The sequence below is a fragment of the Hipposideros armiger genome, unplaced genomic scaffold (genome assembly GCF_001890085.2).
Source record: "Hipposideros armiger isolate ML-2016 unplaced genomic scaffold, ASM189008v1 scaffold_40, whole genome shotgun sequence".
Classification (NCBI taxonomy): domain Eukaryota; kingdom Metazoa; phylum Chordata; class Mammalia; order Chiroptera; family Hipposideridae; genus Hipposideros; species Hipposideros armiger.
Genome location: NW_017731390.1, coordinates 4,582,871 through 4,648,104, shown reverse-complemented (window position 1 = coordinate 4,648,104; position 65,234 = coordinate 4,582,871). Strand labels below are relative to the sequence as shown.

General features: G+C 42.7%; 4 protein-coding genes across 9 annotated transcripts in view; 3 read left to right on the top strand and 1 right to left on the bottom strand.

Annotated features, from left to right (window-relative positions):
- Positions 1-5,136: 5,136 nt before the first annotated feature.
- Positions 5,137-11,100, top strand: ORMDL3 (ORMDL sphingolipid biosynthesis regulator 3). Of its 5 annotated transcripts, none has more exons than XM_019638647.1 (4): positions 5,137-5,254; positions 8,740-8,939; positions 9,674-9,825; positions 10,226-11,100. In XM_019638647.1, the coding sequence occupies exons 2-4, from the start codon at positions 8,766-8,768 to the stop codon at positions 10,359-10,361; spliced, it is 462 nt and encodes a 153-aa protein (XP_019494192.1). In that variant the 5' UTR covers positions 5,137-5,254; positions 8,740-8,765; the 3' UTR covers positions 10,362-11,100. The 5 variants fall into 5 exon arrangements, with proteins under 5 accessions (XP_019494192.1, XP_019494194.1, XP_019494193.1 ...); XM_019638649.1 differs by having other exon boundaries at positions 5,151-5,254; positions 8,745-8,939; XM_019638648.1 differs by lacking the exon at positions 5,137-5,254 and adding an exon at positions 5,461-5,795.
- A 1,518-nt stretch (positions 11,101-12,618) lies between these two features.
- Positions 12,619-23,840, top strand: GSDMB (gasdermin B). The gene is given in 12 exon segments (XM_019638650.1): positions 12,619-12,762; positions 14,930-15,132; positions 15,134-15,182; positions 17,408-17,494; positions 17,497-17,578; positions 19,158-19,329; positions 19,896-20,004; positions 22,134-22,303; positions 22,418-22,556; positions 22,942-23,012; positions 23,481-23,576; positions 23,579-23,840. Coding segments are annotated over 12 exon segments (1,314 nt in total). The 5' UTR covers positions 12,619-12,689; the 3' UTR covers positions 23,642-23,840.
- A 9,591-nt stretch (positions 23,841-33,431) lies between these two features.
- ZPBP2 (zona pellucida binding protein 2) lies at positions 33,432-39,203 on the bottom strand. Its single transcript, XM_019638600.1, has 8 exons — positions 39,155-39,203; positions 38,951-39,016; positions 37,663-37,788; positions 36,849-37,010; positions 35,989-36,207; positions 35,340-35,422; positions 34,193-34,373; positions 33,432-33,610 (listed from the first exon to the last, which is right to left on the bottom strand). The coding sequence occupies exons 1-8, from the start codon at positions 39,201-39,203 to the stop codon at positions 33,516-33,518; spliced, it is 981 nt and encodes a 326-aa protein (XP_019494145.1). The 3' UTR covers positions 33,432-33,515.
- Positions 39,204-43,151: 3,948 nt separating this feature from the next.
- Positions 43,152-65,234, top strand: part of IKZF3 (IKAROS family zinc finger 3) — a 78,918-nt gene continuing 56,835 nt past the window's right edge. The window contains exon 1 of one of the 2 annotated variants that reach the window (XM_019638469.1): positions 43,152-43,335. In XM_019638469.1, the coding sequence (XP_019494014.1) occupies positions 43,329-43,335 (7 nt within the window). In that variant the 5' untranslated portion in view covers positions 43,152-43,328. Of the gene's footprint in view, positions 43,336-43,616; positions 43,636-65,234 lie in introns of those variants that run through there. The other variant, XM_019638470.1, reaches the window with a different exon arrangement.

Sequence of the window (65,234 nt, the reverse complement as noted above, 5' to 3'; positions counted from 1 at the left end):
ATTCAATTATAGTTGACATACAATATTATACAACATCAGCTTCAGGTGTACAGTGCAGTGATCAAGCCTCTTCCCCATCCATGATGCAAGACATGTGATCACCTGACACCCTACAAAATATTCACAACATTATCTATTACATTCCTCGAACTGTCCCCCATGTCTCCATGGAAGGGGCTCATTTCTTATACCCCACCTCCTCACTTCCCACCACTGCCATCACTTCTGAAATGTTCCCAGTTTATCCTCCACCCATGTTTGCTATCTCTGCCCACATGGGTGTATCTATGGCAGCAGAGGCCACACCACTCACCAGATGGAAACACCCCAAGGCTGGGGAATATGGCTACCTCAGTGGACTAAAGCACTTGCAGAGGGCAGGGAGAGCCCATGAAAACAGCTTATTCTGTTTTTAAAACACAAACACATTTCATAAAAAATTTAAAATGAATAATCTCACATTACACAAAGTTTGAAACTAGAGAATGAAAAAGATCACCCTAAACCCCTCCATCCTAACAAAAGATCTGTTTTTATTTTGTTGGATTTCCACAGCCTAATAAAGTAGATGTCAAATATCATTCAAATGTGAAATGGGTTAACAAAAGGCGACACACACAGAGCACTTACTATGTGCCAGGAATTGTTCTAAGTGGTTCACATTTACTAACTCATTTCATCTTCGCAGCAAAATGAGGTGGGCAGTATCATGCTCGTCACCATCTCCATTTGGAAATAAGGTAACTGAAGCACAGAGAGGTTCAGTGACTTGCCTAAGGCCACACAGCTGGTAACTACAGGACATATGAGTTGAACCCTGGCAATCTAGTGCCAGGATGATCTTACCAATGTTGCTCTCTTTTTTAAAAATCATAATTGTTAATGCATATGCAGGTTTGTAAAAACTTATTATGGACAATTGGAAACATAAAAAAGTAGGGAAAATAATATAAGGAACCTCATGTTCCCATCTCCCAGTTTCAATAATCATCACCTCTTGACCCATCTTGTTTAGTTTATTCCCCCACGTCCCTGGCCCGATTATTTTGAAGCAAATCCAGTCATCATATCATTTCATCCACATAGACTTTAGTATATATGTATCCAAAAGATAAGGATTTTTTATTTAAAAAATCACCACAATACCATATCATGCCTTAAAAATTATAATTCCTTAATATCATCAGTTTGATTAGTTAGTATTCAAATGTCCCTGAAAATTTAATAAAGCCTTTCTTTTAAAAAGTTGGTTTGCTTGAGTCCAAAATATTGGATCCAAATATGGTGTTTGGTTGATATCTTGCTTAATTTGTTCTAATCTGCAAATCTCTCCTTTTTTTCTTCTAATTTATTTATTAAGGGAATTGGATGTTTGTTCTAGTCTCCCTTTTTCTAGATTTTGCAGACTGTTGCCCCAGGGGATGCTCATGCTATTTTTTTTTTAATCTTTTCATGTCACCCAGCAAACATTTTCCCACACTTGCCACATACTTTTCACAACCATTTACTAGATGGCATCATACTATTCCATCCAATGGACATACCAATAATATTTTTCTTGGGCATTTAGATGGCTTTCGATTTTCTACTAGTATAAATAATGTTGGAATGAACATCCTCACACGTAGTGCGTGGGATGTACTTCCTTAGAACATGCTACCAGAAACGTAGTCATGGCTCTGAAGCCTGAATGTTTTTTCAGCCTCTTGGCACATATTGTTCATTCCCCAGCACCACTTAAGAGTGCTGTCACTCATTCGGAACAGTACTTAGGCCTATTCATGGCTGAAGGATGTTTGGTGAAGACATGGTAATTATGAGGGCAGAGAGCTGGAGAAGCAGAAGGATGATGGCAGGGACTCAGGCTAAATTAAGCAGAAAGCGATCCACAATTTACCACAAACCTAGAGTGAGTCAGAACTCTGTTCATTCCCACTGTGAAAAAACACTTGATAACAGGAGTTATTAATAGGGCATGGCACGTCCAGTAATCTTTCAGTTAGACTATGCATTAGTCAGAACCTTATTTGAGATGAGGATCCAGCCTGGATCAGTGAACTTCACCGAGACGTGAGGAAACTGGGAATGATCCAGACAGCTCCGTCAACTCGATGGAGAATGGAAGAGTCCCAGAGAGAAGTCAAAGAACTCAAGTAGGTTCACTTTGAAAAAAAAATAGCAACATCTTTTTTTTTTCCTTTGCCTCAATGCTGGGGGGATTTTTGTGGGAAACACAATTTTTTGCTTATGTCTTCAGAAGGCTGACTATTAATGACAGGGGCCTCCATGAACCAGGAGAAACTTCTTGTAGAACACAAGACAGAACTTTTTCAGACTCGGAGGCAATTATTTAGGTCTTGGGATGAGTGCTCTTGGGCCACTGGCCCTGGAAATATTCGAGAAGCTGCCTGTTCTCCTGCTCTGAGTGGTTCAAATGTCCACCTGCTTGGTGCCCACTAGTTGCTGGTCTCCATTCCAGCTTTGTGACATCTGTTTCCTGGCAGCCCTCTGGGGAGGGGTAGGTAAGGTCTGAAAGAAGTACTCCCCTGGTTCCCTGGATCAGCCTTCTCCTTTCTGTCCCCTCACATTCATTTCAGTGTGCGTTTACTGCCAGTCAGGTTGGAATGTCGTGACATCATTTGATCCTGCTGTTCCAGCCCTGCCGTGCGTAGTGTGGACTTAGAAAGAAGCTGAGCAGGGCCAGTGGAAACTACTCAAACAGGCCCTCTTGGTGACATGGAGAGTGGGAGTGACCCGGGAGACCTCAAGAGCCATTTAGTTCAACCTCCTACAGAAATAGCTTCCTACAATGCAATAGGTGCTTTACATACATTCTTTTGAATTTGCACAACCTTGAAGGTAGGGTTTCACAAGTGTGGAATTGGATATTAAGACAAGTTACAATCTTTGCCCAATGTCACACTGCTGGTAAAGGAGTGCCTGCTAAGTCTACATGTCAGTTAAAATCTGTGCCCTTGCCCTTAGAGCATGCAGACATGAAAATTGCAGACCAGAGAGGTGGAGCCTCCCACCCAAAGCGACACAAGCTGACCCGGGACTGGAATTCAGGGTCCTAACTATTCATCAAGGAATCTTCCCAAGACACATGTCGTCTTCTGACATTTAATGTGAGGAGGCCAAGGATGTGGACTGGCCCAGGCCATCCTGGGTTAGGTGAAACTGAGGAGTAGACCAGCTCTGGACAAATGCTGCCCACAGGCTGCATCCTCTGCCCTCCAGACTCTCATCCTAACCAACGTGGTGAAAAGCCCACTTCCAGGAGGGTCCAGCAAGGCAAAGGACTGGGCTAGTCAGTTTCTGGAGGAGCCAATCTGGGGCTAGGGCGGAGGTGAGGAGGTGTAATTGAAAAGCTGTCACCTAAGGAGGTCAAATTCTGGGTTCTGGTCCAGGTTGGGAGCCAGCAGGGACCTCGGCAAATTACTTAACACATTGTGGACCGGTGACATAGATTTGTGTCTATACATTACAGCTGTGCAAGACGGGATGACACACATCTGCATTTTTAACACGCACTTGGTTTCCACGCACTATACACTTAGCTATGCAATACATGGAGCCTTTCTCCGAATTGGTCCTGCTGACGAATGTTCATAGAAACATGACCTAACTCCGAGTTAATGATCTGTGATAAATTAGTGTGATAAATCTGTGATAAAATGGCAAAAGACTGGGCTACAGATAAGGTGGAGACAGACTCGGACACAGACACAGCACACCCAGGAACATCAACCCAAACCCCTCGTGTGCCTCATGAGGAACCGCCCCCCCCCCACCCCCCTGAGACTTTCAGGTGATATGTGCAAACGTGTGCTAGAGAAAATTGTTGGAAGTGAATGGGGTAAAAGAAAATAACCTGCTAGGAGGTGCCATGTTTGTGCTGCCCACAAAAAAAGTGAAACTCGGTACATCTGCAAGTTCTGCTTAGTGTCACTCCACAAGGGGGAATGTTTCCAGAGGTATCACACCCTCAAGCACTACTAGGGTCTTTGGTATTTTCTGAAAATTTCAGTTCACAAAAATAGCGAGTTTGTTATACATTTTAAAAGAAACAGTATAAAAGTTGATTTCAATGGTTTAAACCCTGGGAACATACATTTAAACAATTTAAATGCCCCGTCCTCAATGTGCTAACACGTTGTGGACTGGTGACACAGATTTGCGTCTATACATTATAGCTGTGCAAGACGGATGATGCACATCTGCATTTTTAGTTAGGCAAACGTGTTTGATATTGCAAAGCCGCTCTAAACGAAAACGCACTCTTCCTCCTTCTCTTAGGTGGCAAAATGTTTGCAATTGCTTTGAGGCTCGTATGTCTTGAGTGCAGTCACTTGCAAACATTAGGCATTGCAGTGCAATTCCAGGAACGCCTCTTCGAGCAGGCTGAAATGCTTTTGCCAATAGCTACACACTTACCTACATTCCTTATGGTGCAGGGGTAGCCTTACATCACGTTTTCAGCAGGCCTTTTTCTTGGATCATTCTGTTAGTTACAGGAACAGACAAGAAGTACCAGCATACGGTCGAAGCCACGCCGCTTCATCTGGCTGCACCAGGTCGCCAGACACGGAGACTTTGACTTAAGTTGTTGGAGGCAGGGGCCACACCACTCCTGCTTTGCATCTGTTGAGAGAGCCCATTTTCTCAATGAGAGTCAAACAAGTGCCCTAATGCTAGCAGTAATGTCTCTCTTCCTTAGTGTCAGCAAACCCTTTTGGAACGACAACTCATTCTTTTCCCGTCTGCTCCAAAGGCAGACATGTGATTGACATGGCAAACCAGCTTTAGAGGAAAACACATCCTTCGGCCTTCTCTTAGAACTCTGAGTTTCTTCATCTGCAAGACGGGGCAAGTGTAAACCGCACTTGAAGCGTGCAGACGCAAAAGCAGTTATTACGCACCAAAGCAATACCATCGGATCTTAGTACCGCGACCCATTGAAATTTCCCAGGGGCCTAGCGAGGCCTGGTGGGGAACTAGAACTACCAGTCCCAGGAGGCATCGGGCGGGCGGGGACGCGAGCTGGTGGAGAAACTATAATTCCCAGAAGGCATCGGGCAGGCTAGCGCTGGGTGGTGACGTCGCGGGGGCTGGCGCGGGACGCTGATTCGGCCGGAGCTGCCAGCGGGGTGGCTGCCGCCGTTGGTTGTTACAGCTGCTTTAGCAGCAGCGGCCCCCGCCCCTGGGCACCTCTCCCGGGCCCTCCAGGGCCCTCGACCTCCGGCCCCGCACGGTGAGTCCGGACGGGCGGCCTCAGGTTGGCCGAAACGGGAGGCTCCTGAGGCTAGAGGCGGGGCGGGAAAGAGGTGGGGGCTGCTAGGGAGGCGCCCCGGGCCGGAGGGAACCCGGGCAGGTTGAGCGGAGGTGGGGGGGGGGTGCATGAGCCGAAGGGATGCCCAAAGGGGAAAGTCGGGCTGGGAAGCCGAGGCTGGGGCGTGGTGGTGGTAAGGGAGCGCTCGGGCTCCAGCTGTGGGTGAGGGACCGGGAGTGGCTTGGCTTCGGGGATGAAGATTTGGCCGCTTCCAGGGCTGGGTGAACGCGTGGAGGTGGAGGTGGGGGTGGGGCTCCGGACCCGGCCAGGCAGTGAGCGCGAGGTCCGAGGCTGGGGAGCGGGGCCGGAGGCCTCCCTTTGGCTTGAGAGCCCACTCAGAAAACCCCAACAATAGTGAGGACTCCTCTTCGTTTCACATTCTCCCTGAGCTAGTGGGGGTTCGCCCCACTACTCCATTTCCACCGCCCTCTCGAGTCCGGGAAGGCAGGGCCAGAGCTGAGAGGTGAGCTACTGAGGCCATGTGGGTTGGTGGGTGGGCAGAATGAAAATGGCATGGTGGCGTGCTGCCAGGTACTCCCCGTTGGGGTCCTGTTGCAGGCTTGGATGTCTTGTGCGCCTCATCCAGAAGGCAAAAGGTTTGCTGCTTAAAGGGCTGCCTTTACTTGGGGGAGAGAATGGGAATCGTTCACCTGGCAGCTGCCCTGGGACGCATTGTGGCCTTGGCTTAGGTGTCTGACAGACAGGCTGGGCAGGGATATTTGTGTGTGGAGCCGGGGGGAAGGGAAGAAAGGAGTAGGAAAGCTACCAGCAAGAAAGTAGTTAACAGAACAGTCGCTGCAGGCTCTGGTTTGAGGCAGGTTATGAAACCACATCAGGGACTGGCACGGGCAGCCACCTGCCAGCTATGGCCTCAGACGGAACTTTTCAGTCTCAGCCACGGTAGACTTGTTCTACCTCTGCCCGCTTCTCCCCACTCCTCCCTTTCTAGGCGAGGGGCAATTGGCTATCTTACTAATGGAAGTGACTTGTATCCTTAGTCACACAAAAGTCTTAAGAGTGCTTCCTGGCTGCCAGTCTTTTTCTTAATTTATTGATCTCATTTGTCTTTTGGACGGGGTTGTCTCCTGGGATTCCTGCTCCCAGGGAAGTTAGTGTTTAGGCTTCAGGAAGAAGCTTCCCAGGATGTCAATTAGGTCCTAGGTCTAGGCCCCTCCTAGACTCATCAGGCTTTATTGGATGCTCTGTTTGAGCCAGAAAGAAGTGTGCAATGAATGATCTGGGATTTAGCAAGGCTCTTGGCATTCCTGGACAAAATGCCAGGGAGGGCTAGAGGTCTCGCTCTACTCCTATACCCTGTAGGTCTAGGTTAGGGAGAAGTGGAGAGGGGCAGCAACTTCTGGTGAGACTTGGGGAATTGTTTCTCTTTCCTTAGTCAGTAATAAGTCCTTCAGAGCCCTCACTTCCTAGCCAGCCCTCCCCTCCCCTGCCAGATGGAGGATTTTGTGTAGTAGGAGTCCCAGGAGCTGTGTTAGGGTAGCTGAAGCCCCAAGCCCCTGGGAAGGTAAACAACTGAGCCAGTCCTGGTTTTCTTCCCTGGGTTTCTGTTGGGCCCAATTATCCAGCCTAATGGGCTGAGTTGATGGACCCAGGAGTATCACTTCTAAGGTGCACCCTGGGTCATCTCACATATGTTTGCATGTTGGGAAGGTGTGTTGTGCATCACATTTCCCCTGAGGTCTCAAAGCTTGGAGCTGTCTGAAAAGAGGAAAGTTGTTCCCATTATCCTGGAAGTAAGAAACTGATCCTTGAGAATTCTGGTGCCTACGCAGGCTTGGCTGTGATCCTAACCAGAGACAGATAGCAGCTGAGTCTGAGGGGGTTCGTGGCAGTAAGGTGAGGGAGGTGTCCTTCTGGGCACTTCCAGGATACCCCCATCTGGGACCCCTTCCTGCATGCCCGGGGGAGATGGGGCTGTTACCATGGTGATGACCTTAGGGTCTTGATCAGGCAGGACATTCCCCTAGCTCAGGAGGTGAGCCAGTACAAAGGCACCATCTGTTCCCACCTCCTGTTGGTCACAGGGCCCTCAGGAATCTGGGGACAGCCAAACTCTGGACAAGGGGCTGCTCATTCCCCTCCTTACCTGCATCCAGGAATGCAACTGGGTTGCATTGTTTCCTGGGCATCAAGGGCAGTCCTGGTTCTTCTGCTGCATGTTTCTGCCATTGGAGCTGGGCAAGGGAAGGCATGGTGCTACTTACACCTGGAAACGGGGAACAGAGGCCAAGGTGAGGATGGGTGGGGCAGAGAGGAAAGGGGGCAGGAGAGAGGCTGCAGGTGTGGTTTTGTGTCCTTGGGAGGGGTATGTTGGTGTGGGTTCCAGCTACCATGAGAGCTGTAGATGTTGGCCATGTTCTCTGTCCTCACCTCTCCTCTGGTGGAGAAAAAGGCCCTGGTGGTTTGGCAGCAGAGTGGGTGGTATCACGAGGGTTAGCTTGAGTGGCTGCCAAATGGATAAAACATCTGGATGGGTTGTTTTGTGTCACCAAGAAGAAGGCTTCCAGGTCTGGGCAAAGGTTGTCCTGAATCTGTTGTTTTTTCTTTTCTACCTCCCTCTTTCTATCCTGTCAGTCCTCGTGGGTCAGGGTTCGGGGAGATCCAGGACTGGAGAATTAGGTGAGATGGGTAGAAGCAATGACCTTCCCAAGTATCTCGGCCACTGCTGTCCTTGCAGGCCCCACCTCCTTTTATTCCTTTTGATTGGGGAGGTGGGGAGAGGTAGGCGATATTTCATATCAGGCCCTCAGTGAGATAGTTCAGCAGGGGTTATGCTGAGTGATTCTGAGGGGAAAGCCCAGGAGAGGGCTTTGTAGGAAGAGGGTCCTGATGAGAATGCTCTAGAGCAGCGGTTCTCAACCTTTCACAGGGGTCGCCTAAGGCCATTGGAAAACACATATTTTCGATGGTCTTAGGAACCGAGACACCGCTCCTCTATCCGTCTCCAGGCCCACATGCAGATACACCCACATACAAGTACCCGGCGACCCCTGTGAAAGGGTCGTTCGACCCCCAAAGGGGTTGCGACCCACAGGTTGAGAACCGCTGCTCTAGAGGATGAGATTGAGGGAGGGGCAGTGGTTTCTTTGCTCTGGGACTGGAGGCTTCTTGATGACCTATCTACCCAGGACACCTGCCTCGAAGGGGTCTGTCCTGATTGGATGATGTACAAGGCAGCCTGGTGTTTATTCCAGCCCAGCATTGGGAAATGAATAACATTAAGTCAGTGAACTTTCTCTGGCTTCCTCGTTGTTGGCTGTGTGCGAACCAAAACAGTAGAACTGCCTGGAGTTCTTAGGGAGAGCACAGCCTCCCTCCCGCGGGGTGTGAGAGTGTGAGGGGGCAGGGAAAGTGGTGTGACCTGTCTCACCTGTGCTGCTTGTTTGCAGAACAGCGGCAGGAGAGGGGCAGCAGGATGAATGTGGGCACGGCGCACAGCGAGGTGAACCCCAACACACGGGTGATGAACAGCCGAGGCATCTGGCTGTCCTATGTGCTGGCCATCGGGCTCCTCCATGTCGTGCTGCTCAGCATCCCCTTCGTGAGCGTCCCTGTCGTCTGGACTCTCACCAACCTTATCCACAACATGGTGAGGGCCTGCCTGCCACCCTCCCCGGCCCTGTGGGCTGCTCTTTGGCGGGGCCGAGGAGTAGGAGGAGCCCCCACATGTGGGCAAGAAGTCATGCTGCCAACATCTGTCACCAGAGCCCAGACCCAGCTCTCATCTCGGTCGCACTGCCCCTTCTGAGTTCCAGCCCTGTGACTCCAATAAGAGGAATATAATCTGCAGATGTGTCCACATCTCCAGGATGGGGTAGCTTGTGGGCCTGGAAGAGGGGCCACTGAGAGCTGAACTAAGGGTCCCAAAGAGCGCCCAGGACCCAGGTGCCTGGCCCGGTGCAGCAATGCCCCTTCCCCAGATTAGGACCTCAGGTCATCTTTGAGTCTCGCCCCTCTCTGCTCCCTCACCACCTGCTTGCTACCTTGTTCTCTTTTGGTGGACGAGCAGGGGCCTAGTTCCTTCCCATCAGCTTGTTGCTGCCCCGCCGACACAGGGAGGCTGCCATGGGGCTGGAGCACAGTTCTGCGCTGACTTCCTCCCTGTGTGTCTCCTCATGCCAGGCCTGCCCTCTCACCCAGTGGGTTCTCTTACTCTCCTGCCAGGCTCCCAGTTGCCTCATTCTGACCTCCAGCCCACGTGCCCCCGCCCAGCAGAGGGAAGGCTCCAGATCACCCGGAGCCCACTTCTGTGACGAGGGTGGAGAAGCCGAGCTGGAGGGCCTTTTGCCTTTTGTGTCCTCTAATGAAGGCCCCTCCCTCCAGGGCATGTACATCTTCCTACATACGGTGAAGGGGACACCCTTCGAGACCCCAGACCAGGGCAAGGCGAGGTTGCTAACCCACTGGGAGCAGATGGACTACGGGGTCCAGTTCACAGCATCGCGGAAATTCTTGACCATCACACCCATCGTGCTGTGAGTGCCTTGGGCAGAGGAGGATGCTAGCAGGCAGGCCACGGTCTGGGGGACCCTGGGGCCAGCTTGACTCTTGGCATAGGAACGAGGAGAGGAAGGGAAGCTGGCGTATCCCTGGTCATGTGCTGGGCTCAGGCCTTGCACCTCCCTGGCCCTGTCTTTCCTCAATTGGGGCTTCCTTCCTGCCAGTGAGATAGGCCCACAGGCCTGGGGCAAAGCAAAGGGTCTGGGTTGGGAGAAGTCTCTTTAGCCTGGGAGATCTTGCACCCCTACTTCTGTTCTGGGGGCCTTTCCCATGACTTCTCAGCTGTCAGGAATGTGCCTGTCCCCATCCAGGGAGAGAGGGAGGAAGGGGTCTTCCAGACAGAGCCTTATACCTCTCCCCAACCTTCCCCCCCAGGTACTTCCTCACCAGCTTCTATACCAAGTACGACCAGATCCATTTCATCCTCAACACTGTGTCCTTGATGAGCGTGCTCATCCCCAAGCTGCCCCAGCTCCATGGAGTCCGGATTTTTGGAATCAATAAGTACTGAGGGTGCAGCCCCTTTCCCTGCCCAGATGGCGGGGGAGGGGTAGACGCCTGTGCTGTGATGCTGAAGACAGAAGGAGCCTCTGGATACTGCCAGAGATGGGGGTTGAGCCTCTGGGCCCTAGCTTCCCCCCTCACTTCCCTCAGTAGCCAACTTGAAGTAGCTTGTAGTGGGGTTGGGATACTCCCCTCCCCGCAGCCCTGACCCTTCTGATTTTTTTGATCTTTTCCTTTTGCCTTTTGGATAAAGACTCTGAGGGGGTGGTCGTAGAACCGGCTGGGCTCCTGGGCTGAACACAGACCTGTGAGGTTGGGACAAGAGGCCAGGGAAACCCTCTGTTCACTTGCACCTCCTCAGACCGCTATAGCACTTTAACCCCCGTGAGGGGACGGTACAGTTTCTGACTGTTTCACTTTAGTTCTGAAGTCTTTAGGATGACCCTCAGTGTGTGCTTGTATGTGTGAAGGCCAGTGTGTGATGGCGCCTCATCCCTCTGGGAAGAGAACCGTCTAATCAAAGACTCATGCTTCTGGCAGCTTCCCTGCAACCCACCCTGGGGAGTGGGTGGGAGTTGGGGGCGGGGTAAGGAAAGGGGTGATGGGGCGCTGCGTGGATGGCCTGGCCCCAGAGGTGAGGGGGCCAGGGCTGCCCCCATCCTGCCCTGGTGGAGACAAGGAGGGGTTGGGAGAAGGGGTGGGGATGGTGAGTTGAGACTTCGAAGAAGGGGGACACACAGTAGCAGAGATTGGTAGGAGGGAGGGAGGGAGGGAGGGTGGGGACAAGCTAGACCCAGCCTCATCTTTTGGAAAGTGGTCAAGGATGGGGGCAGGCTTAGAGAGCTTGTTTACCCACAGCATGGTGGTGGTAATAGGAAGGGAGGCTGCTGTGGGCTCGGAGCTCCTGGGTTGGCGTGAGGCAGCCGAGATGGGTGGGAGAGGCCCGTGAGTCATCGTAAGCACAGGTCCACTTTGACACCATTTTCTACAGTGGTGTGAGGGGCGTGGGGAAACTGGGATAGAAACAATGAATGGTGGGACCGTTCCACAGCCCTTTATATCGTAGCCTTCTTGTGCAGACTGGCGCTGGGGCAGGGCCTCTTGTGTGGCATGCACATGTGGGGCTATTGAGGTCACCCCAAAATGGGTCGGTGGGCTGCAGTCGTGCATGGTCCCTTTTTGTGCAGGACAGTGGAAGGTGCAAGGAGTGGCCTGCAGACACTTTCTCCTCCCGTGAGGAGAAAAGAGGTGGGGCGGGAGCCTGAGCATGGTTCGGAGAGAAGCCCCCTTTCCCCTCCCCAATCTGACTAGGGTCTGCGCGTTACTTTTGAAAAGGTGTGGGTGCCTGTGCCCCTTTCCAGGATCCTGAGGCAGGTCACTGACTTTTCTGCCTCCTGGTCCCCCAACCCCCACCCCATGTATCATAGGGAACTTTCACCTCAAAATCTTTCTAAGCAAAGTGTGAATAGGATTTTTACTCCCTTTGTACAGTATTCTGAGAAACACAAATAAAGGACAATGTGTTCCTGTTTCCCCCTGAGTCTGGCCTCTGCTTCCTGGAGGGCCCTGGGGAGGGGGGGGCAGGGGTGCGGGCAATGTGGCAGCATCAGTTGGACCCTCCGCTTGGGTAGTGGGAGGGACCCTGGGACCTCTGCTCTTCTGCCCCCAGCAGAGCAGGGGGCTGTGCGAGAAATGGAAGCAGCCGCAGGCAGAGAGCAGGATCCTGTGACTTGACATGTCTGTTCCTCTGATAGAACTTCCACCTCTGGGCTCCACAGGCTGGCTGAGCCAGGCTGGGCTGGCAGAGAGATGGGTTGGGCCGGGGCCGGGGAGGGGGTCAGTCCAGCATTTATGAAGCCAGACTCCCGAGCGGTACCGAGCCTTGCTTCTGAGTGCCTTCCCCATGCTGACCTCTCTCCCCTCAGTGCGCCCTCGCTGGGAGGGCTGCATCTCCTGGCCTTTCTGCCTACAGGAGAATCTTCATGCTCCCCCCTCCCTCCCATAAGCACGCGTGGAGGGGAGGCGCTAACCCCCAGGACTTATTTAGGCTCAGATGGCCAGAGAGGGAGGAGCCCTTTAGCAAAGGAGCTCTATCTCCGAGGCTCCTGGCCTTTCAGCTTGTTCTGTGCAGTATCATTTGTCGTTCCCAGGACAAAGTCCCACGTAGAAGGGAGGAGCTTGCCCGGCAGCCTGGGCTCCTCTCTGGCCCTGGTCTAGCATCACAGTGCCCTGGGAGTGGGTGTCAGGAAGAGCACAGGATCTTTGCCCAAGTCCACCTCTTGCCTCCACTCCCTGCCCTCCCCTGAGTGAGGCCCATGCATCCCTGGGAGGAGAAATGCAGCCACCTGGGCTCCGTCCTGCGGTGGGGGTACCTTGGGGGTTTCCATGGACCTGCAACGGTGCAGTAGGTGAGGGGCTAGGGCACATCACCAACAATCTGGGTTCAAACCCCAGCTCTGCCACCTACTGGCTTTGTGGCCTTGCCAAGTTACTTCCCTGAGCTTCACTTTCTCCCTTTGTTGTATAACGATAATACCTCTTAAGGCTGTTGAGAGGATTAGCACAATGCCCAGCACGTGTAAGCACGGAGTACATGGCAGCTGTTTTAGTATTATTACCACTGTTGCTACCACCGTCATCTCCTGAAACGTCCTTTTGGAATTGAGGGAGGCAGGGGCCAGGAGACAGGTGGGGCTCACTCGGGTGGTTATCTCTGAGGGGCGGAGCCAGAGGCCTCTTCCTGGACAAGGAGGCAGGTGAAGAGGACAGGTAGTGGCATCTCCCTGAGAGGGCCACGTGAGAGCATGTGATGGGGAGCAAGGTTGAGTCCTCCTTACTGGCCCAGCCTGTCCCCACAGGAGTTAGCTGCTGTCGCTCTCTGAGTCTTCAGGGTTTCCCACCGTAGGATGGCATATGGCAGCTGGTTCCAGCCAGATCACTCTCGTATCCCTGGTACAGCCTAGTCATTGCCTGCTGGCACTTGGTTGGTACCCACCCATATTTCTATTTCTCTATACCAAATTCACCGGATTGCACAGCCCAGTGTGCCCCATTCTGTACGATTCTCTGGCCCAAATTCACCTAGATTATACATCATATATTCCCTGGGTCCTAGAGGAGGGAAGGGTTTCTTACCTCTGATCTTATCTGCCTCCAGCCCAGTCATAAAGTGACTTATCTAATAGCCTGAGAGGTAGGGCACCAAGCCCTACCCAGCTTTCCAGTCCCTTTCAATTCCCTTATAATAGCTTCCTGAGACACAGTGGCCATGAACTGTGCAGAGATCTTATAGAGGGGGTTCTCACAACCTCCATTTTTGGTGAGCAGCCGAGGACAGAGGAGAGGTGGGTAGCATCTAAGATGGCCCGTGGGCCCTGGGCACTGCCTTTCCAGACACCCAGAAGAATTCCTAGGTTGGAAGTGAGTTAAGAGTTGGCCACCATGATGGGGGTAGGGAGCAGGGAGCACGGGTGAATCGGTGCCTGGGCCAGCCGGAAGGGGCCTAGGGGAAGGTGGCCAGAGGTAGGAATGGGGAAGTGGCGCCCAGGAAGCTTGTGAGGGGAGGCCTGGCCCCAGGAGAGAAGCACAGGGGCCTGAGGAAAGGCAAAGAGATCGCAAAAGGAAGGAGTTGCCAAATGATTGATGGGAGGAGAAAGAATAAGAAGGACTTGGAGGTAAGAGAGCCTGAAGGGTCCAGTGTGGCAGGGACCAAGAGCTGCTGTTGAATGGAGATGGGGAAGGAGCAGTTGTGTTAGATTGGACTGGTGATGGACCCTGCAGGGCAGGGGAGATGGGGACAGGGGCCGGTTGTAGACCAGGAGGGTGTAAAGGGGAGAGTGGTGGGAGGGAAGATGCTCTAGGTGCGGTTTTGGGGTTCATTTTATTTTACAAAGTGTAAGGAGATCTTTCAGAAGGTGAACCAGAAACAGGAGAGAGGGTCAGAGATGGGGGTGGGGGGGCTGCACACGGTGCCCAGCTCCAAGCCACTCTTGCACTCCATCCTTTCTCTTCTGTTTCCTTCTGAGGCCAACTTACCACCATCTTATTGGGAAATGGTTGGTAGGGGCACCCATCCAACTGCCTTGCAGAATACAACAAGGGAGGGAGGCCCAGGAGTCAGAGCCAAAGGAAAAAGTAATCAGTTGGTGTTGGCAATGTGAGGGCTGAGCTACGGACCTCCTCCCTTCCTGGGACTTCTGTTCATCAGCACTGGTGAGGGTCTGGCTGGGGGATGGTGGGCCTGCCTTCCCACCCCTCAGGTCCCTCTGTGCAAGGGAGCAACTCTGCTGTGGGAGATGCAGAAAACAGGTCTCACTTTCCATCTGGGGCAATCACCGCTCCATCTTTCTTGCAGAAGAGTTCCATGGGGGGCAGAGGAGAATGTGCCATTTGTGGTGGTCACCCCTCCTTAGTGTGTAGTGACCACCTCACCTTCTAGAAACAGGGAAGGTGAATATCCCAAGCCCTGGTTGTCCTAGAACCATTGGATCTTCCTTGACCCCAAGCTGCCAAAGGTACAAGATCGAAAAACCTGAACCAATATCCCCCAAACTGAAATTGGCTTCCTTTTCCCAGTTGATCCAGGCACAATGTCCAGTGTATTTGAGAAAATCACAAGAGTTGTGGTCCAAGAGATGGACACTGGAGGTGATATGATTGCTGTCAGAAGCATCGTGGAAGCTGACAGGCGTCATTGCTTCTGTCTGGTGAGGGAGAAGAGAAATTTGTTGGGACGCCGCTACTACAGTACAGACCTCACCCTGGAGGACATACTGGAGAGAGGAGAGTAAAGAAGGGCAGTTTGATAAGCTGGATTCTGGGTCCCAAGGTCAGTATGAGGTATGTAAGAGATGGCCAGCCAGGAGACTTCGCCCCTCCCACTCACCCCACATTCAAGTCCCCTTTGCCATCAACCAAGTCAACCAGTCAACAAAGAAACTGGGATTTGTATAGACACACACCTCAATTTAAGAAATGCACAGAAGAGCTGCAAGGGGAGAAGGGAACGGGGGAACATGGAAATTTACTTTTCTTGGAAACTCTTCCTAAATGGTCCTCCCTTCCTATTTCTTCCCTTAGTAAATACTTCACTTTTAAATTAGCTGATGTCTTCTCATGTGTTTGTATGTTTATCATTTAAACAGATAAATAAATGGAGTTTGCTCAGTGGTAAAGAAAGGACACGGGCTGTAGAGTTGGGGCATCCAGTTTCTAAGCCTGGCTCTGACACCTACCAGCCGGGTGACCTCTGGACAAATTGCTTCATCTCTCTAAGTTTGTTTCCTTATCTGTTAACTCAAGCAGACTGTTGCAAGAATCAAATGAGATAAATTACGTAAATCATTTATCACAGCGTCTGCACAAAAGGAACATTCAATAAAAGTTCGCCCCAATCATTCTGCTGGTGGCGGTTATTACTGTATCCTTTCATGTTCCCTGGAGATCATGATTGAATGGGCGAGCAGAACTCCCTAAGGGATTTAAGGGATCTGCAGAGGTGTCTGTTCCATCCCTCTGCCTCCATGCTCAGCTATTCCTGGGGTTTGTTGGGTTTTACAAGCCCCAGGGAGAGTGTTGTGGAACTCTTACTTGGAGATCTTATTTCAGTGTCTCATGCCTCATGGAGAGGAGTTTTACAGCTCAGGCATCTCGGCTATCGCCCATTTGGGACTCACCAAGAGATGGAAAAGAATTCTAACAGTACGACTGTACAGTTTTAGAGCACCTGTCATGTGCCAGGCTTTGCTGTTAAGTGACCAAGAGCAGTGCCCAGATTACTCGGAGGTGGCAGCTGTGTCCACAGCAGAGTTTAACGAAGCAAGGAAGGGGATTTAGGAAAATTTCAGATTAGCATTTTTCAAAGACTCTGAGTCAATTCTCTGAAAGGCAAATGGCCAAGAGCCAATTTCCTAAAAGGTAATTCTCAAAAAAATCAGTTTGCCAAATGATCAGTTCACAGAAAACAGAAAAAATCTAAATCAGGGTTAGGATGTTTTGCCTTGATCATAATACTCCCCAGAGGCAGAGGCAAAGTGTGAGTATGAAAAAAAAAAAAAAAAAAGCTTGACTAAGTCAGTTAACTTCTTTTAAGAAAAAGTCTGTTTGCATAAAAAAATTCAGAGGCAGAGGTGAAACCAAACTTAAAAAAAATTCATAAGAATGAAATGAATTGGTAGTTTGAATTTATTTTTAGCAACTTGGCCTGCTCCCTTTTCAAATGGATTATTTCTTTTTTAACTATATGGTGCTGGTGGTCGTGTTAAAGTGTGCGCTTTCTTTTTTTTTTCTCCTTCCTTCCTTCCTTCCTTCCTTCCTTCCTTCCTTCCTTCCTTCCTTCCTTCCTTCCTTCCTTCCTTCCTTCCCTCCCTCCCTTTTCTTTCTTCTGTCTAAAGTCCATACTTTATTGAGACTGTCTTAGTTTTTATCTAATGTCCCTTTTCTGTCTCAGGGTTCCATCCAGGACACCACATTATCTTTAGTCATCATATCTCCTTAGTCGTCATAGGCTCCTCCTGGCTGTGACAATTTCTCAGACTTTCCTTGGTTTTGATGACCTTGACAGTTTTAAGAAGTACTGGTCAGGCATATTGTAGGATGCATCTCTATTGGAATTTGTCTGATGTCTTTTTCTCATGGTTAGATTGAGGTAATAATGGGTTTGGGGGAGGGAGGCCATTGAGGTAAAGTGCCACGCTCATTACATCATATCAATGGTACATACTGTCAACATGACTTTCACTGTTGATGTTTATCTTGGTCACCTGGCTGAGGTAGCATTCATCAAGCTTCTCCAATGTAAAGTTAGTCTTTATACCCCTTCTCCATGCTGTACTCTGTTTGCATAAGGTTTGATTTTTCCTTTTCTCTCTGATAAAGTACACACCAACTTTTACATTGCTCAAGAAACCAGTGGGGCCTGAGACATTAGTGTCACACATACAGGACTGAGTCAAGGCACTATTCCCAGTTCTGTCATATTTCAACCAGTTCCAAAATGTCTTTTTTTCTCTGGAAATTCAGAGACTAGTGTGACCTTTTCCCTTCTCTTTCCAGGCCAAAAGGCTGAGTTCCAAGTTGTGGATACGGTAGACTCAAATGGCATGTTGACAGTGAAATTGCCCAAAGAAATAACAATTCTAGGGCTTTCCATGGGTCCCAGGAGCAGAGAATCCAGATAGCAAAGACCCGGATATCCCAGCAACATCTGAATTCCCTTGAGAACAGGTGAGGCTGGAGATAGGTAGCAGTGGGAAGGATGAAAGGGAGAAGCCCATTTTGGGCACCAGGGGGTCACCCTGGCTGGTTCAGCCTCTCCTTACTCCCAGCACTCCTTCAACCCACTCCTTTACTCAAGCATGTTGCCTTCTTCTCCACCTCAGGAAGCCTTCTCACTCTTCTAGGATCAGCCTCTCGGAAACCTTCTACTGACACCCTCAATTCACTCACATCCCTGCTGCCCTCCAGAGTGACTGATTTCTCTGATTTGGACCAAAACCTACTGGTTTCAAGAGGCCACTCTCCCCTGCTCTCCTATACTGACTTGCTCAAATCCGTATTTTATGCTTGTTTTACTCTGCCTTGTGGCAAGCCAGAGGTTTCCACATCCCCCTCCCTCACTGGACTAGGAACAACTCATGACCAGGGACAGACTTTGCTAACCTCTGTGTTTATCCCCAGCTTACGGTAGGTATACTCGGTAAGACAGCTGAAGTGAAGCACAGTGAAATCAAAGCACCCCTGTGGAACATTTCCTGCACCACACTCCCCTACCTGGGTGGCACCAATCAAGTGCCACAGAGGTTCTGATTGCTGAGGGCCTGGTGCTTCCAAGGGACTTAAAGGGACATCACCAGCCTCCCCTTTCAGCAATCTTTTTGTTGTTGGTGTTTTCTTCTGGAGCTGGTTCTCCTGGGCCAACCCTCTCTGAATGAGGTGGATGCCATTTGGTTTTTCTTTTCATTAAAAGCTGAAAGGCTCACAGTGACATTTTACTGGTCCTTTGAGCCCTACCACAGTATTGCTGGGAAGGGCCCTTTGGAGTTTTTCAAAGGGAGCTCAATTTTTTTCTAGAAGGCCTATTGTTTCTAGTGTGAGGCTATGTGTTATGTATAAATAGAGCTGGGGGCAGTATACTGGACTGGGTAGAGGAAAGTCAGCAGAAGCAAGGATGTAGGTCTTCCTTGAAGGTTTTTTGGTTGAAAATACCAGAAGCTCCATCAGGCTATTTGTAGTCAGAAAACAAATTTCCTTATGGAATCAGAGATGCCTCCTGGAGCCCAAGGGTGGACAATGCAGCCAGGCCCCAGGGACCAGAGCAAGGAGCTGGAGCCCCTTCTCAGAGAAGGGGGTATGGTGGACTGGGCAGATGCCTATCTCAGTACCATGGGAAGGGCACATGCTTTGGACTCATACAGACCGGAGTTTGAATCCCAGCCCTATACTTATTAACTGTGTGACCTTGGACCATTTGCAACCTGTCTCTAAGCCTCAATTTCCTTCTGTAAAAAATGGTCACCTACATAGGGTTGTGGTGAGGGTGAAATGAAATGGCGTGTGAAGGGTCTTGCAGTGCTGGCCCACTGTAGTCTTCCATAAATGCTAGTGAGCTCCCTTCACACCTTGCACCCTCTTGCCCCCACAGTGGGTAAAGTGCACTGTGAATGTGGGTGCTGTATGCCTTGGTTTTCCAGCCTCTGAAGCACTTAATCTCACATAGGAACGAGCTGATGGAGAGGGAGAAAGGTCCCTGAGAGGTGGGGCCCCTGAGACCCTGAACTCTCATCCCCACCCCCATTCCTTCCAGGAAGCTGAAGAGAAAACTACCCACTTCGTTCCAATCCATCCAGACAATGAGAGGAGACCTGTATCTGGTGACAGAAACTGTGAAGACAGCAAGGAAGGAAACCCTGAAAAGTGAACAGAAATACGCATTTTGGAGCCAGCTGGATCTTTGCAGTCTCAAATATGAACACAAGGTCAGGGTCCTGGGAGGGAGGGACTGCAGGAGATCCAGCCTGGGCCCCCCCACTGTGGGTAGGGAGAATGCCAGCCCAGGCTCCAGGCTCTGCAGCTCTTCCTCCAGGCCTCCCTGAGCAGTCTGGCTCCTTGGCCTTCTTATGACTTCTTTTGCCCAAGAATGTGTGTGTGGCATTGCTAAGTTCCTCCCCTGGCACTCTATGGTGATGCCTTGTTTGCATCTGCTTGTTAGCGCTTCCCACAGTTTATAATTATGTGGGGGTTTTTGCTTATTCATTGTCTGCCTCCCCTTTCAGGAGGCAGGAGGCAGTGCCTTGAACAAAATGGGTCCCAGTATATATTCGCTGAAACAACTTGAGTTTTGAGGTCAGATGTGGGTTCAAATTTCAGCTCTGCTACTGTTTTTAGCTGTGAAACTGGCTCACCTACTGACCCTCTCTGAGCCTCAATTCTGTCAGCTGTAAAATGGGGATAAAATGTCTAGCTCCCAGGGTTGTTGGGAGATCAGGCAAAGTAACTGTGTAAAGCACCTAGCGATCAATCAACGTGGGCTCCTTTTTCCTAGCACCAGAGGGCAGTGACCATCCCCCCCAAGCAGGTCCTGGGCTATGGAATAAAGCAGGTCATCTTCCCCAACATGGAGACGATGAATAAGCAAGGCTTGGTGGGGGTGGGTGGGATGGGGGTCAATTCAGTCAGGCTCTGTGTCAGCCTGGAGGGGTCCTGCTGAGCTTGAAGGTGGGGGGGAAGTTCCAAGGAAGAGGGAGGGTTCAGGACTGGGAAGAAGGACTGAGAGGTTCCTTGCTCAGACACCGCTGACCCAGGATCTGCTCCATCTTGACACTAATCCTTCCCTACAGGCGTTAACTCCTATCTCTCTTCCAGTATTTATTATTTTTTCGGGGGAGGGCAGGATGTGAGGATTGGAGAGAGACTAGAAAGAAGGAACTTACACTGAGAAAACTGGCCTTTTCTGATAACTGCGCTCTCGCTCTCTCTCTCTCTCTCCCCCCCCCCCCCCCCCCCCCCTTTTTTGCATCAGTTTAGATGTTTGTTTCTCTGGCAAAACAAAATCCTTTCCAGAAGGTAACTGAGCTTCTGGGCCTCCTGTTCATCATTCTAGAATGGCAAGAATACTATTTTTAAAAAGAGGATAACAACAAATGGCCTGGAATTATAGAGTGATTAAGGCTAAGCATGTAATAGGATGCACAGGGATGGGACCTGTGATAAAGGGCAGGAGAAAAATCTGCCTGTTGGAGAAGCAAGCTGGATTACATGTTGGCCTAGAGTTTCCAACAACTTTGACTTGCTTTGTGTGGGTCAGTGTGCTGGATGGATCCTGGGGTCACAGCCCTTAACGGAAGGCTTAGGAAGCACCTGGCCAGTTCTTCTGTGATAGAACTGGCTGTAAAAGGAGCCCTGGACTGGGGGTCAGATGGCCTTAGGGTCTAGTTGTGGCTCTCCCACTTATTAGCCTCCTGAGCTGTGGTTATCCTGACTTTAAAATAAACAGATTAGACTAGAAGATTCCTGTGATTCTGAATGTGGCTTCCTCTGGAATTTAGAGCCTTTTCCTGGATCCCAGGAGAACTGTACTGCCTAAGAGGCCTTGGGAAGGGATAGAGAGAAGTCCACGTGTGGTCGAAAATTCAAGCAACTTCTGGAAGTTGTAGAAGTTGCAGGTTCAGTGCTGGCAAGGTCTTGCTAGCACAAAAGGGTGAATCTCTGTCATTCTTAAGTGCCATAACAGAGGAGTCAGGGCATAGATCCAGTCCCTGGTCTGACTCATATTTGCTGAGTGACTGAGGGCAAAGTGCACCCTCTCTGGGCGTCTGTTTCTCCCTCAGCCACCTAGGCGTAATCCTATGGCTGACTATCTCTAAGGATGTGGGAATGGGTCTGCAAATACAGTGCTTTGTCATTTACATACAATGATGAGGACATGGGCTCCCCCTGACATGTGCAGTGAGGGCACAGAGTCCAAGAATGAAAACTTCCATCATTGGGAAGAAAATGTCCACAGCGGGCTGGAGGTGACCTAAAGACTCTCTGAGATTATTCTTCCTTTCTTTGCAGAGAAAGATGGTGTTTCATGTCACCTAGGTAAGAATGGGAGCCATCTGTGTTCAGGGTGGCTGCACCCACTCACCCTTGAGCTCTCTGGCCTTAAGGACTGCAGTTCAGGTGGGGTAGCTGAGTATGTATGTGGGGGAGGTTGGGGGAGAAGGGCAAGACAGGGCCCAAAGCAGGTTTCAACTTTATCTCGTGGTTGCATCTGTCTCCTCTAAACACAGTGGTTCTCGTTGATTATATATAGATGTTACCTAGGAGAACTTTAAAACGAGTTCCACCCTCAGAATTTCTAATTGATCTGTGTGGGTAGTGGCCTGGGTATCAGGATTTTTCATCACTCCTCAGGTGATTCTCACACACACACAGCCAAGGCTGAGAACCACTGCTGTAACTTCCTCTAAATCCTCACTACTCCAAGTGTGGTCTAAAGACTGCACTTTGAATAGCAAGGACTAAATAAGTTCTGATTTCCTGGAGGTGGAGAAGAATTTGGAGTTGGAACTAGATTGGGGGAGAGCTAGGGAGATGGAAGCAGGGTCAGCGGAAAGCAATGATGGTGGGTGTCCAGGAAGAAGGATGCTTCATTTTAACAGGTAAAGATAAGAAGATGGGAAGACACAGAGGTGGTCTCCAGAAGCAAAACAGACCAAGAATGGGGTCTGGAAGAGTCTTGGTCATGGAGCTGGTTGGGCTGGGTAGGTTGGATTCTTAACTGCTGTCTCTACAGGGAAGTCCTTGAGTTTGGAGGGCATCAGAAGCATGAAGGAAAAGGCGCAGGACATGGTGAGGGGCCTCCAGGACCTGACTGAGGAGGAGCGAAAAGATGGACTAAGCTGCCTCACGAAGTGCCTCCTCACCCAGGATGAGCAGCTGCAGGATGGAGAGCAAAGAGGAGGAGCCCAAGAAAGAATCGGGGCAGAGAGCGGGAGGAGCCAGTGGGGAGGGCAGTGGACACACTGCCAACATCTACTCTAGTGGGACTAGTGCTCAACGCCCCCGTCCTGGCCCTAGGTGTCTGAGGTCCTGCTCGCCAATGAGCTACAGATGGAGAGCCCCGCAAGTCCTCTCCTACGGAGCCTGTTTAATGCTGCCGGGATCTTCGTAGAGGCACGCACAGAAGCCATTCTGGGTTTCCTGGATGCCTTGATGGGTGAGGAGGTGTTTGGGTGTCTGCCGGCGTGGAGGAAATGTTGAGTAGAGGGGCATGTGGGGAACCAGATCTTGGGAGGAAGGAGGTACACACTGCCTTTACATTTGGTGAGGGATAAAGCATCGCATTTCAGAAACTAGCCATCTTCCCCCGGCCAGGGGTTGAGACCGCCTCCTCTTCCCTCTCAGCCCCATCCCTGACCGCCTGCAGGCTAAGAGGAAGCAGGGGCCACAGCAGGCGCCCGCTTGGAATCAGTCCCTTCTAGGCTCTCTGGAACCTCCTCTGGTGCTTGTCTTGGGTCTGATCAGACACGGAAGCACTGTGCCACCTCCTCTTTGTGCCCCTCCTCTTTGCCAACCACCCTATTTTTATCTTTACCCCCCAGAGCTGTCTGAGGAAAAAGCGCTTGTGGCTGAGGCCCTAGAGAAGGGGACCCTGCCCCTGTTGAAGGAGCAGGTAAGACAGCCTGGGCCGAGAGCCAGGGTCACCATAGAAGTGAATGCCCATGCTCTCAAGGGACCCAGACGTCCCAGGGTTCTGTCCCTTCCTAGTTCACAGTCTCTGTCAGCTCACATCCATTCAGCTGGTTTGTGGCAAGTCCCTGGACATAGAGTTTCCAGGACACTTTGGGATGGGCTTTTTAGGCTCTGTTGCTTACCTATGGGCAAAAGGGGGGAGTGGAAAACTGCTAGTCCCGGGATAGCAGTTGGCACCATCTTAAGTACCAACACTGATTGGTTAGCAGTACCTTTCGCTATGTTGCGAGAGTATCGGGCTCTCCAGGCTCCACAGGAAAGAGCACCATGATGGATTACCGTACTGTTTCCGCCATGAACTCAGGATGAAGGAATGTGGCCAAGTAGTAGCCATTTCTGGTATATCTCCTTGTTCCTAGCTTTTACAGCCTGGTGGCTTTCCTTCTAGGTGGAGTCTACCCTGGAGCAGAACTGGGGTGAGCTGCCCCGTGACGTGGGCTGTGACCCCGAGGCACAGATTCTCCATGCCGTCTATGTGTGTCTGCCTCCATCCTGCTGCAGCTGTGTGAGAAGCCTACCTCTGTGTCTTCCCGTCTGTCAGCTCTTTAACCACTCCCCACAAACCTCTGGGTGCGCCCTCCCCAGTCCATCCTCACCCCATCCCCTTCCCCCTCGGTCACCAGAATGATGTCTTTAAAACAAGCAGCTGGCTCTTCTTTGATACATCCCATTCCCTACATGATAATGTACAAAAACCAGCCTGGTTTGTATGCACAGACTTCTGATTAAAAGTGGCAGATTGAGCATATTAATTTCCTCTCCCTCTCAAAACCTCACTAAATGACAATAAAGCAATAGAAAAGATAGAAACTCACAAGAATAAAGAGTAAGGCAGCAGGGAAGAGATTTCAACACATCTTTGGAAGCTAGAAAGTAATTACAGGAATCCAAGCCGGGGAGCGCGGGGCTGAGGGGTGCAGAGGAGAGCAGGAGGCTGCTGCTTTGTCATCGTAACCCTTTTAGTTCTGTTTTAAGACAATGTAACTAAAAGTGAAAGAAATATATGCTTGCTATAAAGCGTTTCAAATATTTCTCAAATTTGAAGGTAAGGGTACTTCCCCTTCTCCCTCTAATATATAACCATTGTTAACATTTGTATGTTAACAATGGTATGTTAACATCTTTCCAGTACAACAATTTTTTAAATAGTCATTTAAACATGAAGCTAGGATGATATAACATAAATTTGTTTTGTATCTTTGGAACTAGAGTTATTATTTTTTTTCAAATTTGTAAAAATATTATATGCAACAGGAATTCTCATGAGTGCTGTTGGGAGTGTATATTGGTTACCTGCTTTGGAAGGTTGTTTGACAGTATCCACTAAAGCTAAATATATGCCAATGACCCAGCAACTCCACTTCCCAGGCATGTACCCAAGAGGAAGGAGTGCACATATTCACCAAAAGACATGCATATACAAGAACGTTAACATAGGAGCCCCCAGCTGAAAACTCTTCAAATGTCCTGCAACATGAGGACGGATACATATATTGTGATAGATTTATACAATAAAAGAGAACAAATTAGTGCTACACATAACACCGTGGATAAGTGTCAGACATAATGCTGAGCAAATGAAAAAACGTAGTTATGTATGGGTCCTCTGAGAAGCAGTGCCAACATGGAATTAGACGTGCAGAAGACCTATTGGGGGAAAACCTGTGAAGAATAAAGGGACAGGAAGCAGAAAGAGACATGACAAGCCATCGGATCACACTGCTGGTCTAAAACCTGTGAAAGGAGAGAAGGGAAGGAGCCAGTAGGAAGTCTCAGACTGCAGTACAGCTCTGAGCATCTCAGCCAAGCTGACCCAAACAAAGATCGTCTAATGGAGGAGCCCCATCAGGTAGGAATGGCCGGGCTCCAGTACCCCTGCCATGCTCATCATTTGGCTGGGAGCAGCCCAGCGAAGCTTGACTTCAGGAGGTACAGGGCAGAAGCTAGAGGTTCTCAGTCGACTATGCTTTCTGCAACAGGCTATCCTCAGGAAAATCTGCATGGTACCCTCCATGGCCATACACAATACTGTATGATTCCATTTATATGAGGTTCAAGAACAGGCAAAACTAAGCAATGGTGATAGAAGTCAAAACAGTGGTTATCTTAGTGGGGGTGGTACTGACTGGGAAGGGGCATGAGGGAATCTTCTGGGGTGCTGTAAATATATATATATAAAGATTCACTGAGCTAATATTTAAGATCAGTATACTTTACTATAAGCATATTACACATCAATTTTAGAAAAAGCATATAGTGTATAGTTCCATGTAAAAAACAAGCAAAACTAAATGATGGCGGTAGAAGTCAGAATAGTGGCGGTAGTATTCCCCGGAAAGGGGTTTGAGGGAGTCTTCCACAGCACAGGAAATATTGTATATCTTGATCTGGATATTGGTTATGAGGATGTTTACATGTGTAAAAATTTATTAAGCTATACATTTAAGATCTGGACACTTTCAGGTTTTTGCACCTTGATAAAAATTTTGATTTAAAAACAATATATGCACATGAAAACATATTTGAACAGTGCAGAACAACATAAAAAAATTATTAAGTTTCTTCTCAAACTCCTTCACCCTATAACCTAGGTCCACTTTCTTGAGACAGTCATATTAACACTATTTTAGTTTTTCTGTTTGTTACTATTACAACTAGAAATGATAGTCTTATATTTGTTCTTAATTTATTAATTTTAGATAGTATTTATTGAATCCCCAGTATTAAGGATGAGTATTGGGAAAAAACAGACATAGAACAAAAAGTACAAAGCAGGAAGCATGTTATTAAAAAAATGCAGGGTACTATGACAGTGTTTAATAAAAGTAACAGAGTCGTCCCCTCTGACCTCTGACATTGACCCCTTCCCTCTTCCTTAAACTCTGATTCCTGCCACACCAAACTATTGGTCTTTTATTTGAACATTCCATGTACTTTTACAATGACATACATTTTTTTAAAAAAGATTTTTATTGGGGAATTGGGGGATGGGAACAGTGCTGGGGAATTGGGGGAAGGGGAACAGACAAGTTGTCCTTTTGTTCTTTACTCTAGTTGTGGAGGACGCTGCTTCACTGGCCCAAGTTGACACCATCATTGCGCTCTTCCCGGGCGAGGCAGATCAGTCGCCGGCTTCTGGACGGCCGCTCATGGCGGCTGCTGGCCGCTCAGCTGGCTGCTGGCTACACACGGTAGCCCATGGAAACCCTGCTGCAGCAGGGGCTGCAGCCTACGCCGTCGCGGCAGGGAACTCAGGCAGCCCAGCTCCGGGTTGAGCTGTTATTCAGCATCTTAGCTGTAGAGGGCAGTGTAACTGGCCCTCATATGTGGGATCCGAACCGGGGCCCTCTGGCGTCCCAAGCAAGCTCTTAACCAATGCGCCACTCGGCCGGCCCAATGACATACATTTTAAAAATACAAGTTGCACTCTCCTTCTTCCTGGATTACTTTCCCCCACTTTATCCATCCTTTAAGCTATGGCTCGAATATCCATTCCTCAGTAGCCATCCTAGTTTTCCAAAGAATTTGGTTACTTCTTCCTCTGTGTGGCTCATAGCATGTTGAATACGTTTCTATTATGGCAGTCATCATATTGTACTGACATAATGAACACATTTGTTCCACTAATGTGAATGCTTCTGGAGAACAGGGTTTACATGTTACTTTTCTTTGCTAGCACTTGGTAAACAATTGTTTGCTTCAAAAGTGCCTTTTGAGTTAGGGAAAGTTTGGGAGACATTCAGAATTTCATGAGGCTGGTTCGATGTCAGAACTACCAGTGTCACTAAGAATTTTTTTTTCCCCCGTCCTCTCAGAAGCTTAGCAAGACACTACTTGTCTAAGGGAGATTAAAGTGATCCAGCAACTTGAGGCTCATATTCAATCTGTGGATTTCTCTCTTCTCATCGCACATTCTGATTCCAGAGTTATTAATTTCAAATACGTACATTTATTGCATATGTCTGCAAGATATTTCCTGTTCTAGCAGTTGAAACTGCTGGTAGGGATGACTTTGAAATGGGGACAGTTAGGATAGTCCTTATTTGAGGTTGGAGGGGTGTTGGAGATTCCACTAACTCTCACTACTTTTCAGAACTCTTAGCTCAAGCAGTAACCCCCAATAGTTCCTATATATCTCTCCAGGCTGAGTTAGAGACCCCTAAACATTATTACCTCTGTTGGGAAGGAGACCGTTTTGGAAAACAGTTAAGCCACCTGGGGATAGATAAGATCCGATGGAGCTGGATGTCAACAGGTCTTGGAGAAGGGGGAAGCTACTTTGCAAGAAACAAATTGAGGAATTTATTGATTTTGCTCCTAAGATTGAGGAAAGGGACATTAAAAGGAGAGAAAATGGAGGAGGAGAGGAGTACAAGCAAGGTGGAGAGAGGCTAAGACTAGGTGAGGTACTAAAAACTTCTAGATATGAGATAGGTGAAGGACATCTGAGAATGGTGATGCCAAACTTATTTCTGGTAATAGTAAGCTAGATTATTTGCTCCAGCTCTCCCATGGAAAACAATTTAAAATGCTGGATAAAATAATTTAAAAACCCCCACAAAAAGCATCTAACTGCTGACAAGATAAAGGAACTCTAGCCAAAATATAAGTGAAAAGCAGGCCCAGGAAGATAAGTGAAGTATCAGAACACTAGTATAATTTTACTCCAGGAGAAGGGGGTTGAGATTTGCAAATCCAGGCAAGCTGGGGCTTCAATTTGGCCAGTCTTGTGGATTGATGAGTCCAGAAGTCAAGGCCAAGGACCCAAGCAAGGTCTAATAATTTCAAAGGGCTACATCATTAGGGTAAGGGTGAATCATCAGTAAACCCATAGCTCTTGCCTTACCTGCAGGCAACTGAAGGGAAGACTCTTGGTATTGAGTGAAGAAGAGGTTTACAAAAAGGAAAGGAAAAAAGTTCTGAAATATTGTGCCATAGGCTAGTCTTTTCACAAAACAGCCTGGATTTGCATCATCTGGGTGTTTCTGAGTATCTCAAATTACACACTTAGTTTGTGAGGGAATAGGATTGGTTGTGTCCATGAGTGCCTAGCAGAACCAAACAAATCTTTTCTAGAGAAAGTTATTTTCATTTCCAAAAATAATTGTTTAAGGACAACAAGTAGCTCCCAATAAAAAACAACAAAGCCTACAAGGAAACAGCATCATGAGCAAGAATAAGCTGAAACAACTAACAGCTCAGACATAAGATTCTCATGCATAAAAGGACACTTGATATACGGGAGAAGTATCATTGCAGATTAGTGGGGAAAGGCTAGACATTTTAATAAATGGTCCAGGAAAATTGGATAACCACATGGATAAAAAATGAAATTTGATCCCTGCCACACACCATTTATAAAAATTCCAGGTGGATTTTAGTTCTAAATGTGAAAGGCAAAACTATATATTAACATTAAAAAGTTTTGTTCATCGAAAGATGTCATAAAAAAGTGAAAAAACAAACCATAGTGTGGGAGAAGATATTTGAAGCATATATAATTCACAAAGGAATGGTATAGGGAGCTTGTACAGATAAAAAATAAAAAAAAGATGACCCAATAGAGAAATAGACAAGTCTTTTACCAAATTTTTTGGAAAAGAAAAATGGTTAACAAACATAGGAAATCATGATTAACCTCATTAGTAATCTGGGAAATAAAATTAAAACCACTATGAGATACCAACATTCACTCACCATATTGACAAAAGTTTAAAAATGACAATATCAAGTGTTGGTTAAGTACCTGAAACAAGAACTTTCATACACTACCGTTGGGAAGATAAATTAGTACAACCACTTCAAACAACAGTTTGGCACGACAAATGGAAAATTTCTCTACCCTATGACCAGAAATTTGGCTGCTAGGTATGAACTCTAGAGAAACTTGTATATACACATTTTTAAGACTTTTCATGAGTAGGATGTTTTAACAGTCAAAAACTGCAAACAACTTGAATGTTCCCCAACAATAGATTGGATAAACTAATTGTGGTACATTCATATAATGGAATACTATATAGCAATGGATATAAACGCTACATGAGATTAATCCTTAGAAAGAATCAAGGCATCAAAGAATATATTCAATATGATTCTGTCCATATAATGTTCAAAAATGCAGAAGCTACATTGTTTAGGAATGCACACTTTGGGGGTAAAACTCCAAGAGAAGGAAGGAAATAATTATTATGAATAATCCTCTTTGGAAGAGGGATGATATGATCAGGTACTGATCAGAGTAAATAAAAGTAAATCCATAGTAAATAAGAGTAATAATAAATAAAAGCTTATTGATTGCATGTATACACATTCTGGTGAAAGCTGTGGATTTTTAGCTGTGTAGAATCACTTCCTTATCTCTCATACGGCATACAAGCTAAGGCAGAGACTTTAAATTGTTGGTCTTTTATGATTTACAAAATTCTCTCATAAATTATATTACATAAAGTTACATTTTAAGAGAAGTTGAAACTGGTATTAGTTTCCCCACAGTGGGGATGAGAAAAAAATCATTGCCAAAGATACACTAGTAGATAATGGAGCCAGAACTAGAATTAGAAAACAGGGGTCTTTTCATTATAGATTGCAGGTGTCTTCCTCACTGTTTTCTTTCATTCAGGGGAGACATATCTTGGGAGATGCTTTAAAAACCATTGACTGTTAGACTCAAACAGAGCTGGGCCATAAGTAAAGAAGAGAGACACACACACAAACATTTCCACCCTTAATTTAGTCTTTCCTCTGCATTTTAAAATGGATTTCCTTCTGTATGAGCCACATTCCAGAGAATTTCCACAAATTTTCTGGTAGGACCCAGGACCCTAAATTAGAGCTCTTTAGTTCAAAGCTGTGTGACCTACATCTGCAAAAAAAGAGAAGGACTTCAAGTTCATTTGGACTGAGGTGTGCTTCCTCTATCCTCTGAGTTGTAGAAACCTTTTTTATTCAATGGTTGGTGATTAAAACCACTTTTTTCTCTTTTTGTCTTCCTGCTTCCTTATCTTCTTTATTTTCCAAATATCTTTATTGTCCTCTATTTGTTTTCAGATTCTGATACCAGATATCAATGTGTTACTCTGGGATTATCCAAAGTAATAGTATAGTAATTTTTTAATCTAAACACCACCTCACACATCTAGCAGTTTTCATAATAAACACTGCCACTCTGGAACTATCCTTTGGCACCAATCAGGTTTCTGAAACCTCAGGGTCCTTCAGACATACATAATTCATGAATTTCTGAAGTTTTATTACTTTCTGACAGCTACAATCTCGGACTCAGTGAGAAATACAGAAGTTCTTTCTTTGGCTACTTAATTTCCAGTTCTGAGGAATGGGTTATTGCTGAAATAATAAGCCTGCTTTGATAAAAAAAAATAATTTCCACTCTAGGCCACTGATACATGCACAAACCTGGCAGTGACATAATTGTTTTTCCCCTTTATGTAACTTAAAAATTATTTTTTTCTTGAGCGCAGGTTTTGTTTTTGACTGTGAAACTATTTCCACGCATAGAGGAGCTTAAAGTAGTCATAATAATCTGTCAGTTTATCTACTGTCTTCCTTCCGAGGGACCGAAGAAGCTTATGCAACAGGAGGAGGAAGGCAAGAAGGGCCCTGAGAAATATTTATCAGATGCATGGGCTGTGTGGGGTAAGGAAAGCTTGCTAAGGGTAAACACAGTTAAGATGCAAATATGGCGGCAACCTAATGGGGTAAAAGGGCACTGGAGGATGAAAAACAAAATACAAAAAGAGAAAATAGCTTCCTGGCTTAGGAAAAAAGGAATTCACAAACTCAAAACCAGTGCCTATATTCTGTGGGATTCTCTAAGGAGAGGGAAAGTGTTGGGAGCCTGCAGGCTGGCTTTAGTGATGCATTGTTTTGCATCTTGTTTTGCTCCTTTTTGCACCTGTAGGATGTTTACTTAACACTGAGGTACCAGGCGAATATGGCAAGTTCTAAAGAGACACAGAAGATTTGTAGCTATTTGGGTTAATGGAAGGAAGTGTTCTGGGAGGCTTACCCCTAAGGTCTCCCTGACCTTTAAAGTATTTAGTAGATAGTTAATGATCTACTTTTGAAGGAGGTAATGCATGTTTATCCCTTCTGTTTTGCACGTACCCTGGATGTATATAAGGATGTTGGAAAATAAACTCGGGGCTTCAGTATTTACTGGAGTCCTCCCAGTAACTCTCTCTCTTCTGTCTCTTTTGTTAATCCTAACGCCCCCCCTCAGGACTGTTCGAGATATCGGCTGGCTCCGATAGGGAAGAAAAGTAAAATCAGAGCTGACATCAGAAAGTAATCTTGTGGTACACAGTACCACCCCCAGTTCATCCTTTAACCTGCACTTTTAGTTTTCCTTCACTGGGGTTGTTTAAAATATGTCTTTTGTTGTACCTTACTTGCCTGATGGGCACTTTCCCATTAACCTACTTTGTTTGAAGAACTCATATAAAATGTTAGGAATAGCTATTACCTGTTAAGGTAAAACTTAACTACAAAAGACGGAACACTTAGTAATTAAGAGCCTACATTCTGGAGACTTCCAATGCCAACTCTACCACTTACTATAATAGCTGTGTGACTTTGGGAAAATTACTTCACAATTATGTGCCTCTGCTTGCACTCTATAAAATGTGAATAATAAGAGTACCTACAATGATGAACATGAGGACTATTGAATAAGTACAGCAAAAGCATTTAGAATAGTGCCTGGCACATATGTTTTATTTGGGAAGCTATTATTTGGGAACACATGTGACTTTCCACTTGAACTCCCTAGGCATCTATCTCTCTAAGATGGTTCTGGTTCTACATTCACGAAGGAGACATTTAATTCTTAAGGGGACAAAGGTCTCCGTTAGAATTCTATCACTAAAATGTTCTTATTCTATTTCTCACTTTTATAAAATTCTGCTGTTTCAAAATGAGACATGCTATTATAAATCAAAAAGAATAATGCATTCATCTATCTTAGGATAACATCATAATCATTAACCTGAGTGCCTGATTTTTTTATGCTGACAGGATAAAACTGTCCAAATGACAGAGATTCATCTTTATTGGAATAGACACATATTCTAGATGTGGATTTGCCTTCCATGCTCATAATGCTTCTGCCAGCACTGTCACCTGTGGACTCAGAGTGCCTTATCCACCATCATGGCATTCCACATAGCATTATGTCTAATCAAGGAACTCACTTTACAGCAAAAGAAGTGAGGCAATGGGATAACCATGGATTTAAATGGTCTTACCACATAACCCATCATCTAGAAGCAACTGGCATAACTGAGGTGAAATGGCTTACTAAAATCTCAGCTACAGATTCAGTTGGGAGACAACACCCTGAAATGAAGGGGTTCTGTTTTACACGATGTGGTATATGCTTTGAATCAGAGACCACTATGTGGTACTGTCTCCCTCATAGCCAAAACAGTCCAGGAATCAAAGGTGGAAGTGGAAGTGGAACCTTGAATGTATATTGTGAAGTGAAAGTACCCAGTCTGAAAAATTTACATACTGTATGATTCCAAGTATATGACATTTTGGAGAAGGCAAAACTATAGAGACAGTAAAAAATCAGTGGTTGTCAAGGACTCTAGAGCAAGGGGGAAAGATGAATAGGTGAAGCACAGGGGGTTTTTAGGGTGGCGAATCTATTCTGTATGAAACTGTAATAATAGACACATCATTACATTTGTTGAAACCCACAGAACTGTATAACACAAAAAATTAACCTTAGTGTAAACTATGAACTACAGTTAATAATAATGCATCAGCAACAAAGCTGTCACACTAATGCAAAATGTTAATAACAGGAAACTGGGGAGGGGTGAGGGTGTGGGCTAGAGTAGGTATATGGCCCTGTAATATCTGCTCAATTATTCTATAACTCTGAAACTGTACTAAAAAATAAAGTCTATTAATTATTTTAAAATAAACTAAAAGCAAAAGGACCAAAAGAAAGAACTTTTTTGGTTCTAATTACAAAGGTAATATATGTATACCTTTATATCATATAAGAGTGATTTCAAACAAATTAATATGGAAAGTAGAAAGTTTTTATTGTATTATACTTTGCTACTTTTCTTGACCTTCACATAGTCTTAGGTACAGAGTGACAGATTCAGTTTGCAAACAACAAAACACAGTTCATTAAAAATCACCCACTAATACACTTTCCTTTGTACACTGGAGATATTACTAAATGCCTTCTTAAAAATGCCATGTAATTATCTTTTTTAAAGTTTCTAAAATGTATGTTTTCCAATGTTTTGGTTTTAGTGATCTTACTTAATGGAAATATCTATGATGCTCTGGGATGTGAACAAATCTTATGTCCCCCACTTCCACAAGCAAGTAACAATGCTTTCTCACCTCTAGTCTTCATATTGCAATTTTTGTTTGAAATTTATGGGCAAGATTTAGCTCCATAGATACGGATGGAAACGCAGATCTGACAGGTAACATCAACATCAGGACTAAAAGTCCCAGGACTACAAGCCACTGCAGAGGAAAACACATGGAGTAGATCATTACAATTTCAGTTAGAGGTACTTTATACCAATAATATAAATCTGACTTCAATATCATACCATTTCTATACCTGTTATACTGACTAGTGTTCAGCCAATTAAGTTCTAGAAGATTATTTATGAGTTTCAAACATTGTCATTTGATGATCTTAAAACAGGAGAAAGTTAGAATCCTAACTATTTTTCCATTAGTATCAGCATTTTATGCAACCTTCTGCACTGCCCCACTTATGAGTTCCTTTTTCTAGTTTTCTAGTTTCCCTTTTCAATTCACTGTTTTCTAGGTAGGACCATTCTGTTTTCCTTCACAGTTAGTAGCTTAAGTCAGAACACTATAAAAATGTTTTGTAATATAAAAGAGTACATTAGGAAGAATTAAAATACATGAAGATAATTATATTTAGAAACTTGGGCTTTGAATTTTTACTCCCCTTTAGCTAAGTATGTTTTATAAGAGAGGATCACTATAAAGAGTCATTTCCATTATCCTAAGTGAATTACTCATCTATTCTTTAGAATACATAACCTAAATATTTAGATATTTTATAATTACCACAACAGGTAGCGCAATCACTGTGTAGACCTTCATTTTTCCCAAAGCCTGGACGACAGCTATCTATACGTACTACTTGAAAACTGTGGTCCACAAAGTGCATAGCTGGTAGAGTTTTATTAAAGTCATGGTTGAAAATATATGCTTGGCTCCGGAAAAATTCTCCTATCCGATCTCTTGCCTATGATTTAAAAATACCAGAGAAAAGTACAATGACTAAACTGTGAACCAATTTCTCCACCTGCATCAGAGGCCATGAAACAGTATAAGCATGCTAGCCATGAATTCCTGAAAAGTTGTGTGTTAACACTAAAGTTAGTCTAGTCTTGATCTTATCAATTATTGTCAATTCATATGTACAATGGTTAAGAAAAATTAAATTAAGGTTAAAAAAACACTTGTTTTGAATTATTTGTGGCATGTCTATTCCATTTGTAGGTAACTGGGAGTTCATTATTTCTAATTCCAAAGGGCCAAGCAAAATTGAAACTAAAACTTTTCTCTAATCAGCATTACAAACTAATGATGTAAATTTTATTTTTTGAGCATAGTTTAATAATGACTAATATTAACTAAGTGCTTCCCATAAGCCATGTGCAATGTAAAGGGCATGGGCTCAGGAACTAGACCAAGAGAGTGAAGGGTTTTTTTAGACTATGTCCTTAAACTCTGAGGCTAGTAGAGGAAACAGCAACTATGATGATCGGCATAGTTTTGGAAGAACCACTGATTTAACCTAGAATGACAAGATTGTGAGGTTGTTCTCAAAGCTGCTGGTTAGTTAATATCTGGTAAACAAAGACCAGGGATTCATCCTTCTGTCACAGAAAAATATGTAATATTAACTTGGGGAGCTATATAACATTCCAAGTGTACTATTTCAAAACAAAGCATCATGAAATAGCCAAGACTCTCATAATCTCAGTTTAAATAATCAAAACCCAAAATCAATAATACTTTATATTTAAGGTTTAAAAAAAATAATTTTAATCTGCTTGCTTAGAATGTCTTTATTATTGATAAATAGTCACAAAATGGAGAAATAGATTTTTGAGGAAACTTTTTAATTAATAAAATGTAGTTACAAAAAATTTTAAGTAGCTTTATTGACTATTCACATATTTTCCTCTTATAACAAAATTCTCACCTGGAGGATATTATGATTAGTGATATCTTCACAATCAACAGAATCATTGCATGCCCCTTTCCAGCCTGGTGCAAAAGGATTAACTGGAGAGGAAAAAAATGATATCTTCACAAAAGGACTCTAAAAAGTTCCAAACTTTCTAATAAAGCTCCAAATGTTGAATTCAGTATGAATGGGTACATGTGTTTAATCTATCTAATCCCAGTAATAAAGTAAGGTGCACAATTTGAATAATTCATACATTATGATTTCACTCCATCTGGGGGCTAATGGAAGTAACTACAAGGCTTTAAAATGAATACAAATAAATTTGGTTTGGCTCCTTTTATGGAGTTCTCAAAAATACAATTTAAAATTCTATAAGAAGTTATGTTAAATATTAGTTGCATAGTTAAAGGCTATATTTATAAAATTATATTGACTTCTAAAAAATAAGCAACAGTATGTCATAGTTGTAGGTAAATAATTAATGTGTTAATTTTAAAAACCATAACCAGGCTTAGACTAACAATATATTGTAGTGCTTAACAAACATTTAAAGCCTACTATTTGTAAGATATCTCACATTAATATGGTAATTAATTTTGTAATCTATCCTGGTTCAAGATTAAAATAATAAAATTTTTAAAAAGTTTAAACATTTTTTTACCTTGAAAGGCTATAAACAGCTCATGCATGAGGCCATGTTTTGGAAGTTTAACAAAATGGCATTTAAATGATGGTTCTATGATATGGCATGACAAATCAGAGATTAAATTATCCAAGGTTTTCTTCAGCACTCTAAAAAGCTGTTCATTATATCTTCCTATACAAGACTTTGTGGTAAAACGTACAGCCATCTTATATGAATAATCAGGTTCCCGATAGGCTTTTTTAAAAAATGAGGATAAAAACAATTGTGCTTAGCATTAATTTCCTCAACCAAACAATTTTCAAATAACATGTAATATTAAATCTATCAATCTTGCAAATCAGCATAGGAATTTAACTTATCCAATGAAATGTTTTATCAGCTTGTCCTCACAAAAATATACAAAACTAATAACTTTAATGAAAAAAGGTTATTTGCATCTGATATATTATCTACTCAGTACAAGAGAAGAAACGGCTTCTGTGGGTTGGCTATATAGATAAATTAACAGTATTAAGGAAAAAAGATTTGGGGGAGGAAGATCTTAATTTGCAGCAAGTGTCACTGTTGTCAGTACAGTCTAGTAAAAAGGATCATTAATTTGCTTTTACAGAATTAAACATCAGTTTTTAAGATACCTGGCAAAACTGTGGTAAAGGAGATTGTGCTTATATATCTAGACAAGACAGTGGGAAATGAGAGGCTGATAGAGGATTATTTAGGATACACTATCTTGATGTCAGTTTAAGAGTTTGCCTGGTGAAATACACCCAAAATATTCATAAGTCATAACGATTATACATAACAGACTCATTTTCACTAAGAAACCATACACTTAATTCTGATCCAAACTAAATATATTAAGTTAAAATTCTTACCATAGATTATAAAGTCATAGTTCTGCTTTACTATCTTTTCTTCTTGGGTTTGTGCTTTGATAGTCTTATAAGAAAGAGTACATGTGTAAAGTCCTGACAAAGGCTCCAGAAAATCTTTTACCATCAGCTTTCCTGTTTTAGTTATATTTATTCGATAATTTCCTAAAGAGAAATAGTAAATTACTTGGCTATTTTACAATATAACAATTCAAATATTATTTAGTCAGCTTGGGGTTACAAATAAATACAAAATTTTTGAAATTAATGAACTATTTAAACTTCAAAAATGCAATAAAATCTTAATTCTGTCCTAATACTCTGGAAAACAACATGAGATAAGCACACTTTTGAAGCAAATTTTGGTTTTCTTTAATTCATTTCTTGGCATCTAATTTCAATTGGTTTATGCCAGTAATTCAGTAAATGAAATTTACTGCCACGTAGTACTACACAAATTCTTCAAATAAGACAGAAATAATACTTATAATCCAAGACACTTCTCTAATATCATGAAAAAGTACATATTAGATACTTCAACTCCTATTACAGGTACTATAAGGATAAATTTTAGGTTTTATAAAAAATTTTGAACTAATACAGCTTTAGGAAATAGGACGCAAACATTACTGCTTCAGTTTTTGCATAAGGAGAAAATAAGGAACAGACCAAGATATAACATGATTTATCTAAATATAGAGCAAGTGAAACTGCACTTACAATTAAATTTCAATTCGTTCATTCCAGTAAGTGACAGTGCTTTTCTAAGAAATGTTCACATCATTTAAAAAAAAGGTATTAAAATCAAATAATTTACCTGTTAATAGCTTGTCATTAGGCCCAATCCATAAGTAGGTAGGGTCCACTGTTTCTTTTTTAGCACGTTTTAAATCCATACAGACAAGGACTGGGCTATTGTGATGTAATTTTACATATATTTTCACTGTGACAAAATAATATAATAACTACATTATACAGCAAAATTAAGAAACGCACTTCCTACCATTCTGCCCCAAAGATACTCTGATTAGTTCTTTTTGGATTTCCCTATTTTAAAAATCAGCATTCATTGCAACATTTAGAATGCTAAAGTCCTTTTTGCTTTTCATAAGTTTTTAAAAGTCTGGACTACCAGTCAGTTTTTGTCTTTTTCTGTGATATTATAGTTTTGTTTATAAAAATGTACGATACACTTGAAAGTTCACTTTAATGTATATTCAGAACTCATTATAACCAATTTTTGAAGCGTTAATGGAATCAGTTAAAAGACCAGACAAGCACTTGAGCTTGATTGTAAAACTATTTCAAAGATGATCATTGTCATCCCTAAGGGAAACCTGATATTTAACCATAAATGTTCTCTGTTGGGAACATTAATTAAGCCTATAAGGGGCATACGAGGGAGAGTTTTCTGCAATTATCTATTCTGTTTCAGATTTGGTGGAAGCAGCAATAGTCTGCTTGGAACCAATGCAGTCCCAGAAGACATTAATTTTAAAGCCTACTGAATGCAAGTCTCTGAAATTATAAAGAAGACACCGTCCTACAATTTGGCGGTGGCGGGGAGGAGAAGGGCTCCAAACATGGAGAGATCCCAAACATGACAAATGCTGTGAACTGGCCCGAAGTTATCTAAAGTAAGCCAGGTGACTAATTTTTCTTGGCTGGTGTGGGAAAGTTTCATCGCTGTGATAAAGGACATTTGAGCTGAGCCTTAAAAGATGTGTAGTTCTACTTAATAAGGGGAGGAATAAGGGCATTCCAAACAGAGCGACTTCCAGTCCTGGAAATTACTCCTTTGAGTGGGCCTGACATGTTGCAAAGCATCAGAGACACCTGGAAGTGATGTGGCATCAGAGCAAGAGATCTGGATTGATGTTAGCTAGCTCCTTAAGAGCTTTGCAGCTTTAGGTAAGGTGATACAACTAAGGCGCAGTAGGGTCGCTGTAAGGATGAAACGATGCAACCTTCAGGAAGTGCAGAGCACACCGCAGACGATCAATAAGCATTCGCTCCCTTTCCCTGGGTGGAAGAACCTTAGCAGGTCCACGGCACCACGGCTCTTCTGATAAGACTGTCCACACAGGTGAAGAGGTTCACATTACCTGGGTGTCCCGGCTTGCCATAAATGAAGCCTTTCTTTGTGAGATCAGAAGAACGCTGCCATCCAACTGCGGGGGAAAGAAACCACTCACTGACTTTTGGGTAGAAAAGGAGCCAGGGCTCAGAGTGGGGCAAGACGGAGCGAAGTAGAGGAGGCAGGACGGGTACAAAGGAGAGGCCTGGAGATCCGGTGGAAGGAACCCCACCTCCTGTGAGGTACCAGAGCACCGCGAAGAGTAGGACCCACGCCCGCATCACGACTCAGGGACTAGCGTCGGGGCAGGCGTCGAAGGGCGGACTCCTTCCCACCTCTGCCCAGGCCCAACGTCTCCCCATCTCTCCACCACACTGCGGGGCAAACCGCCTACGTTTGCTCCTCTACCGGTCCGTAGTTACCACGGAAGCGGATGCGCAGGAGAGCGCTTGTGTACCCTGGAGGCTCGCGCCCGGGGGCGGGGCGAGAGGGAGCTGGGCCCCTGAGTGGGAGGCCAGCGCCCCGCCCCCTTGCACGCACGCGGCCGCCGGCGTGCCTCGGCTTCGCACCTCGCTTTTGCCGCCATTTTCCGGTGCTCTGGACGTCCTAACACTCTGAGCAGCTTCTGTGAGAAGAAAAGAGTAAAGGGAAAGAACGTAAGCCTTGGCGTTTCGGTCACTTCCATGGTCTGGGGGCTGATGAACTTGACGAGAGGAACACCTCGCGTCCCAAGTATGGCGGTCGGGTAGGGCGGGGAGGGGATGCCATTACATTAGTACCGGAGGAAGAGAGAAGTGTGTGAGAATTTTTTCCTCACAGGAAGCAGAGAGCCCCGCGTGGGCACTTCCTATGCCTTTCTTCTCGTGAACTCAGTCTGAAACTGTGTACACCCTTTTCAAACTCTTACACCCAGTTTTTACCAAACTGCAGTCTTCTACACACAGATTGAAGAACGTGAAGAACCACCAGTACAGACGACAAGGCATCTCCAGGCCTTCCCACTCTAGAGGAACATGTAATCATCATTTTCAACTTCAGGCAGCAGACGACATTGAGAGACCCCGCATGCAAATATATCTAGGGTTGTGTAGTCATCTTGCTTTTAGAAATGGGCCCTATTGAAAGGCAAGATCCCCAAATCTGCTTTTCCTGTGGAGATGGTTGATAAGTCAACATCAGAAAGCTCCAAAAGAGACCATGCCTGTGTCTTTCATGGTTCCTTCCTGGCTACTTATTTGTTGGCCTGAAACGCCCTGTGTGATGTCTATTTTTCAGCAGTGGGACACCCCCAGTCGTGGTTTTGAGTAGGCTGGTGGGTAGAGAGCCCAAGGTTCAGACAGGGTGCAGAATGATTATTTGGGGTGAGATCAAGAGGCTTTTCTTTTCTTTCTTTTTTTTTCAGTTTTATTTCCTTTGAGCACAGTCAGTACTTGGACTATCTCAGATGGTCCGGGAGCAACCTTTGTCAGTGATTTCATTTTTAGTCACTGTTAATTTTACCTACATAGCATAAGCCATGAAATGTGATTCAGTGAGTCAGATCCACCCATGTCAGTTACCATGTCTAGATTCATCGTTTTGCCTCAACTTTTGTTTCTTAATGTGATGGTATTGAAGACAAATTCAGGCATTGTGTTTGATTCCCTAGAAGTTTATCATTCCAGTTTTAGTCAAAGTACATTATAAATCCTGTGTTTTAATTAGTTTTCCAATTATCATAAGAATCGATCCTTGCAAATCCTGTGTGATAAACTTCGGATACTATAAGAAGGGACTTACCAATGAGTAGTAGTTGTTTGTTGAAAGTACCCATACACTTTTAAAATAGACTTTTAATTTTAGAAGTTTTAAATTTACAGAAAAATTGCAAAGATAGTACAGAGAGTTCTCATGTATTCCCACTGAGTTTTCCTTACTACTGACATCTTACATTAGTGTGGTACATTTCTCATAATTAATGAACCCATATTAATACATTACTACTAAATAAAATCCATACTTTATTCAGACTTCCTTAGTTTTTAGATAATGTCCTTTTTTCTGCTCCAGGATCCCATCTGGAATCCCACATTACATTTAGTCATCATGTCTCCTTAGGTTCCTCTTGGCTGTAACAGTTTCTCAGACATTTCTTGTTTTTCATGACCTTGACAGTTAATGACAGTTTTGATGACATTGACCTGACCTTAACTAGTTGGGCATTTTTCTGGGCAAAAGCCTCCCTGTTGAAATTTGTCTGATGTTTTTCTCATTATTAGACTAGGGTTGTGGTTTTGAGGGTAGAAGATTACAGAGGTAAAATGCAATTGTCATCACATCAAGTGTACATTCTATCAACATGTCTTATCACTGTTAATGTTACCTTGGTCACCTAGCTGAGGTAGTGTTTGTCAGGTTTCTCTACTATATAGTTACTCCCGCCATCCTTTTCAAATGGTACTCTTTGGAAGAAAGTCACTATGTGAAACCCACACTTAAGGAGTGGGGAGTTATGCTCCACCTCCTTGAGGGTAGAGTGGCTACATAAATTATTTTACCGATTTACTTTTTATCTATCCCCTTAGGTATCACTCTCTGAAGTCTGAAATACTCATTTCTGAATTATTTTACAGAGTAGTAACACATTCCACTGTTAAGTTTAAAGAACACTGTCATGGAAGATAATAAAAGATTTTTAAATAACGTTTTAATAACCAAATAACTATTCATCCTTACACCATCCCTGTGAAATTTTACAGTTCCTCTTCTGCTACTTTTGATGTGCTATTTTTGCTTTTAGAAACTAACAAACAACAAATTTCCCCTTTCAATACTAAAATTAGACCTAGTGTTTAGAATATTTCTCTGAAATTGATATTATCCTGTAGAATTCCAACACATACAAGTTATAGAGATGCTGCCAAGGTACCATGATCTTAAAACAAAGCTAATGCAAGGTATTCACTCATTTTCATTTATTCATTCACTCAAATCACACATACATACACATATGTGTGTATATATAGACACATCTCTCTCTGTCTCTCTCTCTCTCTGTCTCTCTCTCTCTCTCTCTCTCTCTCTCTCTCTCTATATATATATATATATATATATACACACACTATACCAAGGCATATTTAAAATAAACTAAAATTTATAAAATTACAAGACACGTACTTTAACTCGTAAGTTTGGGTTTCTTCTGATACCGTCTGCTGATGCACAAACCCCCAGCCTAAGTCTCAAATATATTTTATACACCAACACTATAACTTTCTACAAAGAATGGAAGTGGCCTTTTTGAGGATCATTCACATGTTGTCCAATTCAGCACACTGAGTATCTTTATAAGGATTCACCTGAACAATAGAGGTCCCTTAGACCTCAGTGTGAAGAAAAGCTCTGCCTTGAAAAACTATTATGTGGTCACTTCCCCGTTCCTCTCCTTACAGTTAAATGTGTGCTTTACTTCTATAAAGGGGGGAGGATGTTGGAAAAAGATGTTTACTGGAACATCTCTGTGTACTAACATCTTTGAGTTAATGTTACTATCTTATCACTCCCCCCTTTTGCTCTACTTTACTTACTTTACTTTTCTGATTATATATATATATATATATATATATATATATATATATATATATATATATATATATATATATATATATATGATACATGATGTCTCAGATCCTGTTTGGAAGAAAGTGGGGTAATAGAAAATTAACACAAGCAGTTCCCAGGTAGAAAAACAAAAGTGAGAGAATTGCTTCCAAAAATGAAAAGTTGAGTTGATAAAAGTGCCAAAATCATTTTTGAACTATCTTAGAACTTTATGAAAACTTGGACCAAGAACTTTTATCCTGTGAAATGAAAAACTGAGGAAGAGAAACATACTTCAAATAAAGTAAATTCTCACTGATGATATTCATGGCTATTATTCCCAAATCTACACTAAAAGCTATAGATCTTGCTCAATTTAAGACAAACTTCTTTGAACTTAAATTTGCAAATAAATAAGCAATTCAGACACTCCCCCACCCCACCCATGTGATACTACTTTCCCATCCATTATCCTTCTAAAATAGACGTTTTGAGACACTTTACTGATGCCATATTTCCATCCTATGGGGTTCTCTGGTTTGACATTCAAAAAAGAGCTGGAGGCGCGGAACCTCCGCTGCTCGAGGTGAACGTCCTTTAAAGCCGCCGCCAGCCAGCGCCGCTGTAACCCCGTGCACTGGCGGGTCGCCGGCTCCTGCCCCTTTCAATCTGCGCCGACTCGGCGGCCGGATCCCGGGGACTCCCCGCGCCGGGAATCTCCCGCCAGCTGCGCGCTGCGTCCTGGCGACGGCGGGAGCACGTGGAGTGGCCGGGTAGCAAGAGCTGCAGCTCCAACCCAGTCCAGCCCAGCCCAGCCCAGCGGCGAGATGGAAGGTGAGCCTCTAGCCCTCTTCTTTCTAAGGGGTCTTTGAAAAGCTCGACCGGACACGCAGCAGAGAGAGTTCCTTCTGAATCTCGATTTTGCTTCTATTTATTTTTGTCAAAATTATATTTGCCTGTCGATTCTCATACATCTCTCATCTGTTCTCCCCCCACCCTACACACACACCTAACTTTGGAAAGTGGTAACGTCTCTGCAATTTATTAGGGCTTGTCTGTCAGACGTGAGGGGTCAACTCAAAGTCTGCAGAGGAAGAGTACTTAAGGCGCATCCCTGAAATGGCAGCAACCTAGGTCGGAATTACTAATCCTTTTGGATCTTTTCTTTTTTTTTTTCGTCCATGGCCTCAGTGTCCATTGGAATTAGGCTAATCTGAGTGACTTGTTTAGAAAGGTGACCTTTTTTCTTTCTTCTTTTAAGAGTAAATGCTGTCATATGGGAAAGGTAAATTTTAAAGTGGTTGTCACTTGCTGGTCCCTTGAAACTCGATCTTCCAATGATCCTTCATTACCCAAAGCAAAAATCAGGCTCATGTTGAGTTTCATTTGAATTAATCTTGAAAGTCATAAAACTATCCTCGCTTCTCAAAAAATTTTCAATATGTACTTCCTTGGGATAACTAAAATTTCACACGGCTATTGTAAACTTGTCAATAGATTTTTCAACAAGTGTTTCTGAAACCTTGAAAATGGCAGATGCATCTCAAGTTGGGGGAGGTGGTGAAATTTAGAAAAGAATGTGAGAAACCTTCAATTAATAAGTAAGATACTGATACCTAATTAAAATGTTAATTTGATAAATATTATGAATAGCATGGATAGTTTCTTTATAATAATAGAAGGATCTCTCATTGCCAGTGAACCTTGATCTTTGGCAGCTTTAGGTCTAGAGTATACGAAATTATTAAAGTTTGATTAAATACTTAGGGACACAAAGATAAATATGGTAATGCTTGTTTCACAATATAATTGTGTGCAGTAGTGTAGCCCTAAATCCTCAATTTGTACATGGGTATGCTAACAACTTTTTTAACTGCCTGGCCCATATATGCATTTTTTTCTCTAAGTAGAATGCCAAGTGATAAGTCAATGAACAGTATGTATTTAGTATGTGTATAGAAATTTCTAAATGGTCATTATTGAATAATGCTTCAAGTGTTTTCTCTTATGAAAAACTCTTTATGCTTTTAAATTTTAAAATTATCAGGGTTTAAAAATAGCTTAAAAATTGGCACTTTGAATATTTTTTAAATGGTTTATGAAGTGTAATTTTTAACATATAAAGGTTTCACTGGCCAAGAACAGGAAAAAAAAGAGGTTGCTGTACACTGTGAGAAATAATTTTTAAATCTCTCATGCCTTAATTATTACAAATGAATTGCTGAATTTGTTTTGTGAAGTTATAAATCAGTACTCCAACACTATTTTTTCCTAGTCTTAACCATTTCACTTCTCAAGAATAATGTACAGGATAGTGTAAATTTGTGGAAACTGGTGTGTTTCTCTGTAAATGTTAATACTACTGAATTAATTTAATGTGAAATAAAGAAATTATTACCTAAATAGCATAATTTAGGATATTAACGCCATAACAAAGACTTTTAGAAAAGCCTGGATAAAGACTCTGAATAAGGAAGAAATGAAAACAAACATGTAGAATTTAATTCAGAATGTACAGACTATAAATGGGAAAAGATACAATATAGAGTATAGGTCAGTGATCAGCTGTGAGTTTAGATGACTAGATTAAATCCATAAGTCCATAGAGATAGATGGTATATAATAGGCTTAATGCAAAAACTTCAACACTTAAATCAAAAAATAAAATTTTTAAAAAGGTTAATGATGTGAATTCAGCTATTCTAACATCAGGTCCTTGAAGACAGAGTATTTGATGTAGTAAAATATCTGGTTCATTTATAGCCCTCCCAGATTGACTAATTTGGCTCATGTGTGTGATATTTAAAATAAAGTATTTTTATATTATCTTGATATTTGGGTCTCAATCTAGAATAGAGATTTGACCTATATTGTATACCTTTCATTTCTTGACAATGTAAGAAAGTAGAATACTTCATGGAATACCTTTATTTTCTGCCTAAATTGGTGGCCAAATTAATATGCTACGGTTTATTGTGAAATGCGAAGCTGTGTAGTCAGTTATCCCTTCAGCATATAAAATCTTTTTAAATTCATTCATCAACAGACATTTATTGAGACTTTTTATGCGTGAAAATGTCAGATGAAATAAGCTTTTGAAATAGGAATCTTGTCATGTAAAGATGAAAAGAGAATGCATATAATAAATCAGGAGCTGTAACTTTTTTTCTCACAATCTGTAATCCTAAATATTTTCTATCCAAAGACTCTTTATGTTGCTATATTTTCTTTATGCTGTAATAACATCCCTTCTATCTGGTATGGTTGAGAAATGAAGTGATTCACAAATATGAATTTCACAGGCATTAGATGTTTCTCATTTAATATAAAACTTTTCTATTTAAATTTTGCCATTTACACAATATTGGATAGAGATCTTTCTAAGTGTATTTATTATACAGCCCCCTGCTTTATAAACAGGTACACAAGAGATAATTTTATCTTGGTGACCCTGGGTCACTATTCTGACCATAAGATAATGTATTGCTCTATATTATATTCTCACGGGGATTTTGAGCTGTGCAGAACTGAATGCCCCTACACTAAATATTCCCAAGTTATTGTGCAATTTTTGTTTCTTTCTTTATGTCATCTTCTACTTCTCACCACATGGCTTTTGTGGAAGCCATTTTTCATTTCAAGGTCCCTTTCTATGCTCTGGATGGTTGAGATTTACATAGATATAGCCTCCAAATGGTAGAGTTTACTAGTCCTCCATTATGAGTGGATGAAGGATGAAATGGTAAAGTTTAAAGGAACTAAGCCACAGAAAGGTCATGGGCTCCTGGTAGAACATAATTTTAGAAAAATTTCTATAATCCAATGTATTATTTCATGCTTCCATGTCTTTGCTAAAATTTTCACCCCATTCTTTACCTGATTATGCCTACTCGTCTTTCAAGACTGTTCAGGCATCATCACCATGACCTCCTTCTGATGACCTTTCCTGGTGCCTTCTGGTGGTTACACTAATCCAGTCCCTCACTCCCTCCAGCTAGGCTAGGGACCTTTCCTTTCTGTGCATACTTCTGCCAGTTGTATGAAATTATTTATTGATTTAAGCATTTGTTCTCCCATTGGTCTTTAAACTTCTTATTTTGTATGCTCAGTGCTAGGAACAGTTCCTGGTCCATAAAAGACCCTCAGAGTTTGTTGCATTCAGTTAAAAAACTAGTGCTGAAAAGTAATTTTTATTACGATGTCTTTTACTTAATTTTTGTGTATAGGAGATTGGTGCTAACAATTCTTTGATAGAACTCAGAAATTTTTTTTTTTCTTAAAGATTTTTATTGGGGATTTTGGGGGATGGGAACAGCACTGGGGAATTGGGGGAAGGGGAACAGACAAGTTGCTGTTGTTTTGTGTTTTTTTTTTGTTCTTCAGTCTAGTTGTGGAGGAGGTTGCTTCACTGGCCCAAGTTGGCACCATCATTGCGCTCTTCCCGGGCGAGGCAGATCAGTCGCCGGCTTCTGGATGGCCGCTCACTGTGGCTGCTGGCCACACACGGTAGCCCAGCTCCAAGTTGAGCTGTTCAGCATCTTAGCTGTAGAGGGCAGTGTCACTGGCCCTCATATGTGGGATCCGAACCAGGGCCCTCTGGTGTCCCAAGCCAGCTCTTAACCAACGCGCCACTTGGCTGGCCCTAGACTATCAAGTTTTAAAGTGTAGGGATCTTTATCATCCGTGATAACTAGTATCCAGCCGAGTACCCAGCACATAGTAGGACTGCAGTCATATTTATTGAATAAATTAGTGAATAAGTCGCTTGTGTGTTTGGTCATTGGACTATTTATTTGTTCAGCTTTTATGGTAAAGAGAGTAAGGAAAATAGTGACATTGAAACTAGTTAATTTTGGGGCTGGCCGAGTGGCTCAGTTGGTTAAAAGTTGGCTTAAGAGGGCGAGCTCTGAGCAACAGGGCCGCCAGTTCGATTCCCATATGGGCCAGTGACACTGCGCCTGAGCTGAGCTGTGGCTGAGCTGCCAACAGGTGGCAGGAGGGCTCAGCTGGTGTAACAACAAGATTGCCTGTTTGATGGTGGGCTATGTCCACCTGCAACTAAGACTGAACTCAGCACCTTGAGCTGAGCTGCCCCCTGGATGGCTCAGTGGATAGGGATTGCGCTCTTAACAACAAGGCTGCTGGTTCAACTCCCAAATGGGATGGTGGCTATCGCCCACCTGCAACTAAGATTGAACACAGCACCTTGAGCTTAGAGGCCACGAGCTGCCGACGGGAAGCCAGATGGTGACTGGCACCCTCCACAACAAAGATTGAAGTACAATAACTTGGCTTGTCCCCTCCCCCAACTCCCCAGTAAAATCTTTTAAAAAAAAACTAGTTAATTTTGCTGGTTAATTTTTCAGAGGTGCTGTTAAAGGTTTGGTAGTAGAGTTTGGAATGTTGGCTAAATTCAGCAGGATGAATACTACTATCCTTTTCTAATCCAGTATTGGCTCTGCTCCAGGTAAAATAATAAGGTGCATTCTGACTTTTGGATTCACTTAAAAATTTTGCTACATTACATTCTTTATTTCAGTGAAACACAGCAATTTCCACAATAAACTATTTCTTCACATCAAGTGTTTTGATTCTTAAGAATAACATTTCACTTAATTTGAGTTCTTTATCACAGCACTATCAGTTCAGTTGCAAAGTGATATCTATTTGAGAGACTATTAATTTATCAGAATATTTGGCACATCAGAACAATTTCCTGCAATAGTACTTATATAGACACTGTGAGACACTGTGGATATGATAAAGAGATATGCTTACCAACTTATAAACATATTCTATAGATGTGGAGTTACATCATAGCTGATGTATATAATAGCTCCAATCTGAAAACTATAAGTAACTAATTTTCACAGTATTTAACAACTAATCATTTTTGCCATCATCTGCCTTTATCTCTGTAGTTAGGAAATCACACTTGCTAATATTAATAGTTGATTATATGCTTGTGTACAGTGTAGACAGTACCACAAATATATGTTAGGGGATAACTAGATTTACATTTCATTTGACTTTCGTGCATATCATTTATCAAATTTTAATTCATTGAAGATTATCAATATATAAATGTATACTCTGACCTCAAAATAAAACTTTTTTTTTTTTTAAGATTTTATTGGGGAATTGGGGAAGGGGAACAGCCAAGTTGTCCTTCAATCTTAGTTGTGGGTGAGCGTAGCCCACCATCTCATGCGGGAGTCCAGCCGGCAGCCTTGTTGTTGGGAGCACGTGCTCTCACCAGCTGAGGCATCCTGCCACCTGTTGGCAGCTCAGCCGCAACTCAGCTCAGGCGCAGCTCACTGGCCCATTTGGGAATCGAACCGGCGACCCTGTTGCTCAGAGCTTGCGCTCTTAACCCAACTTGAGCCACTCGGCCGGCCCAAAATAAAACTTTTTTTTTTTTAAAGATTTTTTTTTATTGGGGAATTGGGGGGATGGGAACAGTGCTGGGGAATTGGGGAAAGGGGAACAGACAAGTTGCTGTCGTTTTGTTCTTCAATCTAGTTGTGGAGGATGTTGCTTCACTGGCCCAAGTTGGCACCATCATTGCGCTCTTCTCTGGCGAGGCAGATCAGTCGCCGGCTTCTGGACGGCCGCTCACTGCGGCTGCTGGCCGCTCACGCTGGCTGCTGGCCACACACGGTAGCCCATGACAATCCACTGCCACAGGGACTGCAGCCCACGCCGTTGCCGGCGACTCACGGCAGCCCAGCTCCAGGTTGAGCTGTTGTTCAGCATCTTAGCTGTGGAGGGCAGTGTCACTGGCCCTCATATGTGGGATCCGAACCGGGGCCCTCTGGCATCCCAAGCGAGTTCTTAACCATCGCGCCACTCGGCCGGCCCCAAAATAAAACTTTTTAACCAACTTTTTGAAAATGTTAAAATTTTCTAGATGTGGCTTCAGTAAGATTGTGCTTCTGCACTGGTATTTTTTTCCTGTGCATATTTGTTCATGTAAAATTATTTAAGTAAGAGTATCACTAACTCTCCTATTCTCTGTTTTTAATTAAGTGCTTATAAAGGCTTAGGCTAAGGTGCTTGGGAAATACTTTTGTTAGTGTAGTAATCAGCTGCTCAATAACAAGACTATATAGCATGGTACATCATGATCATATATTATAAATTTTTTAAATACTTATTGTAATGTTGAGGTACTTCTTGTCTAACTTTTATGTTCAGAATTAAAGAATATAAACAATTGTTAGATGTTTTTAGTGATCCAACTTTGAAATGAAAATTACTACCCTTTTTCAAATTTCAGAGGATAGTTAACTAAAAACTATTCTGAAATAATAAGGTGAAATACTTGCAAGTAATAGTAATAATTTTTATATGCATGCATCTTTTTTTTCAAGATTTTATTGGGGAATTGGGGGAAGGGAACAGTGTTGGGGAATCGGGAAGAGAAACAGACAAGTTGCTGTCCTTTGGTTCTTCAGTCTAGTTGTGGAGGACATCACTTCACTGGCTCATGTTGGTATTATCATTGCGCTCTTCCTGGGTGAGGCAGATGGGTCACTGGCCACTGGATGGCTGCTCACAGCGGCTCTTGGCAGCTCACGCTGGCTGCCGGCCACTCACAGTAGCTTACGGGAGCCCACTGCAGCTCCACTGCAGCCTACACCGTCACCAGCGACTCATGGCAGTCCAGCTCCAAGTGGAGCTGTTGTTCACTATCTTAGCTGTGGAGGACGCAGTGTCACTGGCCCTAATGTGGGATCCGAACCGGGGCCCTCCTGCTCAGAGCTGGTGTCCCAAGCCAACTCTTAACCAGCACGCCACTCGGCCGGCCCTATATGTATGCATCTTTATTTTTTAATATTGTCAAAGAAGATAAAATACAGAAATAATTTTCATGTTGAAAATGATATAAAGCTACCTCTTTCATCCGTAATTCAAGATTTTCAGTTTTTGTTTATTAAAGCAGCTTTGTTCTCATTGTTTGACATTTTAGTAATTATTAAATATATTTAGTTGTTAGTAAATATATTTGAACTTATTATAATTGTATACTAAGGTACTCTTTTATCTGTTTTATGTATGGTAATTTATGTAAGATTTCATTTGAAGAATGAAATGCTTCTTTAAAAAAAGTTTAGAAACTACTGGTATATTGCAGCCACTGTGGAAAACAGTATGAAGATTCCTTTAAAAATTAAGAATAGAATTAACATATGACCCAGATATCCCACTTCCTGTGTATTTATCTGAAGAATACAAAAACACTAATCTGAAAAGATATATCCACTTCTATGTTAATTGCAGCATTATTTACAATAGCTGAGATATGGAAACAACCTAAGTGTTCATCAATGGATGAATAGAAAAGATGTGTATACATAATGGAATACTACTCAGCCATAAAAAAGAATGAAATCTTGCCATTTGCAACAACATGGATGGACCTTAAGGATATTATGCTAAGTGATATAAGTTAGATGGAGAAAGACAAATACTATATGATTTCACTCATATGTGGAGTCTACAAAATACAAACGAATGAAGAAAGCAAAACAAAAACAAACTCATAGATACAGGGAACAGATTTGTGGTTACTAGAGGGAAAGGGGGTTAGGGGTGGGCGAAATGGGTGTAGGGGATCAACTGAATGGTGATGGATGGTAATTAGACTTTTGGTGATGATCATTTTGTAGTGTATACAGATGTTGAATTATAATGTTATACACCTGAAATTTATTAATGTTATATACCAATTTTGGCTCAATAAAACAAACAAAAGTATAAAACAGAAAACCACTGATATAGAAACAGATGCTTTCGTACCAAGTAGTCTCTGGAAGCCAGTTCAGCAAGTTCTGTAGAAATCATGACTATCGGAAATTAAACCCCTGGTCCCTTTGGCTGTATAACTTCCTAACTTTATTTTGGTACTGTGGATGTTATGCTGTATCACTCAGACCTTGAGAAATAGATGGCTCATTGGCATACAAGAAATATTTGTCTAAAGCAGTTGTGTGCCAGTGAATTCAAGGGCACCGGGTGAGAGAAATTACTTATAACTTGCATAAACCACCATTTTCTACCTCTCTTAGTTTGTGAATCATTTCAGCAGGACAAAAGAGTTTGTGGACTGTCAACACCAACACTCTGCTTGCTACCATAAAAACAAAATTTCCCAGAATTAATGGAAATATTTTTGTGAGTGGATAAAATAATTAGAATGAGATCATTTAAAATTTTTTCATGCATTCCAGAAATAAAATTGTGAACTTGTTTGGTAAACAATAATTCAGTATAAAATAGACCCTTGGCATTTATGACTATAACTTGCTTTGATTCTTTGTGAGTGACCTTGAAGGGATACAGCAATACATGGTAATTTGTAAATGTTATGGCTTTTGTAAAGATTTAAATAGGCTAATGTATATAAAAGTTCTAGCTCAAATTTGAAGTAGCAGGGCTGAGAGGCTGGAGTATACAAACAAGTATATAGCTTCTAAGTTAGCCAAGCCAACAACATCTATGCACATCTTAATAAAAAGAATTTGGAGATCCTCAAAGGACTTCACAGTTAACATAGTGCTTATAAACCTTATAGGTATTACTCTATACAATGATGCTTGGTGACTGTATGATGACCCCTTAAGATATTCCATGGTCAGTCTCACAGTTCAACAATAATTAGGTGAAACATAAAAACAAAACAAAATTTGTTTTTATCAACAGGTCACCCTTTTATACCAAAATCTTATGTGGGACACTTGAGAGGGGAGAAGAGAGCAAGAGAGCACGTGCTGCACTGCTAAGCCTACCTAGATGTTGGCCCTTTCCTTCCCCCTTTAATCCCCCACAGATCAGTACCTGTGGCAGTCCTCTGGAACCCTGGAGTTCCACAGAACACATTTTGAGAACTAATGATTCAGACTGTTGCATGCTTTTTCTACTGGTAGCCATGCCTCTTTCCATCCATTTTGAGGATTGCTACCAGAATGATCTTCCTAAAATATCAAGTTACTCCCCTACTCAAAAACCATTTTAAGTATTTCCTAGCTGGGTATTTCAGATAATCCACATGTAGCTTCAGTATTCCTTGCCAGTGGTATCCTTGGTGCCCTCACGTTATTATTCTGGACTGCTTAGTGTTCCCTGAACATGCATTGCTTTTCCTAAGTCCCCATTTTTCTAATGCTATTCACACTCAACAAGTCCAAAAATGAACTCATTGTCCTTTCAACCCAACCACTTCCTCCTGACTTTTCAAGTCTGTTAGCATCACCCTCGTGCCAATTGAAATCCTCACTCATCCATCGTGGTCTATCCCAAATGCCATCTCTTAGGAAGCAGTCCCTCATTTTAGGTTGGAACCCTCTCCCTTTTCTGAAATTCAGTAATATTTTATGTCTGTCTAATGACTGCTAGAACCTAACTCCATTTTATGTGTAAAGATAAAGTATTTTGGCATGGTTTTAATACAATCTAAATTGTCTAAGAATGCAACTACTATATAAGAGATGATTCTTTGTTTAGGTCAGAGCCAAGATTTTTAGCCATTATTATTTTTTTTTAAAGATTTTTATTGGGAAATTGGGGGATGGGAACAGCGCTGGGGAGTTGGGGGAAGGGGAACAGACAAGTTGCTGTCGTTTTGTTCTTCATTCTAGTTGTGGAGGACGTTGCTTCCCTGGCCCAAGTTGGCACCATCATTGCGCTCTTCCCGGGCGAGGCAGATCAGTCGCCAACATCTGGATGGCCGCTCACTGCGGCTGCTGGCTGCTCACGCTGGCTGCTGGCTGCACATGGTAGCCCATGACAACCCACTGCAGCAGGGGCTGCAGCCTCCGCTGCTGCCGTGGGCAACTCATGGAAGCCCAGCTCCAAGTTGAGCTGTTGTTCAGCATCTTAGCTGTAGAGGGCAGTGTCATTGGCCCGCATATGTGGGATCTGAACCGGGGCCCTCTGGTGTCCCAAGCCAGCTCTTAACCAATGCGCCACTCGGCCGGCCCTTTTTAGCCATTATTGATGAAACCTTTGTCCTACTGTATTTTTTAGCTCTTCCATTCATGGTGACTCTACAAATACACCTGGCTACCTTATTATTATGTCTTCTAGAATAATTGTTCTGGTATATTTACATATTGAAATAGAAATTATTTTATCATTAATTTCACCTTTATATTACAGCTTGGGCCTTATTTTAAAAAAAACATGTATGGATAGGTTATATTTCATTCACAATGGTAAAAGAGGTATTATAAAATATTTTTTATGAAAGGAGGACACTTGGTCTCGGTAAGGTTGAGAACCACTGTAAGTTTACTATAGTCAAGAGACCAGCTATAGCCTAAACAAGATAATGTGTACGAAAATCAATCACCTTGCATTATACTAGACACAAAAGTAAGGTCCAGTAAGGTTCAGTTTAGTTCATAAATTGTGTAAAGGATCCTTTGGAGCCTTGCTAATCTAAATATGGCCTATAGGCCAGCAGCATTGGCAACTGGGAATTGTTCCAAATGTAGTCTCTAAAGCCAGAGCTGCTGAATCAGAACCTGTATTTTAACAAGGTTCCTAAGGAATTCTTGTGGACATTAGAGCCTGATAAGTGTTGCCCACTGTTTGAAAAGTATCAGTGAAATTTATCATCACTCTCATAGCACATTGTGGATTAGTTGTGGGCCATTTTATATATGTATTTAGAACATATTTTTATTGTTTAAATGCTGAATTTAAAACGTAGTTGAACAACAAAAGCTTTATATCATTTAATTTTGACTCACCTTGTAATACAACATTTGTAACAATATAAGTCAAAAGTCAGACATCCTCATACATTCTTTATTCAAAAAATATTTATTGAATACCTGTTATGTGCCGCGTATGCAAACTATTGGCAATACGGTGGTGAACAAGACAGACAGTGCTTTTGCACTCATAGAATTTACAATCAGGTGAGGAAGATAGGCCCTGAAACAAGTAAATAACAAATGAAATAATTAAAATTATGCTACATGCTATGAAAGAAATAAAAAGAGTGCTAATGTGGAGAATAATGGTCAGGGGCAGGTTTGGTGAACCTCTCCTCTAAAAAAGAGGCCTGGCTGGAGACAGAAATTTTGTTATCCTCAGCACATGGATGATACTTAATGCCATGGGAATGTATGGCATCACCTAAAGAGAGACTGTGTTATGAGAAGGGGTGCTCAGGATCGAGCCTTGAGAAACATCTTATTTAGATGGTCAGGTAGAGGAGGAGGAGCAGGCAAAAGAGAAAGAGCAGCCGGGCAAGACAGGAGGAAAATCAGCAGTGTGGTGTAACGGAATTCAAGAGAGGGAAGTGTTTCAAGAAGGAGTGGGTGGTCAGCTATGTTGAATATTGCTGAAAAATCAAGTAAGGTGAGGACAAAAAGTGTGGGTTGGTTTTGGCAACATAAAACCTGCTAGTGACCTTAACACAAGTGGTTTTTGTGGAGTGGCGGGGATGGAAACCAAATTGAAGTAGTTAAAGCAGAAATGGGAATAGAGAAAGCAGGAACACTGAAACAAATCATTTTTTCCAGAGGCTTGCTAGCTAGGATGTGAAGCAGAGAAATAAGCGGGGCTGTTGCTGGAGAGAAATGTGCATCAAGAGATTTTGTTTGTTTGTTTTTGTTTTCCAAAAATGAATGACACTTAAATTCCCTGTAGCCCAAGTATGAAAAAAAAAAAGACCAAAACTGAAACAGATCTTGAAATCTCAATTCTCAGGGAAATTTGGAGAATTTAACGATCACTGAAAATATATTCATATTTAGCTGGCACTTGACATGTAAATAAATTTCCTAACCATGAGAATTTTTAAGATATATGGTGCCCATTTGATGGATGGTTGGTGTCTTAGAGATAATCTATAAAGACTTCATAGGAGAATCATGAAAAACCCTTGAAATTCAAACTTTTTTCAAAAGTGGGAAGATACTACTATAATTGCATTTCTGAGGTTAGGGATTTTAGATGTTTGAGAATGAGTGTGCAATGGATTTTTTTATTAAAGAATAACTTATACAATAAATACAAATGTCTTATGTAGATAGTTTGATTAATTTTTTTACCAATATACAATACACACCTTCCAGATCAAGATATGGAATGTTCACATCACCCGAGAAGGTTCTCTTGTGCCCATTTATAATTAATATACTCCTTTGCTCCAAGTTAAACATTATTCAGACTTCCATCATCTTAGATCAGTTTTCCTGTTCTTGAATTCCATATAAATGGGATATACAATATGTGCTTTTTGGTGCCTAGCTGCTTTTGCACAACATGCTTTTGAGATCCATCCATATTGTTAATATTTATTAGTAGTTCATAATATTTTATTGTTTAGTGTGAATATACCACAATCTGTTTATTCATTCAAATGTTGTTGGATGTTTGATTGTTTCCAGTGTTTGTCTATATTATGAACATTCTTATGCATGTCTTTTAGTGGACATATACATTCATTTCTCTTGGAGAGAGATCTAGGACTAGCATTGCTGGGTCATAGGGTAGGTGTATATTTAGCTTTGATACTGCCAAACAGTTTCCAAAGAGGTTGGGCCAGTATACCCTCCCACTAGCAATGTCTGAGGGTTCCAGTGGTTCCACATCTTGCTAACACTTGCTGTTGCCAGTCATTCTGTTTAATTTTAATCATTTTGGTGGGTGTGTAATGGTATTTCACTGTGGCTTTAATTTGCATTTTCCTGATGAGTAATGATGTTGTGTACCTTTTCATATGTTTATTGGTCATTTGGATATCCTTTTTCTAAGTAGAGGCTGTACAACCCAAATAGGGGAATATTGGTGGAAATTCTAGCATCAGGTACCAGGGGGAGGACAGTTAAATTAGTTAAGATATCCACTCCATTTCTAATATTCTAATTTCATTTGTTATAGGATCATTTTTCATGATCCTATAAAACAGTTCTTATGGTGGCAAGATTCCAGGAATAATTATATATGGTAGTAATAAAGAAAATTGGTGAAGGATCTTTCAGAAATAATAGCTAACACTTCTGTGCCACATTTATAGTCCCGTGTTAATGTTGCAATTGCGAATATGTACATTTTTTTAGTGAGTGACTCAGTTTCCAAAGCTTTTAGTTAAAAAGTAAAAATGGACATTTGAGACAAGAGAAGCTTTTTTTTAAAGAAGCATGGGGATGGAGAGTCAGTTTACTGTTATGAAGATAAAAAAGAATGTCAACGTTCAGAGACAGCTTCCTTGGCAGCTGTCAGGCATCAGTGCTGCTGGCAGCTGGCAAATTCAGTGCAGGAGCCTTTCTGAGGTTTGATATTTTGCCCTCCTTTAGCACCTACACTTGCTACTGGGAAAACAGACCAGCCAGTGGAAATGTGATCTCTAAAACTAGAAGTATAATTTCGTTAGCTGGTATTCTTAATTGAATGAAAATTACTTAACAGTATCAAAATAAAGGCAAGTTTATAACCATTTGAGTTAAAAATATGATTACAGATTTTGTTGCTAATTAAATATTTCGTTTTGTTCATAGAGAGTTTATATTAGTGCTAAGAGGTAAAAACATTCACATGTGAATTGTTACGAAATCTTAATTAACCAGACGCCTGCCACTTCCAAGTTTAAATCTTATTTGTAATCTACCCCCCTTCATTTTGCAGCACATAAAATGCTAGAATCTCTGAGAAAAATCTTGGTATCATAATAAAAATTCTACCTAGTAAAATTTTTTTAAATGATGTCTTTGTCAATGAAAAGAGAATTTGAAGGAATAAAAACAAATTTGAAATTGTCATCTCTCAGTAAGCATGTGATGAAGGCTTGTTTTCAGTACTGGTAGGAAACAATTTGAGACACTAATAAAGCTTTGAATTTGTAGAGTGCTTTGGAAAGCTACAAAAGAAATAATCTTTAACTTTTATAGCCCAATATATTTGTCAGCTATCTCAATAATAGAAGTTACACCTTTTACACGATTTGTTATTTAAGAGGTAAAGTGTCAATGGAAAACACTGGTGATTTAATTAAACCTTAAAATATGTCAGGAGATTGGTTATTTAGTTGTGGGAAGGGCAGGAGGGCAAATGGTATAAGAGTGTTAAATAGGGTTTTTTGCTAGATAATTTTGGCTTTTAAATGAGACAAGAAAAATGATTTTATCTAATGATACCAAAAAATCCTACTGGAAATATGATGCCATGTATGTATTTGTATACCTGCATATAAGTACATTTTAAAATATTTTATCTGGATATTTGGCATCACATGGTGGTTATTTTTTACCCTCTGAAAAGTCACATTACTTTTTCAGCCAGTCAAATTTGTAAAATGCTTCGTGTGAAAGGTGCCATCTAGATGCTTTATAGCTTTGATAATTGCATTCATGGAAATGACAGCCTTCTCCTGAAATTCCAGTTATAAGAATTTTGGAAATATTGATAGAAAATGGTCATTGTTAAGCTGTTTCCTGGTATAATATCTTAAAATTTGTGGTCGATACTTAATTTTTATACATGGCTTGATTTATCTCTTTTTTCGTGATGCAGAGTTTTAATGTTTGTTTTAAAGTTGTAACTTTGTAATGGTGGTATCCCAAGCGGCAGTGAGGTATTCTAAAATCTAGAACAGTGCTGTTTGGTAGAACTTTCTGCAATGATAAAAATGTTTTTTGTGCTGTCCAGTAGTGTAGCCACTAGCCACATGTTCTCTGAGTACTTGAAATGTGGCTGGTGTGACTGAGAAACTAAATTTTTAATTTTAATTAATTTAAACTTAAATATCACATGTGGCTAGTAGCTACTCTGTTATCACAGTATTAGTATTATTATAATAATAAATCTAGAGCAGAGCTTGGCAAACTTTTTCTGTAAAGGACCAGATAGTGACAGTTTTAGGCTTTGGGAGTCATACAGTCTCTGTCACAACTACTCATCTCTGTTGTTGGAGCTTGAAAGCAGCTATAGACAACACATAAATGAATGGGTTTGGCTGTGTTACAATAGAACTTTACTTATGGACACTGAGATTTGAATTTCATATCGTTTTCAAGTGGCATGAAACAATATTCTTCTGATTTTTTTCCAACCACTTAAAAAATATAAAAACCATTCTTAGGGCCTGCCGAGTGGCGCGTTGGTTAAGAGCTGGCTTGGGTCGCCAGAGGGCCCCGGTTCGGATCCCACATATGAGGGCCAGTGACACTGCCCTCTACAGCTAAGATGCTGAACAACAGCTCAACCTGGAGCTGGGCTGCCGTGAGTCACCGGCGACGGTGTAGGCTGCAGTCCCCTGCTGCAGTGAGTTGCCATGGGCTACCGTGTGTAGCCAGCAGCCAGCAGCCACAGTGAGCGGCTGTCCAGAAGCGGGCGACTGATCTGCCTCACCTGGGAAGAGCACAATGATGGTACCAACTTGGGCCAGTGAAGCAACGTCTTCCACAACTAGACTGAAGAACAAAAGGAGAGCAACTTGTCTGTTCCCCTTCCCCCAATTCCCCAGCGCTGTTCCCATCCCCCCAATTCCCCAATTTAAAAAAATCTTAAAAGAAAAAAACCATTCTTAGTTCACATGCCACACAAAAACAGGTTGTAAGCTGAAGTTTATGGAACCTTGATCTGGAGTGTTCATAAGGATCAACAATAGAGATGTAAAACTTTGTGTGTTTATTCAATAAATATTTACTGAGTGTCCATCATGAGTGTGTGCTATTTTGGGAGCTGAAGATACAGCAAACTAGCAATAAAATATACAGACAACATCCCTGTTCTCATGGACCTTACATTCTGGTGGGGGGAGACAGATTAAAAAAAATAAGGTGGTGACAATGAAGAAATTTTATGAAGAAAATAAAACAAGGTAAGAGAAAAGAAAGTGACAATGGAATATGACATTTTATATAGGGTAGTTAGGTAAAGCTTGTTTGGTAAGGTGACTTTTAGGCACACACCTGAATAAAGAGAGGAAGTGGGCCAGGTGTATAGCTGGGGGAAGAACATTCTGGTGAGAGGGAAAGGTAAATTCAAAGGCTCTGCATCAGGAGCACGCATTACCTACTAAAGTAAGAGGAGAAATGCAGAAAGTTGACAAAATTTATATTTCAGCAAAATTAACCCACTTTGGAATTCTTCCATCATCTGTACCAGATGTGTATAAACATCAGTACAGGAAACTATATTTCTATCAAAAGCAATATATGGACCCTTCCTTAGGTTTTTAGAGCGTTCTTTTGGAAAATATTTTAAAGCTATGTTGACTGCCGAAACATTGAAAAGACCCCAGTAGACTGCCTCAAATGGAAATTTTTGAGGGTTTTTTTTTTGACTGACTGATGTGTAAAATGACAAAATGGCCCATTAAAACTAAAAAGGTTTTGCTGCACTTAGAAATATTTAACAGGTTTCTGGTCTTTGGTTGGGAATTCCTTCACCATCTATCCACTACTGGGCTTCATGTTTTTATAAAAACCTTTAAGGTCTTTATATGTATACTTCAATCTGTTTTGTCCTTGTGTTTTAAGTATTTTTTAGTACCTAAGAAGAACATATATGTGGCCTTATTATAGATGGTTTTAATGTCTCCTTTTAGCTCTGAATACTAAGGTAGTCAGAATCTCCTCTTTGACACTACTCAGTTACTTTTGGTGTTATTTACAACACACAAAGGCCATTTGAAAAAAAATATTTGAAAAAAAATATTGAGAACTATCTAAATGTCATTTTCAGAGGGTTTAAAGGACTCAAGGGACTAGGACCTTTTTCCTTGAGGTCACCAAATCAAAAGCCAACTTGCTCTGTACTAACTAAAAGATGTTTTCACATGAAAGTTGCTCATGTGAAACCTTTGAGCTAGTTTTCTTTCTTTTTTTCTGTTAAGAAACCCTTTAGTGTGCAATTAAAAGTTTCACAGGTAGCTTTTTTTTAATTAAAAAAGAAACAAACACCAAGAAAAGGTACAATACAGTACAAGAAACTTTTTTTCCAGAAATTTTGAGAGTAGCTGACATAATACTCTATCACCCTTGAATACGTTAGTATTTATGTTCTACTGTCTCCTACATAACCACAAAACAGCGATACAAATCAGGAAATGAACAATGATACCTCACTACCATTTAATCCTCAGACCCCATCCACATTTCTCCATTTGTTTCTCTAATGTCCTTTACTGCAGGAGGATTCAGCTCACAATCACACACGGTATTTATTGGTCATAACTCTTGACCCTCCTTCAGTCTGGAACAGTTCCTCAGTCTTTCATGACCTTTACACTTTTGAGGATTACAATTCAGTTGTTTTGTAAACTGTTCCTCAATTAGAGTTTGTTTTCTCATGATTAGATTCATGTTATGCGTATTTGGCAGGAACATCACAGAAATGATGCTGTGCTGTCTTCATTATCAGGTGGCACTTAATTTTCATTTGTTTCATTACTGATGATGATCACTTTGCTCAGGTACAGTGGTGTCTACCAGGTTTGGTTCTCTACTATTAATATATAGTTACTCTTCATCTTTAATATGTATTTTAGGGAGAAGCATTTTGAAACTTTATAAATATTCCATTCGTCATCAGACTTTCAATTTCCAAATGTCAATATGGACTCATGAATTTCTTTTTCTTTCAGTGGGTTATAATCCAGTACTATCACTATAATTTTGTGCTCCTTTGTCGCAGATTTGGCCAATGGAAACCCATCAGGATGATTTTTATATCTTCTTCATTCTGTGAGCATTTCCTTGCTTTCTGGTACAACAAAATGTTCCAGACTCATATTTTCCCTGCCCCAATCCTGGAATTAGCATTTCTCCAGGAAGCCTGGTTTCTTCAAGTGGAGAATGATATTTAGAAGTTAATATCTGGATGCTAGAAGCTGTTGTAGTGTCAATGCTCCCTGGTGCCCTCAGTGGACAGAGTGAGGAACTATATACCTATATAAGTGTGTATATATACCTATACATATACATATACATATACATACATTGATACCTATATTTTATATCTTTTTTATATAATAGAAGCCTGCATTGTTGCCAGTGTCCCCATTTCCAATACAGTACTACACGTTTTCATATTTGTTAACTCCTCTGACAGAGAAAAATCTGGCTCTCATGATCTTTATTATATTTACTTATTTGATCAATCCTTTATATAGCCAGTCATCCATTGCTACTACCATATCTTTCTCAGCGCAGATGCTCTCTTAGCCCCATTTGGGTTCTGAAATCCTGTACCACAGCCACTGTTCTGTGTGGACACTCCTCTCAATTGCTTGGGCTCTGACACCCCCATGCAGGGCTGCCTCTAATATGTGAGTGCCACCCCATTCAACGTTCTGACACTAGGCCACTCCCATGCCTATGAGTAGAAACTCTCCTCACTCCATCTGGGCTCCATGGTGCTAGCCCCCACTGTTCCCAGGTGGGTGCCTTGCTCACCCTGTTTGGCTCTGAAACCCCACACCAGACCACCCCATGCATGGATGCCTTCTGCACTACGCTTAGGCTCTGATGCCTCGTGCTAGGTTGTACCTTAGCTTGGATACCCTCTTCATCCCTTTCAGACTCCAGTACTCCAAGTCAGGCAGTTCTCCTGCCTGAACACCCTTCTTGCCCTACTCAGACTCTGACTTCCCATGCTTTCTGCCCTCTGTGTAGACTCCCTCTTCACCTCATTCAGAGTGCCCATCCCACATAGGCACACGCCTCATGCTGGTTGGTTCCCAGCAGCCTGCCCTGAGCTGCCCCCTATTCTTTGCATGGATGTCCCTCTCACCCATCTTGGGTTTTGACACCTATACTAGGCTACCTCTTTGCTTATTTTTAATATGTATGTATTTTCCCTGCTTTATGCTTTGCTGATAACATCTAATGGGTTCAGTGTTAAATTTTAAAAGTTAGAATAGAATGTAAGTACAGTGACTATATTTTTTTTAATTAATGTGACCAGATTATAGTATGGAATATTTAAAATCAGTACTATCCTAAACAGTGTTGGATATATAATTACCATTAAAATAAAGAACAAAGGTGATTTTTAATTTCTAGTAATGAAGGTTTTACTTCCTATTGAAACAACCTTAGAACAAATAATTGTAGATTCTGGACACTATGTGACAAAAACCTATTACCTGAAGACATTGGAAAGCGACAAAACCAACCTGTTTTATGGGGGTTTTTTGCCCAAGGGTAGGCCCCAGTTTTAGCCTTAGGGTGACCAACACTTGGATAGTTAAACCACAGTTTTACTGGCTTAAAAAATCATAGCAACCACAGGATCTGGGAAGTAAGGAAGGGAATCCTGGAATGGAGAAGAGAGAGAGTGTCTTTGTATAAATTCTCTGGCTGATCCAAATCTCTAGCTGATCCTTGAACTATACATATGTGGGTCAAATTCTGAGCAGCCCATCTGAGGCTAAAATAACAGAAATTTATGTTTCTGCAAGGGTGACTGACTTGTTTCAATTTCCCTGGGACTGTGAAAGTCCTATGACCTGGGAAGCCCTCTATCCCAGGCATACTGGGACATCTTATTACCCTAGCTGCTGCCTGTCACAAGTGAGACAGAATTTGAGTTTGAGCCTAGGCAAGTTAACTACACCCTTTAAAGAGTAAAATAAACAAGAAAAACTCCCATATTCTTCAAAGGAACATAACAGAATACAGAAATTCTGTAACATATAATTTACAATGTCCAGGGTACTATCCAAAATTATTAGGTCATATGAAGAAGCAAGAAAATGTGACTCATACTCAAAAGAAAAGGAAATCAATGGTGACTGACCCCAAGATACTGGAATTGGAAGACAAGGATCTTAAATAGCTGTAATAATTATACTCAAAGATGTAAAGGAGGGCCAGCCGAGTGGTGCGTTGGTTAAGAGCTGGCTTGGGACACCAGAGGGCCCCGGTTCGGGTCCCACATATGAGGGCCAGTGACCCTGCCCTCTGCAGTTAAGATGCTGAACAACAAGATGCTCAACCTGGAGCTGGGCTGCCGTGAGTCGCCAGCAAAGGCGTAGGCTGCAGCTCCTGCTGCAGTGGGTTGCCATGGGCTACCGTGTGTAACCAGCATCCAGCATGAGCAGCGGTCCAGAAGCTGGTGACTGATCTGCTTCACCTGGGAAGAGTGCAATGATGGTGCCAACTTGGGCCAGTGAAGCAACGTCCTCCATAACTAGACTGAAGAACAAAAGGACAGCAACTTGTCTGTTCCCCTTCCCCCAATTCCCCAGCGCTGTTCCCATCCCCCAATTCCCCAATAAAAATCTTTTTTAAAAAGATGTAAAGGAAATATGCTTGTAATGAATTAACAAATAAGAAATCTCAGCAGAGAAACTCTAAAAAAGAACAAAATGGAAAATTTTAGAACTAGAAATTCTGATACCTGAAATAGAAAACTCACTGGGCAGACTTAACAAATTAAGATCACAGAAGAAAAAGTAAGTGGATTTGAAGATGTCAATGAAAGTAGTCTGAACAACGGAGAGAAAGTAACATGGCGGGGGGAGTGGGGAAACAGAGCCTCAGGGAACTATGGAAAAATATGTAAAAGTTTAACATACATGTAATTGAAATCCTAGATGGAAAGGAGCAAGAGAATAGGGCAGAAAAAGTATTTGAAGAAATACGGCTGAAAATTTCTCAAGTTTGGTGGGAAACATAATTTTACAGATAAGAAGTTCAGTGAACCCAAGCAGGATGATTTCAAATAAAATCACACCTAAGCATATCAGTCAAACTGCTGAAAACCAAAGGTAAAGAAAGCATTCAGAAAACAAAGAATTTTACACACACACACACACACACACACACACACACACACCACACACATAACACGCGCACACACACACAATGCAAAACATCACTGATTTCTCATCAGAAACAATAGAGTCTAGAAGATAGTGGAAGGCTATCTTTAAAGTGCTGGAAAGGGGCCGGCCGAGTGGCGCGATGGTTAAGAACTCGCTTGGGACGCCAGAGGGCCCCGGTTCGGGTCCCACATATGAGGGCCAGTGACACTGCCCTCTACAGCTAAGATGCTGAACAACAACAGCTCAACCTGGAGCTGCGCTGCCATGAGTCGCCGGCGACGGCGTAGGCTGCACTCCCTGTGGCAGTGGGTTGCCATGGGCTACCGTATGTAGCCAGCAGCCAGCGTGAGCGGCCAGCAGCCAGCGTGAGCGGCCAGCAGCCAGCGTGAGCGGCCGTCCAGAAGCCGGCGACTGATCTGCCTCGCCAGAGAAGAGCACAATGATGGTGCCAACTTGGGCCAGTGAAGCAACGTCCTCCATAACTAGACTGAAGAACAAAAGGACAGCAACTTGTCTGTTCCCCTTCCCCCAATTCCCCAGCACTGTTCCCATCCCCCCAATTCCCCAATAAAAATCTTAAAAAAAAAAAAAAGTGCTGGAAAAAAACCTGTCAACCCAGAATTCTACATCAAGTAAAAATATCCTTTAAAATTGAAGGAAAAATAAAGACACTTCCAAATAAATGAAAACTAATTTGTCACACAGTGGCACTACTAAAAATGCTGAAGGAAGAAAGATGATTCCAGATGGGAACTCAGGTCATAAAAAAAATCAAAAGCATCAGAAATACAAAGATATGGGTTAATACAAAGCACTATTGTTTTCTCTTAATGTCTTTAAAATACAATTGCTGTGTAGATAATTCCTTTTATTCTCTTTGAGGCACTTTTTAGGAAGGATGTAGAAAAGGAATCATTCTGCTCTGAAGAGGAAATTTGCTGCT

Coding starts and splice junctions, on each gene's coding strand:
- ORMDL3 (XM_019638646.1), top strand. CDS start 7,449: ATGCAACTGGGTTGCATTGTTTCCTGGGCATCAAGGGCAGTCCTGGTT. Junction 7,582..8,739: donor AACGGGGAACAGAGGCCAAG/GTGAGGATGGGT, acceptor GCTTGTTTGCAG/AACAGCGGCAGGAGAGGGGC. Junction 8,940..9,673: donor CCAACCTTATCCACAACATG/GTGAGGGCCTGC, acceptor CCCTCCCTCCAG/GGCATGTACATCTTCCTACA.
- ZPBP2 (XM_019638600.1), bottom strand. CDS start 39,203: ATGCGGGCGTGGGTCCTACTCTTCGCGGTGCTCTGGTACCTCACAGGA. Junction 36,208..36,848: donor CTATGACTTTATAATCTATG/GTAAGAATTTTA, acceptor TTTTTAAAAAAG/CCTATCGGGAACCTGATTAT. Junction 35,423..35,988: donor GCTGTTTATAGCCTTTCAAG/GTAAAAAAATGT, acceptor TTTCCTCTCCAG/TTAATCCTTTTGCACCAGGC.